This window comes from Passer domesticus, chromosome 6, assembly GCF_036417665.1.
Source record: "Passer domesticus isolate bPasDom1 chromosome 6, bPasDom1.hap1, whole genome shotgun sequence".
Taxonomy (NCBI): Eukaryota; Metazoa; Chordata; class Aves; order Passeriformes; family Passeridae; genus Passer; species Passer domesticus.
In genome coordinates this window covers 73478027-73547168 of record NC_087479.1, presented here as the reverse complement: position 1 = coordinate 73547168, position 69142 = coordinate 73478027, and the positions used below count along the sequence as shown (strand labels likewise).

The 69142-nt window shown below is 52.9% G+C and overlaps 3 protein-coding genes and 2 long non-coding RNA genes across 5 annotated transcripts; 3 read left to right on the top strand and 2 right to left on the bottom strand.

Moving 5' to 3' along the window:
* Nucleotides 1-28213: 28213 nt before the first annotated feature.
* Nucleotides 28214-31832, bottom strand: LOC135302370 (serine/threonine-protein kinase pim-1-like). Its single transcript, XM_064422740.1, has 7 exons — nucleotides 31828-31832; nucleotides 31538-31745; nucleotides 31354-31404; nucleotides 30799-31165; nucleotides 29997-30176; nucleotides 29176-29740; nucleotides 28214-28890 (listed from the first exon to the last, which is right to left on the bottom strand). Exons 1-6 carry the CDS (start codon nucleotides 31830-31832, stop codon nucleotides 29634-29636), a joined length of 918 nt encoding a protein of 305 aa, XP_064278810.1. The 3' UTR covers nucleotides 28214-28890; nucleotides 29176-29633.
* Nucleotides 31833-41227: 9395 nt separating this feature from the next.
* Nucleotides 41228-43220, top strand: LOC135302295 (uncharacterized). Its single transcript, XR_010363992.1, has 4 exons — nucleotides 41228-41395; nucleotides 41508-41661; nucleotides 41978-42368; nucleotides 43155-43220. It is a non-coding gene; the product is annotated as an uncharacterized LOC135302295 (long non-coding RNA).
* Nucleotides 43221-55178: 11958 nt separating this feature from the next.
* Nucleotides 55179-57997, bottom strand: LOC135301980 (uncharacterized). Its single transcript, XM_064422560.1, has 7 exons — nucleotides 57348-57997; nucleotides 56973-57037; nucleotides 56538-56870; nucleotides 56204-56352; nucleotides 55799-55946; nucleotides 55403-55590; nucleotides 55179-55320 (listed from the first exon to the last, which is right to left on the bottom strand). Exons 1-7 carry the CDS (start codon nucleotides 57463-57465, stop codon nucleotides 55179-55181), a joined length of 1143 nt encoding a protein of 380 aa, XP_064278630.1. The 5' UTR covers nucleotides 57466-57997.
* A 1861-nt stretch (nucleotides 57998-59858) lies between these two features.
* LOC135304034 (uncharacterized) lies at nucleotides 59859-60659 on the top strand. The gene is made up of 2 exons (XR_010365470.1): nucleotides 59859-60093; nucleotides 60208-60659. It is a non-coding gene; the product is annotated as an uncharacterized LOC135304034 (long non-coding RNA).
* A 3564-nt stretch (nucleotides 60660-64223) lies between these two features.
* Nucleotides 64224-65217, top strand: LOC135302294 (olfactory receptor 14J1-like). Its single transcript, XM_064422678.1, has one exon. It carries the CDS (start codon nucleotides 64224-64226, stop codon nucleotides 65154-65156), a length of 933 nt encoding a protein of 310 aa, XP_064278748.1. The 3' UTR covers nucleotides 65157-65217.
* Nucleotides 65218-69142: the final 3925 nt, after the last annotated feature.

The window sequence follows — 69142 nt, the reverse complement described above, 5'->3', positions numbered from 1 at the left end:
AGAATGGTGGGTGCTGCTGCCTACCATCTGTTCCCAACAAACCTCTGCTGTAGAAAAGCAGGTTGAATTAACATTCAGGCAATACAGTCAAGCCCCCACTCAACACTCACCACAGCTGGCTCAGCAATACAGGCAAGAAAGGCTTTTTTTGCAAGGTTTTATTCCAGCAGAGTATCACATGTGGCTACAAGGAACCCAGATGAAAAGAGAACAACCACGTGGAGCAGGCAGCTTAAGAAGGGGAAGGGGTGGAGGGTGGAGCTAAGGGCAGAGCAGAGGGGCTTGGTCTCCAGGGGAAAGGGCACAGCCAGGGGTATCCAACCAATGAGGGGACAGGGCAAGGAGAAACCAGGAATCCGTGAGACAGAAGTCCAATGGGGAATCTGTCTTTTCCCCCAGCAGGACCACCTCTATGGTAAGTAGTTACTGCCATTGCCAGGGCCGAGGACTTGGGAATTGGCTGAAATGGGAGAGTTCATGGGATGCTACACTGCCTGCTTGCCCTGCCTGCATGAACTGCCTCGCAAGCTGCCGTGCCACGCTCTCAGAGCCGTGCCACACCCATTTGCCCACAAACTGCTGTGCCACACTCTCAGAGATGTGCCATGCCCCTGTTTGCCCACACACTGCCGTGCCACACTCTCAGAGCCATGCCATGCCCGTTTGCCCACACACTGCCGTGCCACACTCTCAGAGCCGTGCCACACTCCTGTTTGCCCACACACTGACATGCCACACTCTCAGGGCCGTACCACACCCCTGTTTGCTCACACACTGACATGCCACACCCTCTGAGCCATGCCACACCTGTTTGCCTGCTCCTGTTTGCCACCCTTGTTTGAAGCCTCTTTTAATCAGCTCACTACTCAGTGACAGAAGCAGCCGCACCTCGTCCCTGCCTGACTCACGAGCGCAATGAATGCACCTGCTCAGCATTCTTCTATGGGTTTGGGATTTAATGTTCTGTTTAGGAAGGTTTTGTCCTCATCATTGAAGTCCAAACATCAGCACTAAACACACTGAGGCCCTTTGCTCAGCTTCTCTGCTCTACCCTTCTTGCCAGCACTGGATGACAGCGTCAGACTTCACTTGAAACAAACTCCTCTGCGTGCCTCCCCTCTTGCTGAAGGAAAGCTCATGCTAAACTGTTCCTTCCTTGCTTTCCAGCCACAATGTCCACAGCCTCTTCCTGAAACATCCTCCCATGAATGTCTGTCCATTTAGAGGAGCACACACCCTTAGTTGTGTTTTGCACACAGGGTCTCTACTTCTGTGCTGTTTGTATTTCAGCCTGTAAGGGGAACACACTGTGCAAGGAGAATGCCAGAGGCTAAAGATAACAGGAAGTCATCTGGTTGCAAACAAACAATTCTGAAAAGTTTATTCCTTTGCTTAAATCTTATCTTATTAATGGAAGTCTAGTATTTATAACATTGAAAACAGAGATTGTTTCTAACAATCAATACAGAGAGTACTTCTAACAGTCAATACAGAGAGTATTTCTAACAATCAATACAGAGATTACAGCAATCAATACAAAGTATTTCTAACAATCAGTACAGAGTATTTCTAACAATATGGAGAATTTCTAACAATCAATATAGAGATTATAGCAATCAGTACAGTATATTTAACAATCAATACAGAGAAATAAAGAAATTCTTAACCTAAGGAACTTAAGGAATTTCAAGCACCAAGTTTTTCTTACTGGAATGATGTAATTTCAGAGCTAATTCAACAAGTCTATATGCAAATACTGGAAGATATCCTCCAGTTCTGCCCATTGAGATGCAAATTGCCCTGAGCAGCACAAAGGGCTTTGTCAGGAAGGCCACTCCTTTCCAGGCTTTCCCCAGGAGCCCTGGGCCAGTCTCTTCTTCTCTGTTCTCCCCTCCATTCCTACACTGCCTCCAGATCATGAACATGGCAGAGACAACCAAGCAAATCACTGTGCATGTGTGCCATTGGATCTTTCTCTCCAGTTCCCACAGAGGCCATGCCAGAGACTCCTGCCTGGCTTCCAGGTCTGCCATTTCCTTCTCCAGGTGCAGCTGGTGCTGCCGAAGGATCAGATCACCTCCCGCTCCTTCATCCTCTGGACAATTTCTTTGTCATCCTCAGGAGGAATCCCATTCTTTCCAGAGGGCTGGTTGATGCTGACAATGGCCATCAGCACCTGTTACCTAAGGAAGATTCCTTCAGCCATGGCTGATCCTTCCTTGAAAGAGAAAGAAAGGAGGAAAGAGCCAAGTTCCAGACTGTATTGCCTTGGGAAGAGAAAGGAAAGAGGCTCTCCACTGGGAGGAAAGCTCTGGGTAGCCCTGCAGAAAGGCTGGAGGCCAGAGGTGCTCCTCAGGGCACACCTGCTGCTGCAAGTTCCAAGTCCAGCTGCCCAGAGAGGCTCCATGAGCTCGTGGTGAGGAGGAAGGGGAGGAAGGTATGAGACACAGGGACACAAATGCTGAACAGCCAGGTTTGATGAGAGAGAAGCTCAGCATTGCAGATGACAGAGGAAACCAAGCCTGCTCCCTCAAGCAGGAGGAGGAGAGGAAGGGCCCCCCAAGCTGGCTGCAGGCAGACAATGGAGACCTTGCCCAGATGTTCCCAAATGGGCTGGGGAGAGGGAATACACCGCCCTGCTTTCCAGCTGCTCCCAACACTTCTGACCCTGCCACTGTCTTGAGACAAAGCCTGATGAAATCCTGCTCAATGTGGGCAACTGGGCCCTTGAAGGGCTTAGTGTCAGGTCAAGGCTTCCTTTCCCTCCCAAAGCCCTTTCCTTGGCAGCCTTGGGCAGGGGATTCATCCTCACTCCCTCCTCCTTCCCACAGACCTGCTCTGAACCACTCCATGGGCAAACTTTCCATTCTCCGTGTCCTCCTCAACTGCAGTGTCAAACTGGGTCAGTGGGCTCTGCCCTGAGCTCCCAGGAGCTCGCAGGCTGCAGATGGCAATGCTCAGCCACACCAGGACACTGCCACTGCCAGCAGCACCCCCACAAGCAGCAGTAGCAGTAGCAGTTGCCTCTCAGCTGTTGGTGCCCCTGCACTGCAGCCCCTCCCACTGGCACCAACATTCCCTCCTTGCCTTGGAGACAGTCCTCAAATCCATCCATGGGGTCATAGAGCCATGGAATCCCAGAGTGCTAGGTCAGTGGAATCCTGGAGTCATTGAATCCTGGGACCCACACTCATCTTTGATGTTGAGAAGATGCTGGGACATCACATTCCTAAGAATGATCTCTACTTGATTGTCTGGATATTTTCAGTCAATAATTATGTGACAGGGTTAGTTTGCCAGCCAACTGGCTCCCAAAGACAAATCTGCAGTGATGTACAGGGCTCGGCAGCTCATTCCGTACTCCTCACCATTTGAATCCATTACAACCAGCCAAGAAAGTGACTCCATTCAACTATGCAGGCTTCTTTAAAAGAATGGGAGAAAAGGGTTTATTGTGAAAATATTAACTTTTATTCTCCCTGCCCATTACGGATTGTGGGATAGCCTGTACCATCGTAAGAGCACAAAAAAAGGAGACCAAATTACAAAGGGAAGTGAGAGCAAACATAGGTTTCTGCTCTTCTGCCTGGCAGGGGTATTTAAACAGAGACACATCTGGAGTTCCAAGGCTGCCATTCAGATGGTTAAATGGGCTAATTGACACAGTTTTCTTGTAGGGGGTAGGTGCCATATGAGAGGTCAGCAGAAGCAATGAAGAGAACCTTTGCTTTAGCAGCAGCTACCACTGAACATCCACCTTTTCTACCCAGCACACTCAGCAAACACAGAGAGTTTCGGGTTTTTTTTAATTTGGCAGAGTATGGCCATTCTGATCCAAAGCTCCCATTTGCTGCAAGGGCAGCACACTCAGATTGATCCTGTGTGATTCAGAGAGGCTCCTTTCTGTGTCAGATGGCTGATACAGACATCATGCAGAGAAGGCTGAACCTTTTCATCTTGGAGTGGGTGATTGTGAAAAGCATCTATGCAATTATTCAAATTGCTTGAGTTACTGTCAGTAGAGAAGGTTAGTTCAGCTTAAGCCCTTGTTGGAGGATAACCTGAGCCTAAATAATAATAATTAAAAACACGTTCAGTAACTGTTTTTCAAGACTTGTTTTATTCACAGCCTAGAACTGAAAGAATTTCTATTATTTAGAACAGGTAAACAAATTAACATCTGTGGGTCTTTGCAACAGAAACTTATGTCAGGGTTGATATTTCAGCCAAGGCTATGACTTTAGACACTGTTACATGAATACAACAAAGATAATAGTTCAGTGAACTTGTTGCACTGTAACAGCTTAAGGACTGAATTCATCAACAATACTAATGACTTTTTCTGAGCCAAGATCCCACAGTCCATTCCTGAAGAAAGACAATGGATATTTGGTTGCACCAAGAGCATTGGACTATCTGATTTCAGGATTGTGTGAACAGAGGAAGAACCTCTGAAACATCCCCACTGGAACTCTGCATTGGTCAAACTCTGGAAAACTTATTGAAAATATCCAGGTAGAATTCATTGGGAACAATTCAGAGATAATAATAAACAACAGTAACAAAAAATAGATTCAGAGAAGCACACACAGAGCTACAACCTCCTGGATTCTAACATTGTTCAGATGGAAATTCCAAGAGGAGGTAGGGTCAAGATGTGTGCTTGTCTTGTGGTCAGCCTTCAATACCCCTCGGTCTTCCTGGGCCCTTACCCCAGGTGGGACTTGGGCTCATTTGGTCACTCAGGAGCTGGGCTGGGGCTGCAGAGGTGGCTGTGGAGCATTGCCTGTGCTGTGCCAGGGACTGGCAGCCACTGCTGGGCTGGGATAGAGGCTCTGGGGGATTGGGGTTGCAGGGCAGGGCAGTGCTCCAGGGCAGGGCAAGGCTGGATCTGCCCCTTCCTCCCCGACACATGAAATGTTTCCAGCCAACAATCTCCTGCAGTCTGTCACAGGATGCAATGTTGGAGGTGAAATCCCAGTTCTGGCCATGGGCACCTGGAAAAGAAGGAGAGCTCTTTTCCACAGGAAGGAAAGCACAGAGCCCCAGTGTTTGGAAGGCAGGTGAGAGTCTCACTAGCCAGACTTATCAGCAATGGCAGATTTTGTCTGGGAGCAGTCTTTGAATTTAGGGAATTTTGGAGATGGAAGCCCAGTCTCAGCCATGGCTGCCTGGAGAAGCAGGGCAGTTCTTTCCACAAGAAGGAAAGCATGGAGCCTTCCCCAGAGATTTGGGGACTGATGAGAGGTGACCCTCATGAAACCGTTGTCAGCCAGTCTTGTCCTGGCAATATTCCTATGGGAATAATCCCTGGATATAAGGAAATTTGGAGATGAAATCCCAATTCTGGCCATGGATGCCTGCAGGAGAAGGACAGATCTTTTCCATATGAAAGAAAGTATGGAGCACCAGTGTTTCAACAGCAGATGAGAAGAGGTCTTCAACATGCCATGGTCGTTGGACCAGTCAGGCAGTCCATGGGAGGCCAAACCAGCCAGACCTGTTCTGTGTTGTCGTGGTTTTAAGAGGCCCTGCAGTATCACCATGGTCCCCTTGGTTCCATGGGGCCCCAAAGTGTCCTAATGGTGATTTGATTCCAGAGGGTCCAGAAGTGTCACAATGGTGCTTTGGTTCAATGGGGTCCCCCAATGTCACAATGGCTCCTGGGTTGCAGAGGGCCCTGAATGTCACAATGGTCCCAGTAATTCCATGAGGCCTTGCACTGTCACAATGGTCTCCATGGTTCCCCAGGCCCCACAATGACACGTGACTCTGTTCCATGAGCCGGGATGTGTCACAATGGACCTTTGGACCATGGGGGTTTGCAGTGTCACAATGGTCTCCTTAGCCTCCACAGTGTCACAATGGACCACTGATGACATGAGGCCCTGCCATGTCACAATGGACCTTTGGCTCCATGCAGCCCTGCAGTGTCACAACGGTCCCTTGGTCTCACAGGGCCCCACAGTGTCACAATGGTCCCTTGGTCTCACAGGGCCCCACAGTGTCACAATGGTGCCTTGCTGTCACAGGGCCCCACAGTGTCACAATGGTCCCTTGGTCTCACAGGGCCCCACAGTATTACAATGGTCCCTTGGTTCCATGGGCCCTGTGCTGCTGCATTCCCCCCTCCCCTTCTCAGGCCACCCTGCCAGCTCAGAAATGGTCCTTGGGCCTCGGCCTTGGCCAACAGCCCCTGGGCTCAGCTCCTCTGCAGCTCAGCACAAACACTGTCTGCTCCAGGCACTGCTGTGCCCAACCAGCTCCTGGTTGCTGTAGGAGCAGCCCTGGCAACTGTTTGTGTTCCCTCAGTGGCACAGCATCCCTGTTCTCACACTGCCAAAGAAAGCTGTTGATGCCAAGTGCGGCCAGGATGAGCCATTGCTGTGACTGCAGCCCCTCTCTTGGGGCCCTACAAACAGCGCTGCAAAAGGAGCCCCTTGGAGCTCTCCTGGGCCAGCGACTCCCTCTCAGTGGGGCCTTTCCGAGCCGGGAACTCTCCCGTTTGCTGCACTCGGGGATCCCTGAACAAGGACAGAGCCTGGGCCGATCCCCCCACTCCTCCAGGCTCAACCCTTCACCCACTGGGGAGATGCCAAAGGATCCACAGGAAGCATTTGCTGCCCTCAGGGGAATTTCTCACAGGTGCCTTGCACTGACTCTTTGTGTTTGTGTGCACCCAGGAGTGCCTGTGCTGGGGAAATGTGGAAGAAATGCTGCTCTTGGAGGGGTTTGAGTGCCTTGGATAGCTGAGTCAGTCAGGCCTGTAAGTGAGGTTAAGTCACAAGGTCTAAGCTAAGTTAATTGCTTCTAAGTATTGCTCTTTTGCTAATTTGTTAGGTTTAATTTAAGTTATTAGGTAAGATGACTATTGTTAAGTGTTATTCCACTGTTAAATTATTTAGTCATAGGTTATAAATGAGGTTAAAGACTGTTAAGTTTTGTTCTTTCGCTAAATTGTGAAGTTTAAGGCAGAAATTAAGGTTAAGATATAAGTTAAGTCCTGTTAAGTTTGAGCTCTGTTCAGCTTTTAGATCATATTCCTTTTAACCTTGTCCTCACTGTCCTTGTGTCACACACACACACACACACAGGGACAGTTCTTTTCAGAAATGACAGCAGGTTCATTTCTGCTTTATTTGCCTGGATTTGGTTTGGTTTTGTTGTTGTTTTGTTCCCCCGGTGTGCCTGAAGTGTCCAGCCAGGAGCAGAGTGACTCTTGCCAAGGAACTTTGTGGTGCTGTTGCTTAATATTAAATCTGGTTTTTGCTGATCCCTTGCTGGGGATTTTTTCAGTGCTCTCAAGCCCTCGTTCAGAACAGGGTGAAGGAGCCCTGGCCCAGGCTCTGGCCCTGGGGGACACAGGGATGCTGCCGGGGGGTCCCTGTCCCCCTGTCCCACCCCCCAAGGCCCCGGCCCCCCATCCCCGTGTCAGGCTCTGGGGTCGATCTCGTGGAACATCCTCTGGGGGAGGCTGCGGCGCTGGGGGTGGGGGGACCCGGGGGGACAGGGGACCCCGCTGTGCACGAGCAGGGTTGGACTGCTCTGGGGGAACTGTGAGGGGGGCTGGGGCAGAGTGACCTCCCCAGTGACCTCACACAGCCCTCTGTGATGTCACACAGCTCCTTTGTGATGCCACAGCCCTCATTATGATGTCACAGCCCTCATTATGATGTCACAGCCCTCATTATGATGTCACAGTTAATGTTGTGATATTACACAATCTACCCTGGGGTGTCACAGAGCCATTCTGTGATGTCTCATCCCCTCTGTGATGTCACACAGATACCCTGTGATGGCCGAATCCATTCTAAGATGTCACAGAACCTATGCTATGATGTCACAGGCAACTCAGTGATGACACACTAATGCTCTGTGATGTCACAGCCTGCTCTGTGATGTCACAAAGCCCCTTCATGATATCACAGGGCCAGTGCTGGGATATCAGTCTGTGATATCATAGAGCTGCACTGTGATGTCACAGAAGATTCGGTGATGTCACAATGTCACCATGTGATGTCACAGTCTGTACTATGATATCACAGCTGGATCTATGTTGTTACTCAGTCACCCAGTGATGTCACAACCCACTCTCTGATGTCACAGAGAAACCTTCCATGATGGCAGAGGCTACTCCATGGCCTCACAGCCTACTCTATGACATTACAGACAGCTCTGTGATGTCACAACCACTTCAGTGATGTCACTAACCCCTCTCTGTGATACCATACTGCCACTCTGTAATGTCACAGCACACACTGTGACCTTACAGCCTGCTCTATGATGTCATACAGCCATACCATGATGTCACAGCCTGCTCTGTGATGTCACACAGTTACCCCTCTATGATGCTCTAGCTGCTCAATGACCTCACACAACAAACTCTGTGATGCCATAGCCCAATCTGTGACCACACACAGCCCACTCTGTGCTGTCACACAGCCCCTTGCTGACATCACAGCTGCTCCTCCTGCCTCTATGACACAGCCACAGAGGTGCTGCTGTGACACAGCCCCCTCTGGGACATCCCCCAGCCCCTGCCAGTGCTGAGCCCCTGTCAGCTCTGGCTGTGCCCTGCTCGTGTCCCTGAGCTGCCCTGGCAGTGCCCCAGCCCTGCTGGGCTGTGCACAGGAGCTGCTCCTGGCCAGAGCTGTCTCTCTGCAGCGCTGCCCTTGCCAGGAGCTGCCTCTGGGCCAGGAGCCCGGCCCAGCTCAGCAGCACAGACACACCACCAGGACTTTAATGACCCTCTCGGAGATTTGGTGCTCGTTTCATCAGACTCAGTCCCTCGCAGTGTGCTCAAAAAGCTTCTCAGCACTCAAAATCAAAGTCCAAACTTCCTTTAACTTTAAATGAGTCCCACTGTGGGACACAACTTACTTGAAATTGTCCCCAGGTTCCAGTCAGAGCAGAACACTGGAGGCAGTGATGACAGCTGGGGACAAGCAAGGCAAAGGTGTCTCTGGTGCTGAGCAAACCTGGATGTGTTTCAGGAATGCAAAGGGCCAAGGCCTCAGCCCCAGCCCCTGGCCAGGCAGATCCTGTCCCTCCCTCCTTGCTCAGGGCTCTTCCCGGGATGGGCACTGGCATGTGGGGATGTGCAATGCCAAGGGCAGCACCATGGGGCAGCCCCTGCCAGGCTGCTGAGCAGGGACAAGGAGGCAAGGAGGCCCCAGGCCTGCAAGGGTCACTTGTCCCCTGCTCCTGGCTCAGGCCCAGGGCCAGCAGCCATGGCCAAAGCGCTGCCCAGGTTGGCTCTGTCAGGGCCTTGCAGCTGCTGCACATCCCTGTGCCCTGTGCAGCCCAGGCTGTCCTACGGTGTCCCTGCCCTGCGCCTCTGTCCCTGCAGGCTGTCGTCATCCCCCGCTGCCCCACCTGGCTGGCCCCTTCCTTTGCTGACAGCTCTGCCTCCTGCCTGCCGCTGCCTGCCCACACAAAGCCTTGGGCTGACCCAGACTCCTTCTGGGGGACGTGTTGCACCACAGCCCTGCCCTGGCAGGGAAATTCCGTTCTCCTGGTGTCCAGTCTGGGCCCCCCCATCTGCCCTTGTGTTGCGTTCTGCCAAAAGAAATGGAATAAAAACTCCCTGAGGCCCTGGAGTCTCAGACCTCAGGCAACCACCGATGACCAACAGGAAAAGGAAGGCAACAGAATATATCTTGTTTAGCAAAACCCAGGACCCTTAATTTTGCCAAGGCCCAAGACAAGAAATGAGGGGGAAGGGTCATGAGTTTAGTGGTGGAGTTTTAGCCTCGGGGTCCAATAGCAGAAGTAGCAGGGGACAGCAAAGGGGTGGATCAAGGAGGACAACCAATGGAAAAATCTGAGGTGGGGGCTTTGCAGTAGAATTTAAAAACCAATGAGGGTAAAGAAGAGGAAGAACATTTTGGCACCATTCCTTATATGACCAGATGGGGTGGAGTGTCTTTTCCCGGGCTTGCAGGGGCACGCCCCACAGTATGGAGGAGTGGAATCTTCTTTAAGTCACACCCCTCACCCGATGGTCTCTGTCTGGGTAGAGTCCCTGCCTCCCGGGGGAGGGGTGCTCCTCACCTTTGGTGCCATTATTTCTTTCTCTGGCTGTTTTATACAATGAAGAAGAGCACCAGCCTCTCTGAAACCACCCTTCAATCCCTCTCAGGCTACTCCTGTTCTGTTCTCAGTCTCCATACCACTGAGCTTAGAGTCATCAGCCTCTCCCCACTGGTTATGTGATGAGCCGTCCAAATGCCATCTTGGGAGATGTTTGGGTTCTCACCAAGGTCTGTGAAAATCGAAAAAAAGTGGTCAAAGTTATTTTCTCCTAAATCTTACAGTGACAGAACAAGGGTCAATACCATTAGACTGAAGGAGGGCAGAACTACATTTTTTGGAATGAAGAAAATATTTTACAATTATGGAAGGAGGAAATTATGTGAGTGGCACAAAACTTCAACTGGTCTTCCAGAGAAGAGGATGCCTCACTCCAGAAGTTGTCCAAGAGCAGGAGCTTTATGCAACCTGACCCAGTGAAACCCTCTCATCCCCAAGAACAGAATTCCTGTTCTGTGGGTTCTCTGATGTGCTGGGTGCCCTCACAACGCTTCTGGCCAGAAGGTCTGCTGAGGGCAGCCAGGCTGCTGCAGGGGCAGTGACCTCACAGCCATCACCATGGCAGCCCTGTCCCCTGGGCCTGGCTCTCCCCTTTCCTCTGCCCCTGCCGTGTCTCTGCTGGCATGAGGAGTTTTGTCATGAATATCTTGTCCCCAAGGTGCTGGGGCCAATGGCTTCCCAGGAAGGCTCCTGGAGCAGAAGTGGCTTTTCAGAGCCCAGGCAGAAATGAGCCCTGAGGCAGCAGCTCTGCAGTGCTGGCAACCAGACCGGACTGCCAAGGGAGGCTTCTGGCCATGCCCTGCAAGCAGCTGCTGCTGCCAAGGTGCCTTTGGTGCCTCAGGCTCTGCCTGGCACAGCTCCCAGCACGGCACTCTGCCCTTGTGCCCGAGCCCTTCCCTGTGCTGGGGCTGGCCTGGGGCTTTTCCTGCAGTGGGACCTGCCCTGCTGATGGCACAGGAAAGGCAGCTCCTGCTGGAGCAGGAGGCTCTGCCTGCAATGGGCTCCAACAGCTCCGGCCAGGCCCTGTTGACATCAAAATTGCTTCCTAGAGCAGAATATTCTAATAATTGTTATAGCTTCCATACTGTGGAATAAATAACTCTTTTTAAAAAAAATTACTCTGTGGTGTAAATAAGCCATTCTGTCTAATCATGATCACAACTAATCAGAGCTGTATTTATGTAAATTTATCTGGTATTCCATCGTTAATCCCGTGGGACAAATTGCATTGAAGCTCAATTTCACCTGTCCAATCTTTTACAACTTCTGGCACAGTGTGGGGCTGGGATTGGATCCAGCTGCTCCCAGCCTCTGCTCTTAGAAGGAATTTTAGAAGTCTAGGGCCCCTGCAGGGGTTTGAGGATCCATGGTGGCTGTTGGGTGTCATTTCTCCACCTCATGACGCAGCAGGAGTTTCTCAAAAAAAGAACTAAAGCTTTTGCCTGAAGCTCCCACTCTGCCCATGACAGGAAACCATGTGACTATCTGGAGTATTCTGGATCTTTGGCTGCCTGGGGACTCCTGGGATGTCACCGTGGAGCTCCCGTGAGTGCCTGTGACAGATCGGTGCCTTTGCAGCCCAAGGTGCCCTGGGATGTCACCGTGGAATGACTGTGACTGCCTCTGACCACAGGGCTCTTTACCATCTCCAGAAACCCCTGGGAGGTGTCCATGGAGCCCCTGTCTCTGCCAGTGACATTCCAGCTCTCGAACAGCCTGAAGACTCCTGAAATGTCCCCATGGAACATCTCTGAAGGCCTGTGACAAATCTGATCCTTGGCGGGAAACCATCCCCAGCCCCCTGTTGCCATGGTCAGTTTCCATGGCAACCATCACCAGCCCCCTGTTGCTATGGTCAGTTTCCATGGCAACCATCCCCAGCCCCCTGTTGCCATGCTCAGTCCCTTGGCAGCTCCATGCAGACCCCATGCCAGGGGTGGTTGCCATGAACACCAGCTCAGGCCTGCAGCCAGAGCCTGTTGCCATGGCAACCATTGGCAGCCCCCCATCCCCAGGGTCATGGGATCCCAGATCCACAGAATTGGCTGAGCTGGGAGGGACCCATCAGGATCCTGGAATCCAACTGCTGGCCCTGCACAGGACACCCCAACAATGCCAGCCTGGACCTGGCAGCGCTGGCCAAACGCTGCTGGAGCTCAGAGAGCCCTGGAGCTGGGAGCCTTCCCTGGGGAGCCTGGGCACTGCCCCAGCAGCCTCTGGGCAAAAACCTTTTCCTGAGATCCAACCTGAGCCTGCCCCAACTCAGCTGCAGCCGTTCCCTCCAGTCCTGTCCCTGGGCACCAGAGGGAAGAGTTTCCCACAGCCCCAGCCAGGGACCCGCTCCCAAGGCTGTTGCCATGGCCACCAGGGCTGGGACCAGTTGGGATGCTCGCTTTCCACAGTCTGGGGTTCAGGAATGGGATTCCCCAATTTCCTGCTCCCGCTAAAACCGCGCTGCTGCTCGCTGCCCTCCCACCTCCCATGGAAACCACAAAAGGCAAAGATCCTGGGCTGGGATAAGAACAATTTACTGGGAACAGCAACAAGATAAAGAACAAACAAGAACAGAAACAATACTGGTAACCGAAGGGAAAAGAAAAACTATTTACAGGGAAAACCAAAACACAACTCACTGGGTCATCCTGGCCACTTATTTCCTCCTGCCTGGGAAGGACACCCTTCTCCTCAGGGAGAGAGAGACCCTTTCCTGCCTCTGGCAATGACTTGAGGAGGGAGTGAATATAATGACATGGCCCCAGCCAGATCCTCATGTTCTTCAATCCCACATCATGTCATTGCCAGGGGCAGGAGAAGGGACAGGTGTCTTCCCAGCATGGATTACAGTGAACATGGATCACAGGTCTCTTCCCAACGTGGGTCCTCCAATTGGGTATGAAGCTGGAGCCAGGCACGAAGCTCTCCCTGCAGGGACATTTGCAGGGCTTGCCTTACCGGTGCTTCCATACGTGTCTGTTCAGGTTACAGCTCTGGGTGAAGCTCTTCCCACACTGGCGACACTCGTAGGGCCTCTCCCCACTGTGGATGCACCGGTGGGTGATGAGGTGGGAGTTGTACTTGAAGCCCTTCCCGCAGTCGGGGCAGCGGAAGGGGCTCTCCTCGGTGTGAATCCGCTCGCAAAGGAGGAGATTGGAACTGGTGTGAAACCTCTTCCAACACTGGGGACATTCACAGGGTCTCTCCCCAGTGTGGATGCGTTGGTGGATGACGAGCTCAGAGCCGCACCTGAAGCCCTTCCCACACTCCCCACACTCGTAGGCCCATTCCCCAGTGTGGATCCTCTGGTGGCGGATCAGGGTGCTGCTCTTCCTGAAGCTCTTCCCACACTCCAAACACCTGTAGGACTTCTCCCCATCATGAAGCTGCTCATGGGCCACCAGCTCTGCCTGAAGCTCTGTCCACCTTCCTGGCACAGGGTGGGTCTGTCCACCTCAGAGCAACCTGGGCTGGGTTTGGAGCCCCTGGTCCTGTGGGATCTCTGGGGCTTTTCCTCTCTGTTGGATTCCTGTGCCGTCGAGCTGCTCAGAACAGCCTCTTCCATGGGGTTCTTCTGTGGGGATTTTTCCTCCCTGCTCTCCATTCTCAGCTCCTTTTCTGGGGCAGGAAGGACAAGGAGAGGATGGAATTTGCCTCCATTCCAGAGGGAGGGGCAGGAGATCCCCCCCAGTCCATTCCTGGCAAGACTATGTCAGAAGTGGGGTTGTCCTGCAGCCAGGGGCCATGCTGGGCTGGGAGATGGAGCAGATGAGAAAGGGAAAGGGGCACTGACTTCCTCCTCACCTGCCTGCATGTTCCAGGGCTTCTTCCTCTTCCTCACAGCCTCCTCCTCCATCCAGCCAAGGTTTGGGAATGAGAAATCCTGTTTGGGGAAAAATACAATGTGTGAGCACATTGGATTAGGGGGTTCCTCCTGCCCAAGTCCATCTCTAGTGCTGCAGCACATCCACAACGAGCCCCTGTGAGCAACCTGCACTCCCAGAGCCCAGGGCACGCTTGCTTAACCTGCTGATGGACAAGACCAGAGATGGGTCTGTGTGCACAGCTCCAAACACAGTTTATTGCAATGTAGAGGGTCCAGGCACAGAGACAAAATGGGGCTGAGGACACAGGGTTTGATAAGGGGGGAAAGGGGCGGGTCTGAGGGCCAAGGGCCAATGGGAACTGAGCACAGGTGGTGCAGAGGAGGGGCAGCCAACTGGGGAACCAATGAGGTAACAGGGGCAGAGCATTGCAGTAAACCGGGACCAATGGGTGACAAGAGAGGGGAGAACATCCTAGGGGGAGTACATATAAGGAAAAAAGGGCAGCTGGACTGGGTGATACCAATGAAGGCTGCTGCATTAACATGAGCCTGCAAATGCTGATGGTGAGACCATTGTCCTCAGAGGGGTGTCTCTCTCTGACCCTGGTCACCTTTGCCCTGAGGTATTACAGTTCCAGTGTTGGGCCCCTGCACCTTCACACTCTAGAAGTCACTGGGAATTTGGTGCCCATGTAAACCCCCAAAACACCAAGATTCAGTCCCTCAAAATGCACAAATTACCAAGATGCAGCAAAAATACCCAACCCTCAGTTTCCCCTCTCTGGTCTCTCCACTTTGGGCTCCTGGAGGCCCCCCTGTCTGGGTTGCTGCGGGTCAGGTTTGTATTGGTGTTCCCCTCTCTGGGCTGCTGGGGCTCCTGGCAATCCCGCAGGTTCCCCTTCTCTGGGCTCACCACTTTGGCATCATAGGCATCCCAGGGGTCAGCATTGTCTGGGGTCCCTGTTTCAGAGTCCTGGGGTATCCAAGGGTCCACCCTGTCCGTGCTGCCAACATGTCCAGGCTTCTGGAGCACCCCCAGCTCTCGCATTGCCCGTTTCTGCTCCCCCCAGTGCCGGTTTCCCTGCCAGCCCTGCCGGTCCCGGGCGATCCCCAGGTGGCTCTGGGCTGACAGTGCAACCCCTGGGCCGGGCAGAGCCAGCCCCAGCACGGGGGGACCCTGCATCCTCCGCTGCCTAGGCAGCCGCGCCCAGCGCCGGGCACAGAGCTCGGGCAGCCCCCGCCGCCCCCTGCCCAGGGAGCCCCGGGACCCCCGCAGCCGGGGCTGGCTCTGAGCGAGGCGGCCCCGAGCCCGGCTGCGTGGCCAGGGGGGCACGGCGAGCCCGGGGCCTCTGTGCCAGCGCTTCCCCCGCTCTCCCTCAGCCTTTGCCCGGCCCGGCCCCCGAGCACAGAGCTCTGCCCGGGGCTCCCGGCCCGAGGGGCGGCTCCGGGCCCGCCCGGCCGCTCCCGGCTCCCACAGCCCACCTGAGACCGCTAACAAAACATCCTAGCAACAAATCCACAAACCAACCACTGCCGCCCTGTCCTGCTGCGCCTTCCCAGGGACCCGAACCCCCCGGCGATGCCCCCGGTGCATGGGGACAAAAAGCTGCTCCAGCCCAGCGCCTCGGAAGCCCCAGCTGCGGCCCGTCCCTGGCACAGCGATCCCGGCAGCTGCCCCGCTGCCGCAGCTGCGGCTCTGGAGCAGGGAGGCTCTGCGGGACCCCCGGGCTGGGCCCCCTCCCAGCCCGTGCCCGCCCCGCACCTTCAGCCCGGCCTCTCTCGCTGCTCCGGCTCCTGCACAGTCCCCGCTCTCCATTCCTTGGCCCCCGGGGCTCTCCTCTGGGGCTCCTACAGCACCCGGCAATGGAAAACAATGGATTTTGGTGCTCCCTGGCCAGGCCACAACTGAAACTTTGTTCCTTTGGCCTGGCTGCAGAGACCCCCAGGGCGTTTTCTGCACACAGTCCCAGCCCCCAGCGCTTGCTGAAGGCGCTCCCTGCAAATGTCACTGTGCCAGGGCCCTGTCCTTGCTGTCACCTGCTGGGGCTGGCCATGCACAGAGCTCCTGGACTTGCATTTCCAGCTGCTGTGCAGCCAAAGCTGAGCCATCTGCAGCTGCCTGAGTGCAAAAACTGCAACAGGAGCCTCTCTCCAGGGGGAAATCTCCCCTCCTGTGCCGGCCCCTGGCAATGCTGCCATTCTCTGCTGCTGCTGCTGGGGCACTCGGGGCTCTGGCTGAGCAGCAAAGGTGACCCTGAGCCAGGAGCTTTCCTTGGCTGCAGCAAAGCCTCGGCACCCAAAGCCCTTCCCGGCGCTGTGCCCTGCGCCAGGAGGGATTGTGCCAGCCGAGCTGACCTGAAATTTCTTCTCCCAGGCAGCTTTAGGACACGCACCATGGAGAAGCCAGAGCCCACTCTCAGCTTTGCGCAGTCCTGCAGAAGAATCCTATGTGTGAAGCAGCCTGGGAACAGGGTTTGGTGTCAGGGGAGGGGAGCTCAGAGCCCTTTTCTGCCCTGTGGACTGAGGCTCTGCATTTGCAATGGCCCTGCAGCTGCCAAAGGGGCCTTTTTGGCTCAGCTGAGAACAGTTCTGCTGAGAGTCTGTCTTAAACCTGCTTTACCTGCAAATGTGCCCAATGAATCCTAGTTTTTTGAAGCCCCAGGTCTTGTGTGAGTGCAGGTGTGACAAGTGAACGATGGAACAGCTCTGCTAGGGGGGAGGTCTCCTTCTCTTCTTTTGGTTTTTCTTTTGTTTGGTTTGGTTTTTTGTTGTGTTTTGGTTTGTTTGTTTTTATTGGTGTTTTCATTGTTTTGTGGTTGTTTGTTTTTTTGTTTTGTTTGGGTGGTGGTGGCATTTTTTGTTTTGGTACAGTTTTGTTTGGTTTTTTATTGTTTTATTTTTGTTGGGGTTTTTCTTTTCTTTTCTTTTCTTTTCTTTTCTTTTCTTTTCTTTTCTTTTCTTTTCTTTTCTTTTCTTTTCTTTTCTTTTCTTTTCTTTTCTTTTCTTTTCTTTTCTTTTCTTTTCTTTTCTTTTCTTTTCTTTTCTTTTCTTTTCTTTTCTTCTTTTCTTTTCTTTTCATGAACTCTCCCTTTTAGCTCTGGGCAGAGCTCTGTAACTGTGTCTGACACTTGTCTGTGGCACTGTGCCGGTGGCCAGGGGGACCTTCCCCGAGCTGTGTGCAGAGGAATCCACATCAGCCCAAGCCGGGCTGCGCAGTGGCCGCTCAGTTCCATGGACTGGACGCGGCTCTGGACGCTTCCCTTGGAGCATCTGCAGGGAGGGAACGCTGGAGCTGTCACTGCTGGGGTGTCACAGACAGGGGAACGCTGGGGCTGTCACCGCTGGGGTGTCACACACAGGGGAACGCTGGGGCTGTCACTGCTGGGGTGTCACAGACAGGGGAACGCTGGGGCTGTCACCGCTGGGGTGTCACAGACAGGGGAACGCTGGGGCTGTCACCGCTGGGGTGTCACACACAGGGGAACGCTGGGGCTGTCACTGCTGGGGTGTCACAGACAGGGGAACGCTGGGGCTGTCACTGCTGGGGTGTCACACACAGGGGAACGCTGGGGCTGTCACTGCTGGGGTGTCACACACAGGGGAACGCTGGGGCTGCCCTGCTCCTGCCCTGTCCCCAACAGCTCTGCCAGTGCCTCGAGGGGACACAAAGGCTGAGCCAAAGGGTGAGAATTGCAGACGGGGCTGAGCTGGCAGGGGCCCATTGGGATCACCAAGTCCAGCCCCCAGCCCTGCACAGACCCCCCAACAATCGCAGCCTGAGCAGCCCTGGGAGTGGTGTCCGAAGGCCTCTGGAGCTCCGGCAGCCTCAGGGCTGTGCCCATTCCCTGGGGAGCCTGGGCAGTGCCCAAGCCACCTCTGGGGGAAGAAGCTTTTCCTGATCTCCAGCTGAGCCCTGCCCTGGCCCAGCTCCAGCCGTTCCCTCGGGTCCTGTCTCTGCCCACCTGGACAGAGATCAGAGCTTGCCCAAAGCAGCTGTGGCTGCCCCTGGATCCCTGGCAGTGTCCAAGGCCAGGTTGGACAGGGCTTGGAGCAGCCTGGGATAATGGAAGCTGTCCCTGCCCATGGCAGGGGGTGCAATGAGATGAACTTTAGCGTCTCTTCCAAGCCAAGTAATTCTGTGATTCTGTGATTTTGGGAGAGAGGCTGAAGCTCTGGCTCAGCTTTATCTCCCCAGATGTCTGGACCCAGCAGCAGCCATGGGTGGGATCATCTCCTCCTCCCTCTCCCTGTAGCTGGAACTCACCCAACGGAGCAACTGAATAATGTCCCTCATGGGCAGTGACTACCAGAAAGGAATGTTCCTCCTTGGGGAAACACATTATCCTTGGAATTCAGCAGAGCATTGAAATGGCCCCCTTGGCACCTCAGCACCACTGACATCTCCTCTTACTGTACTTGGCCCAGGAGATCTCCCGGAGCAGCTGCAGAGGAGTCGCTGTCAGGACGAGGGACATTTATCAAAGGTAGATGTAGATCAAAACAAGCTCTGGCACCATACCAAATCTTTATTTGCCACTGGGAAATAAATGCAGATGTCCCCATGTCACAATCTCAGTCCCCCCAGGGTTCCTTTGTTTAGTTTTATCCCCTGATATGGAGACACAGGAGCTCTCCCAGCTGGACAGGGTGTCAGGAATCCCTTCCTGAGCTTGACACGCTTGGGGAGGGTGAACAAGGAGGTTCCTTCTTGCAGGAGACTGTATGGGTTTTGGAAAGAGGCCAGACCCGGAGAAGCTGCTTCTACAACCCCTCATCACCGGCAATCCCACATCTTTATTTGTGTGGCTGTCTTGTCAGGGCAGGGAGAGGGCAGAGAGGAGCCTCCTTCGGGCAGGGAGAGGAGGCAGAGACACCAAAAGCAGGAGTCCCAAAGGGATCTGGGCAGATCTGGATCCCATGGCTGCAGTAGGTGTGCCATTCCTAAATCCAGTTTGGGAGAGCCACGGCTGTGTTGCTGTGTAAGCTCTGAGGTATCTGCTGGTGGGAGGTGCTCAGGTTCCTCCTGTTTGCATCCCCAGGTCCTGCAGAGCTGCTGTTAAACAGTGCCAGGGGATGCTCCTGGCACTGACCCTGGCATGGCTCAGGGCTCAGGTTTCCTCCATCAATCCCACCTCAGAGCTTCACTCTGGTGGGCAGGTGTTAGTGGGTCAGGAGCGGCACAATCCAGAGAATTGGAGCATGGTTTCATGTTGGCAGTTCTGGGAATGGGTTTCTCTGGCAGGATGCTGGACACCAGGGATTTCTGCCCTCCTTTCTCAGAAGAGTTTGGGATTCTCCTGTTAGTGCTGTTCCACAGCTTCCACCATCCCTACTTCTTTCCTTGACACTTCCCCAGATCCCAGTGTCCTTTCTGAGGGGGAAGAAAGGAATGTCCATGATGGCACCACCTGGCTGCCTCGGACTCCAGCTGCTCCTGGAGTTCCAGCATGTCCAGCACAGCTGCTCTCAGTGGGGCTGGGACTTGGTTCAGGCCCCACAGTCCCTGTCAGTGGCCACTCCCCGCTGGGCTCACGCTCTGGCCGTGTGGGGCTCCTGAAGGGTCAGCGGGTCTGGCTGAGCACTCCCAGCTCTGCAGCTCCTGACTCATCCCAGGGATGGGGTCCCGCAGTCCCGCTCGGTGCCGTGTTGCCAACCGGGCCCTGTTTTGGGGTGGCCATGGGTACCTGCTGTTCCTCCACCCTCAGCAGCCCCACAGCAGAAGGGTCCTCTGGGAGCCCAGGTAAGGGATTCAGCTGTGGAATTCTTCTGTCTCCACAGCATCTCTTCCAAAAGTCCTTTGGGCTCCCTGAAATGCTGTCTCCTGAGGTGATCCATGCCAAGGAGTCCTGGGGCCTCTGGGCCAGTCCCAGTGGGGTGTTTTTGCCATTCCCAGTCGTGGTCACTTCAGCTTCTGATGTGCTCAGGCCTGAGTGGCAGCCTCAGCCAGAGCTGACTTACAGGACAAACCTTGGGCATTTTGTAACTAACACCATCAGTTTTATTGAGCTAAAAATAGATGACCCATATGATTCTGCTGCTGTTTAAAACCAAACCAGCTGCTGTGGAGACTTCCACATAATCTTGTGTAGTTACCTGCAAGAAATGCATCATTCTAAGAAATTTCCCCAACTGACATGAATAGAGGCTTATAGGATATTTTAGAGGAAACCCTCCAAGCTGAGGACTGTGCTCTGGCCAATCCCTGGCCCCTCCTGGCCAGGAAAAGTGCCATGAGACCCAGGAGTTTATGTGCTAAAAATATAATCAAGTGACTTTGGCTTGCTGATTTGGGCCTATAAAAGCTGGACCTGCATTTGGAGCAAATTTGGAGAACTCACCTATGGGTGGATGCACCACATGGGATTTTCCCAATCTCTTGGAAGAGTTCTCCAGGTCCTTGCTGTGAAATGGGACCTTTCAGCAACTGCAGACTCTGGATGATGGTAAAGTATTTAGGCAATTGGTGATGTGTCTTTCTCAATCCCTATCCTTTCTCTCCTATAATAATGATTAAGTGCATTACCTTGCTTCTTTTTGCTTGTTGCTAAAGCCAAGCAGGTAGTTTTATTGAATGCATAATTTAACTTTTGTGTTGCCTTAACACTCACAGTAAAATAAGACCATTCTTCCCATTGATTTCTGTGTTCTTTAAATCAGCCCGTCAGCTGGCAGAACAGGTATCAGAACCTGATGAAAGCCAGGCTCTGCTGTGATCTAGCTGGGCCCCATGGAATGAAGAGGGCCCCTGTCAGTCCATGGAACCCATGGAAGCAAGGCTCAGATGTGAAAAAGGCCTGCACCCAAGAGCCCCTCATGGAACCAGGGCTGCAGTGTGTCACCGAGGGAGGGACCTCATGGCAGCAGGAGAGCATTGTGAGGCTGTGCAACAACAGGGCACCAAGGTTCCACTGTGACTTGACAGAACCCCATGGATGTGAATGGCCCCAAATCGGGCCAAGAGACACTTCCCAAACAAAGCCCAAGGAGGGGATTTGCTTTATTCAGCCTGCTGGGTGTGCAGGGATATCTCCTCCTAACAGCGCACACAGGCACACAGCAGATTACAATATATGGTTATACTCTATGCATATTCATATTTCTCCTCAGAAAAGGTGAGGTTATATAAACGATTTCTCAGCACTCATTACAATCATTAGCATACACGAGGCACAGGTGCAGTGCACACTGGTGGTGGCACTGAGGAAGGCTCCACGTCTTCCTCGGGGGTCTCCTGATGAAGGCTGGACATCATCACGGTGCCCTTTTCACCTTTCTCCTCTAGGCATGTGCAGTCTCTTGTTGGCTGTTTCAGCAATTTCCTCACTGGTTTTAGCAAGCTCTGCCCTTCATTCCTGCCAGTTTTGTTCCCTATTTCTTGCCAAGTTTCATCCTGTGTCTTTAGCTTGTGGCTGAATTTTTGCAAGCATCCATACTGAGTGCAATGTCTCTTATTCTTGCCCAAGTATGCCTGGGCACAGTGCTTTTAACCCTTTCACAGCCACAGACTGGAAAGCCACTCCTGGACACTGGGAATTCCTGCAGGTGCCTCCACCTTTGCAGCCAGTGAGGCTCCAACCTCACTGTGAGAGGCCACAGCTTTTGCACTGTTAAATAAACAAGCTGACATCAGTGCTAGCGTGGGAATAACTGGTTTAATTGTCCTGTTTGGCTTCTTCCAAAGCCTGGCCACGGCTCAAGGAGGAACCAAGGGAGGTGACTGATCCCACAGCCCCAAACAAAGCCAGATGGGGCCTTGTCCAGTTTCCAAACACAGAAAGGTAAATCCATGTTTCACCAATGAACACATACAGAAATCATATTGCTAATAATGATTCATTAATGAGCAGATACAAATATAACATTTGGTTGGAAGGTTTATCTAAAGGTCACCTTTGGCTCAGGGCCTGTTGTTGAGGCTTCAGTCAGGCAGGGTCTGACTAAAACAGCCCTAATTAGTTGTTATTCTCTATGTTCTTTATTACAGCCCACTTTTTCTTGAGACTGTGTCTCTTTTTAGACAAATCTCAGTACTCCATTTCCAGCACAAGGTGTCACAACAACTCTAACATGGAACCATAACACACCAAGTGCTCACACCGCAATGATCACAGTGACTGCCATGAATGCATTTCACAGCAGCCTCCAATTTGGGAGCCAGTCCCACCAGGAAGAATTTTCTTCTTTCTGCCACTCTTCTCCTGATCTTTCTATCAAGGAGATTCCTGATTGCTGGACCTCAAACCCAGCACTGATAAACATCCCTGCAACATTCCTGTCCTACAATAGCCCAGGTTCCTCCCTGGCCAGCAAGCAGATAATCCAAGGCCATGTGGTTCTGCAGAGCCCCATTTGTGTTTGTTGGAGCTCACAGGATGTACTATTGGATATTTTCACAGCATCATTTTTTACTTCTTCTAATAATCAATTTAGCTTGTTAATGTAAATTGGGGGCAGCCGTGCACAGCCAGGGGGTTTCCATTTTCCCAGTGGGCCATTGTTAAGGGCATGGAGCACATCTGGGAGATGGGGTCTCCATGGGGACAGGTTCCCATCTCCTCATTTTGTCAACTGCTCTTTTAACAAACCTTCACCCATTCAACCAATGCTGCAGCTTGTGGATGGTCTGGGATATGAAAAACCCAGCAGTCTTAATCACTGTATTTTTTACAGTAACAGACAAAGCATTCCGCATCACAGTATAAACAAATCCTATAAAAAAATGCCAATTTCATCCCTTCCTCCTTTATTCATTGTACACAATTCACAAAGTTTACCACTGACATTTGGGTCTTGGCCAGTCCTTTTCTCTAGGGTATTTAGTGTTTACAGTGAGCAGCCAAAGCTGACAAATTATTGTCAGCCTTATTTCACATTATCAATTTTTAATTATACAGATATAAATAAAGATTATTGTGTTATATATAATTATTATTATTATATCACTTGCACAAACAAACCTGAGCTCAAGATTGAAACCTTCTTCTGTCACTCCATGTGGGAGTGTTCCAACAACAGTTTTACCTTCGGTTAGTGCTGTTTCCAATGTGTCTTTAACAAAATTCACCCTTGTCTTCCAAAAACACAAGTTTTTTTCCTTTTTCCATATGCAATTTTTGGATGCATTTTAAGACATCCAGGGGTTCGGCTTCTTTTAACCAGCTGCCCCACTGCTCACATCTGCTCTGACCTCAGCCCACTCCAGAGCCAGCCAACTCCAGGGAAGGGCTTCCCATCTGGGAATTTCTGATGGCACTGATTCCTCATATTTACATTTAAAAATGACATTTTCTTGTCGTCTGGCCCGACTGTGCCAGTTTTGTTTTACCAGTGGGCAGGGTCAGCATCAAAGACACAGACTGCAACTGAAGGAATCAGTGTCATTTACTGCAGCTCAAAGCAGCAAAGGATCACAAAAGGAGCAGCTCAGCAATGCACCCAGCCATCACCACCAAAGATTGCAGAAGTGATTAAGAAAGATCCAGCACCTGTTACCCTCAGACTTCAGCATCCCCCAGATCCACACAGCAGCGGGGGAAGCTGTCCCAGCCAAGGGCTGCAGAGCCACTCCTGGACACTGGGAATTCCTGCAGGTGCCTCCAGCCACAGGTGAGGCTCCAAGCCTGTGAGAGGGCCCAGCTCTGACAGTGCTGAATGAACAAACTGACAGCACTTCTGGTGTGGGAACATCTGGTTTCATCCTGCTCTTGGGTTCCTCCCAAAGCCTGGCCAGGGCTCAAGGAGGAACCAAGGGAGGTGACTTTGATCCTTCAGCCCCAAACAAGGCCAGATGTCAGATTTCATGGCCCTGTCTGGCTTGCAAATACAAAAAGATCAATACATGTGTCACTAAGGAGTGGCTACATCTATCACAGTGCTAATGACCATGCATATTTCATCAGTGAGCAGATACAAAGATAACCTTTGGTTGAAAGGTTCATCCAGAGGCCACCTTTGGCTCAGGGCCTGCTGTTCAGGCGTTGGCACTTCAGGGATGTGGTTTAGTGCTGGGCTTGGCACTGCTGGGTGACCAGCTGAACTGGATGAGCTCAGAGGTCTTTTCCAACAGAAAGGATTCTGTGATTCCAGGATTCTATCTGCTGAATTCAGTTAGGTCCAGGTTAGCAGCACTCATTTGCTCAGAAAGTCTCCTCTTGCTCAGCTCTTGTGGCCTGAGGCTTCAGCTCCTTCAGCTCCTGGTGCTAAGCTGCTCATGCTGAACGAGACGACTTGGAGAGAAGAACACAGTCCATCCAATTCCTTCTGGGACACAGAGAGGGGAGGGTGTGGAAACAGGAGCATTGTTTGGTGAGGCCTCCTCTCTGTCCTTCATGGCTTTCAGTGCTGTGAACCAGCCAAGAGCTTTCTCCAAGAGTGCAATGGAGCAGCTGCTCCTGCTCCCAGCTCTGGCTCTCTCCAGTCTCTGACCTTGCTTGGCTTTGTCCCTCTTGCTATGCCCTCTCTTCCCCCAGGGCTCGGTGGCTGCTGCCCAGGACTGTGGGACTGGCACAGATCCAGTGGTCGAGACCCTCCTTGCTGTGGCCTTGGAGCTGCCTGGGCACAGCAGCCTCTTCCATCTGGAAGCTCCCCATGGACAGGGAGTCCCCAGCTCTGTTCCTTGCACAATCTCCAGGAGCCCAGGGCTGTCATCTCAAGTCCCTGCTGGCACTGGGGGCTCCCAGGTGCCTCAGGCTGCTGTGACACCGCTGCACACAGGAGGGAAGAGTGGCAGGGGCTGTGCTGAAATGTCACTATAGGACACAAGACAACACGACGCAGAGACGCTGTTGGTCTCAAGGCAGGAAAAAGGGCAGGTTAATTTATTTACTCCAACATTTATAGATTTCCAAATATGACAGTGGATTGGAGGGTGAAAGTGCCACCTCTCCGAGGACAAACAAACAGTCCATCAAGTTTCTCCTCCTCCATAAAAGAATGCAAAACAATAAGTTGTTTACAGAAAGTGTGTGAGAAAGTTTGGTACAAGAATGCAAACATCAGAACACTTAGAAAATCTTAAAAAGTCAAGGCGACATTGAAAGTCAGCTCCATGTGCTGCTGCTGTGGAGCCATTTGTCCAGCCCTGGCCCAGAGTCAGGGATCAGATCCAGGCCCTGCTGCTGCTCTCTCGGGATCAGCCCCAGTTTGGGTGTTGCTGTCAGGGCCAGCAGGAGTGGTGGCTGGAGCAGCAGGTGCTGACAGTGCCCCAAGCCCTGGGGCTGGAGGGGTCCCTGGGCTGGGCTGGAGGGAGCTGCCCCTTGTTCTCCCTCTGCCCCAGGCAAAGCTGGGCCAGGCACAAGTGGGGCAGCACAGCCAACAGGGAGCCTGTGAGCCTCTTCCAGCCCTGGCTGCTCAGAGTTTGGGCCTTGGAGCCCCAGGTGGCCAAAGGCAGCTGCTGCTGGTCCCTCTGTGTGCCCCTGTGTTCAGCAGTGCTGCTCCATCAGTCTGTGCCCAGCAATGGGGAAAAGCCTCAGCCCTGCAGGGCCAGGAGCTGCCGGGCTCTGCCTGAGCAGCTCAGCCAGCAGGAAGGGAGCTGCTCCACATGGGAACCAGGAGCAAAGGGCTGCAGCACCTCGTGCTGGGGCAGAGCCCGAATTCTGAGAGGGAATAACAGAGTTATTCATGTGCATTGCTGCATCGGCACTGCGGGTGCTGTGCCAGCAAACACAGGGTTCAAGATGTGCAAAAGAATTCTGCAGCTCTTGACTGGATCAGGATGTCAGCAGTGCTGAACTCCAGCTCAGTCCAAATGAAACACTTCACACCTCTGCTCATATCTGCTAGATTTTTTTCTTCAGGGTGTCCAGAGAAAAGTAAACAGAGGAGGAGCCTACATTTTCATTGTTTATCAGAAATGTATCTAATTTTGCTGTACATTCCTTTTGTAGGACGAGTTCTCTGTTAAAAACACTGGACAAAAAAGAAAAGAAAAAATATGAAAGATAAAACCAAAAAACAAATGTGTAGTGAAAATCCTTGGTAACTTTGGATTAAGAGGCAACTGATCTTTTTAAGAAGAGAAATCACTTACTCTGTAAATGTTCTGATGGCATGGATTCATCTTACTGACCTTGGCATCCCTTTTTTAAAACATTCAGGGTTTTGTTTGCAATACTATGTTATTCTAAATTGTGATTGAATCAATAGGAAATTGAAAGATCTATTATGCATTTATGCATTACTGTGTCTGGAGTGTAAAAATATTGCAGTTGGATATTTGGATTTAAAGTGTTGCAAATGAAAGTTATAAATCCCAGTGGATTGTCTGACAGCAGCTTTTCCTAGAGGATGTGCAGCACTCTACCGACTTCATCAGTGGGGTTGGGGGTACTTGGACCTTTGTCCTGTGCCACTCTGAGAATGTCATAGAATGGAACTTTGCCTGCCACCAGCCCAGGTCACCCTCTGCCACCAAACCTCCTTGGACCTTGTGTCCCCCAGGCAGGCACAAACTGTTTGTGCTGCTCCCGCTTTTGCACAAACCCACAGAGAGCTGGGATTTTTCCAAGTCTCCTGTCTGCATTGGGCCATATTCCTAAAGAAGCAGCAGCCCATCCCAATGAATATGGCAAGTTATATGGATGGTTGTGAGCTCCACTTCCTACCTAGAAATCCTGAAACTGCTTCTGAATGCTGCTCCTTCAGCTCTTGGACATCTTCTCACACAGAGCTGGGGAAAAAAATCCCCTGGTCTCTGGCTAAAGGGTGAGTTATGCCAAAGTTGGAGCTCTGTGCAAAGTCTCTATCCATCCCTCTCCTATTAATATACCAATATGTGGGGGTGTGCATGGATGTGTCTTGTACACAAAGGAAGGAGTGTGCAAGCAACGTGACTGACACTTTCACTGTCCATGTTCATCCCATACCCATGGGTACAGAGACATTATGGAAACCCAGGCACACACAGAGCCTTCTGCCCCTGGATACAGAGACACCCAAGAGCCCCTGGCACACACAGACCCTTCTGTCCATGGATGCACAGACATCCAAGAGCCCCTGGCACACACAGACCCTTCTGTCCCTGGATACAGAGACATCCAAGAGCCCCTGGCACACACAGACCCTTCTGTTCATGGATGCACAGACATCCAAGAGCCCCTGGCACACACAGACCCTTCTGTCCATGGATACAGAGACATCCAAGAGCCCCTGGCACACACAGACCCTTCTGTCCCTGGGTACAGAGACATCCAAGAGCCCCTGGCACACACAGACCCTTCTGTCCCTGGGTACAGAGACATCCAAGAGCCCCTGGCACACACAGACCTTTCTGTCCATGGATGCACAGACATCCAAGAGCCCCTGGCACACACAGACCCTTCTGTCCCTGGGTACAGAGACATCCAAGAGCCCCTGGCACACACAGACCCTTCTGTCCCTGGGTACAGAGACATCCAAGAGCCCCTGGCACACACAGACCTTTCTGTCCATGGATGCACAGACATCCAAGAGCCCCTGGCACACACAGACCCTTCTGTCCCTGGATACAGAGACATCCAAGAGCCCCTGGCACACACAGACCCTTCTGTCCCTGGGTACAGAGACATCCAAGAGCCCCTGGCACACACAGACCCTTCTGTCCATGGATGCACAGACATCCAAGAGCCCCTGGCACACACAGACCCTTCTGTCCCTGGATACAGAGACATCCAAGAGCCCCTGGCACACACAGACCCTTCTGTCCCTGGATACAGAGACATCCAAGAGCCCCTGGCACACACAGACCCTTCTGTCCATGGATACAGAGACATCCAAGAGCCCCTGGCACACACAGACCCTTCTGTCCCTGGATACAGAGACATCCAAGAGTCCCTGGCACACACAGACCCTTCTGTCTCTGGAGGACAGAGCGTGGTGGGTGGGGGTGGTTGGTGGGCAGCGAGTCCCGGACAGCAGGCCAGACCCAGCTCCAGCCCTGCCAGGGCTCAGTACCAGCTCCTCTGGAATGGGAAAGCCCTTCAGCCTTGTCCCTGCCCAGAGGGGCAGTGCTGGCCTGGCAGCACAGGTTGTTTTCCCCTCAGGCTGCAGGAGATGAGAACACAACACTTGCCAACACTGAGTGCGAGGCACAGCTCCGGGTGCTCCCCATGAACCTCAGCTCTGGGAGCACTGTCTGCCCCAAGCTCCAGGGGTGCAGTGGGAGCCCGGCTGGGCTCTGCCCTGGGGCCATCCTGCAGGGACAGCTGGAAACAGGGAGCATTCAGCTGCCACAAACAGCCAAGCCAGGGCTGCAGGGCAGCTGCTCCAGCCCGGACTGCACTGCTGTGTGCTGTGCTTTGGGACTGGGGCTCCCCACACAGGGAACTGGACTGGAGTGCCAGAGGAGACAGAGAAGCTTCAGCTTCAGCCTCACTGAGGTGGCTGCGTGGGCTGGGAAGAGTGGGGAGGCTCAAGGGGATTCACAGAGCTCATCCTGCTGCAAGGATGAAGAAAAGGGAGTGGGAACTCAGCAGTGAGGAGAGCTGAGGGCTGGAGAGTGGCTCTGAATGACACTAAAATCCCACTGGACCTCTGAGACATTGCTGCTCCTCAGCCACTGACAGCATGAGTCCCTAAACCTGGGGGCTTGGCCTTCCTTGTGGTCAGGGGCATCAAGGAAGGCAACAAGAGTGATGGAGACTGCAACAGGTTGGTAACTTATTGGGGGAAAATAGGGAGCAGTTGAAAAGTAAAAGGCAGGTGGGGGAGAGAACTGTTCAGAGAAGGGCTGAGCTACATCTTGAGAAAGCTGAGAAATGTCATTTGTAGTCATCCCAGATTGATTTGATTTCAGAAGGTATTGAACAAGTTTAATTTTTGGGAGGTGTCATGTTTTCCCTTGGAGGTGTACACTCTGCAAACTTGAGCTGTGTTGCCAAAATGCTCAAGCAAGTCTGTGCTGCAGGTGACACCATTTCTTCTTTGGCTGATTCCAGCCTGGTGCTGAGCTCCAGCAGAGCCCTGCCAGAGCCCAGAGCAGCTTCAGCATCCGCAGAGCCTGGCTGCAAGGAGAGAAAGCAGAAACCACCCGTCAGCTGAGGGCTCCTGTCCCCTTGTCCCAGCTGCCTGTGGTGCCCAGGCCCTGCTGGCCGGGTTCAGAGCTGTGCCCAGAGCTGCCCATCAGTGCTGCTTTTGGCAGCTGGGCAGGAGGGCAGGACATGTGCCCAGCCTGCATCCAGCCATGGCACATCCACCTGATCAGCAGCTGCCCAGAGCAGGATGCACCCGTGCTCGCTGCCATCTCCCAAAAGCTCTGATCCCACCCTGCCAAGCAGACAGGCACCCACCTCACGCCATCCACGGCTGGAAGAAAAGCTGGTCCCAAACGATGTCCTCAGCCTGCTCCAAGGGCACGGCCCATCCACGCCACAGCTGGTCCCAAGCACTTCCCAATCCAGACTGGACCCCACCTGGAACGCTTCCTCTAGAAAAACAAACAACAAATTATTGAAAATAGATAATAGACAAAAAGGGGAAAAAACAACAGATGTAAAAATCTTATCTCTGTCAGGGTCTTGAGGAAGCACCAACCCCTGCATGTCCACCCACGGGAAAAACACACCCATGGGTGAGGGAAGCCCACGCTTTCTCCTTTCCCCCTGCACTGCCCCCCAAAATAACCATGATCTCAAAGCAAACAAGGGCAGTGGAGCAGCCCAAGCCCTTCCTTGCCTGCACAGCAAAGCAGCCCTGCAAAAGTACCAGGGCCCTGCAGCACAGTGTGCCTGTGGCTCTCTCCCTTCTTCTAGGGCAGATGAATATCCTGCATCCAAGGATGACAGAACACCTCTTCTAATGAGGGCCTTTCCACGTCCGGCATGGATAAACACCACCTGATGAGATCTTGGCACTCTGGGCAGAGAAACCAGAAACGGCCAGTCAGTTGGAAAAGGCTTCTGTTGGCTTTGCCCCACTATTCCCATGCCCACTCCATGCTGGATGTGCTCAGAGCTGAGCCTAAACTTTCCCATCAGTTCCCTGTTTTGGAGGAGAGCAGGAGAGCAGGACATGTGCCACCTCCTCAGCAGCTGCCAGAGCGGGATGCTCCCGAGCCTGCTGCTGTCTCCCAGCACTGGCATTCCCCCCATGCTCAGAGATGAGGATCCACCTGGAGAGAGCCGTTGTGGCAGTGAGAGCTGATGGTCCCAGCTGATGTTCTGGCCCCTCCTGAAAGGGTGCTCCCCGCAGACCATCTGGTGCAGCACGATGCCCAGGGACCAGATGGTAGCTGGCTCGCCATAGTACCAGCCAAAATGGGTCCATTCTGGGGGGCTGTATGATGGTGTTCCTGTGGAATACAGATGGAGTTCATCAGGGGGATGCTGCTGGCCCCAGCATCCCTGGGCGTGCTGGGGCTGCAGCAGTGGCACACGGGGTGACCACTGCCCTCTCACCAGCACCTGGGACTGGTGTACAAACTTTGGGTTGGAAAAGAAGCCACTGGTGTGGGAAGGGGACAATGGAAGCCCTGGCAAGACCAACCATGACAGAAACACACTTAGTGCTGAAGGAAAACCATGCCTTCATCCTCCCTGCCTGCATTGTCCCAAAATACATTATGAACCCAGAAGAAACCAGGTGAGTGGACCAGCCCAAGCCCTTTCTCACCTGCACACCAAACTGGCTGGGGCACAGGTTCCAGGCCCCCCCATCTCTGCTACCCTCACCCACGGGTGTTTTTGTTGGGCTGACTGCCCCAGCCCCAGTCCTGGGCAAAGTGGTGGGCAAAGGCTGCCAGCAGGGCTGGAAGATGGCTCCCCACCCACCCCTGCTCAAACCCAACTCGGCTGAAGACTCCGTGCCATGAAGGTCAGCAAAAGGGAGAATCTCTGCTGCCACACCCAGCTTGGGCCCTGAGATGCTGGGCCATCAGATACCAGAACCGGGAGCACAGCTCTGTGTAGGCTCACCTGCAAAATGAATGTAGGCTGTCTTTTGCAGGTAGGTGCCACAGCCGAAATCAATCAGTTTGGCTTGCCCGGTGGCCAGGTCAATGAGGATGTTTTCTGGCTTGATATCCCTGTGGAGGACCCTGCAGCTGGTGCAGTGCCGCACGGCCTCCAGCACCTGGCGGAACAGCTGCCGCGCCACCTCCTCGGACAGGAACCCCCGTGCCCGAATGAAACGGTGCAGGTCCTGAGAGTGCTCTGGGCGCTCCAGCACCATCAAGATGTCGTTGGGGAGCTCAACCCACTCCAGCAGCTGGACCACACCGGAGAAGCCATTGGACACCTTGACCTGCAGCACAATCTCCAGGGGTGCGCTGGTGCCGTCGGGCTGTGGGACGAGCACGATGCCGTCAGTGGGGCTGATGCCGTGCCGGGGGTCAGGAAGCTCTCAGCCAGCCCGGGATGCTCTGCGCCCTGCGCTGGCCCCACGCCCGCTCTCCTTTGAGGTGTCCTGGAGGCTTCCACCCTGCCGGGCCTCGGCTCATCCCTGCCCAGCACAGCACCTCGCTCACTCACCAGCTCACCCCAGTGATGGACGCGGTTCTGTGGCACCCTTTTGATGGCTACCTGCAAGCCAAGTGCAGAACAGGGCTCAGCTCGCTGTCCACCCTGCCCAGCCCCATCCTCCGCCCGCCTCCTCCGCCCTGCTCCTCCTCCTCCACCCCCTCCTCCTGCGCCCGCCGCCGGCCCCGCCGCTCACCGGGGCGCCGTCCGAGAGCCGCGTTGCTGCGAAGACGCTGCCGAATCCGCCCCGGCCCAGCAGCGAGCCCAGGCGGTACCGCTCCTTCAGGCGCTGCTGCGCCTTCCCTGCGGGCGGGACGCGGCTGTCAGTGCTCGGCCCGGGGCCAGCAACGGCCCCCGAGCGCCCCTCACCCGCCCCGGCCCGGCCATCCCCCGGCGTTTGCTCCCTGCAACGGGACAGCGGCGGAGCTCGGGCCGGGGGAGCTCGGGCCGGGCAAGCCGCACCGGAGGTGGCGGGAGCGGCCGCACCGCATGTGTCCTCCGCGGGCCCCGGGAGGAGCCGGGGCCGGGGCCGGGGCCGGGGCCGGGGTCGGGGTCGGGGTCGGGGCCGGGACTGGACCCTGCGTCGGGGCCGGGGCCGGGGCCGGGCTCGGGCCAGGCGGAGCCAAAAGCCGGCGATGCCGCCCCAGCCCCAGGCATTGACGCCCGCCCACCAGCGCCAGCGCCAGCACGGCCAGAGCCGGGCTGAGGCCAGGCGGCGGCGGGACGGCCGGGGGCGGGCACGGGGCAGCCCCGCCCGGGGCCGGGGGCGGGCCGGGGGCATGGCCCAGCCCGGCACGGGGAGAGGGAGGCGGGGAGAGGAGGGGAGACCGGGAAAGGGGGAGCGGGAGAGGTACGGGGCAGCGGGAGAGGGAGAGGAGAAGAGACTCTCAAGTTTCTTCTGTCGCTGCTGCTGCCGCCACTGCCGCTGCCGCTGCTGCAACTGAAGCTCCGGGGCCGTTTGTCCCCGTGTCCGTTTGTCCGTTGCCCGCTCGCCCCCGCCCCGAGCTCCACGTTCCCCGAGGGCAGCCCCTGAGCCTCTGCAAACACGGGAACTTTGCCGAGTTCAGCCAAGAGCCAGAGTCTGGACTCCTGCACAGTGGCTCAGGAATCCCCTCCGTCACTGCTGTGCATTGTCCCTGCTCAGGGTCAAACACTCCCAGAGCGCATTCCCTGAATGCAGAATTTGTACCTGACCCAAGCACTGCACTTACCTCTCCAGCATTGCTTTCCAAGAAAAACAGGGGAAGCCAAACTCTGTGTAGGTCATGGTATCTTAAAATGTCTAAAACTTGCCAACTCATGGATCTTAGTGGTGAGATCCATTTGGAATTAATGGGATGGAGAAGTAGTGCAAGATGGAAAAGGGGAGCATAAAAATAAATTGAGAAAAACGTCTTGAATTGTTTCAGTTTTCATTTAATATCTTAAAAGCTCTTTCAGTTTTTCTAGAATCTTCTCCTCAGTCCTGTTTGCTTTTTCCAAGAACCTTTCCTGGAGAACGAGGTGCAGCTTCTGTCACAAGGTGTGCCACCAACTGCAGCTTTCCACACTGTGGGTACAGCACAACTCTTGCAGCAAAGCAGGACAAATATTTGAAGAATTTTGCAGCTTGTTCTTTTCTTTTCCTTGTGGGCTGGGCAGTTGTGCCATTGGTAAGGTTTTCATTGTTACTCTTCTACCCTAAGCAAACATGACAGGCTACCAAGAACTCTTAGGGAATGCAAGCCTGACTGAATGCAAAGAAAGAATCTCCAGAGCCTGCAGCCAGAAGTGGAGAGCTGTGTGATAATCATTCCAACACCCCCAAGGACATCTTGAAAGTGATCTAGAAGATGAAAATGGGCTGACAGAAGGAGTTTGTTTCTGTGTTCAGTTCAGATTCTGCTACATCTGAAATCAATTCTACAGTCTCCATCTAAATCAAGAGTACAATCAGTTCATGAAAAGCACCAGAACAAACTGGACCTCTAAAGAGATGACAGAAAGAATCTGAAAAGGAAAAAAGCAGGAGAAATGCATTTCTCAGCACTGCAGTACTTGCCTACCTGAAACCCTCCTCCATTTCCTCTGCATGCCTGGATCTGGCAGTGTCAGTTCTGTATTCGGTGGTGCCTCCAGCCCTGAATCCCCTCATCTACAATCTGAGGAACCAGGAGCTCAAGGCTGCAGTGTGGAGACTGATGACTGGACATCTTAGGAAGCATTAAACGGATTGCCAATTTCTGCAAATCACTTATAACAAAATTAATCTTTGAAAGTTCTGTTGGTTTGGTCCATTGATTTCCCTGTCATTTTTTTTTTTTAATATTCTTCCTAAAGCTAGACCATTGTTTCTGCTATTTCTGACTTTGTTTCTCTCCACCTTTGCTGTGGCCGCAGACTGTGACAATGAGGAGCTGTGCTCTCAGTGGCTTTAAAGGAACTAAAAGATCTCCCAGCAGAGTTTTCTGCAGAGATCCCCCTTTTGTTGCCTTCTCTGGAGCTGCAGCAGCAATGTCTGTGTGCAGAGCTGGGGGCAAATCAGTGCTGGCACAGCAGCTGTGCCCAGCAGCAGCAGCAGCAGCACTTGGTGTTGCCAGTGCTGCTGCCGTGGCCCTGCCCCGCTGCCCTGGTGGCCCTGGTGTTGCTGCAGGGCCTGAGTGCTCTCGGGGCCGGGCACAGTCCTGGGGGTGGCAGTGCCGGGGCTGCAGCAGGGACAGGCCATGGGCACTGCTGGGGCAGCGCTGACGCCTCAGGCCAGGCCCTGGGGGCTCCAGGCTCCTTGCCCAGGCTCTCTCAAGAACACGGCCAGGCTAATGCTCAGCACAGAAAAGCCCCAGGGTGAGCAGCCCCAGGCTGGCCGTGGGCAGGCTGGGGGCAAACAGCATGGCTGGGGCTCTGCAAGGGCCCTGGGGGAGACGGGAAGGAGCAGCAGAGCAGAGGCTGATTCATCCCCAGTGCGCTGCACAGCCCAGGGCAGCGTCCCAGAGCGTCCTGATGGAGCTGCCAACAACATCCCCCCTCTGCAGCCCTGGCCTCTCCCCCAGCTCACACAGGTGCCGCATCCTTGCAGGCACAGCCACGGCAGCACTGGCTCAGGAGCCCCTGTTTGCATTGCACAGAGCAGGCGGGAGCACACCCATGCTGCTGCTGTGGGGACATGAACCTGAGGGAGCACAAATGCCATCAGCCCCTGGGGCCAGCAAGGGCTGGGGGACTCCAGGGAAAGCACTCAGCTTTGTCCTGGCCCCTGCAGTCAGCCAGAAAGTTTGTTCCCATCAGCTGGGAGTTTCCTGTCCCACTGCAGACCCTGTTGCTCAGAGCCAGGGCTGCCTGGCAGCCAGCCCCAAACTGCCCTGAGCATTTCCTTTGCTCCACCTTTGCTTTCTTTACCCATCCCTGATCCAGATTTCTTCCTATTGCCCAGCCCTGTTCCCTCCCCTGCAAACAGCCCATCCCTGTTTGCCCTTTCCTCTCTGGCCCCACTCCCCATTCCAGTTCCTGACTTGGCACCATGGGAACGTCCCTTGGGCAGCAGGATCATCCTCCAAGTGCTGCGGGAATTGTCTGCAGGCTCCTGCAGTGCCTGGTGCTGCTCCCTTGCCAGAGGCACCCCAGGCCAGGGGGACACATCTGGGCTGCTCTGTCTGCCTGTGGGGCTCCCTGTTCTGGGCAATGAGGAGGAGCTGCAGAGGCTCTGCAGGACTGACAGGATGGGCTTTGGGGCTGGCAGGAGAAGCTGAGGCACCTGGGCTGCTGGAGGTTCTGAAGAGGAGGCCCAGGGCTCATTGTGGAACTGCTCCAAGGGTGGTTTCAGAGAATCCCAGAATCAGCAAGGCTGGAAAAGACCTTGGAGATCATCAAGTCCAACCTGTGCCCTGACACTGCTTTGTCTCCCTGAGCCTCCTTTTCTCCAGGATAAACCACCCCAGCTCCCTCAGCCACTCCTCACAGGACTTGTGTTCCCTCCCCTCCCCAGCCTTGTTGCCCTTCTCTGGACACGCTCCAGCCTCTCCATGTCCTTCCTAAATTGGGGGGCCCAGAACTGGACACAGCACTCAAGGTGTGGCCTCACCAGTGCTGAGCACAGGAGAAGAATCACTGCCCTGCTCCTGCTGGCCACACCATTCCTGATCCAGGCCAGGAGCCATTGGCCTTCTTGCCCACCTGGGCACACTGCTGCCTCATGTCCAGCCTGCTGTCCCTCAGTCCCTGCAGGTCCCTTTCTGCCTGGCTGCTGTCCAGCCACTCTGTCCCCAGCCTGTAGTGCTGCAGGGGTTGTTGTGGCCAAAGTGTAGGACCCGGCACTGGGACTTGCTCAACCTCACCTTGTTGGATTTGGTCCCTGGATCCAGCCTGTCCAGGTCCCTTTGCAGAGCACTCCTGCCCTCCAGCAGATCCACAGTCACACCCAGATGGTGTCATCTGCAAATGTACTGATGCTGGACTCAGTCCCCTCATGCAGATCATCAGTGCAGATACTGAAATCCACGCTGGCTGGCTCTGATGCCTCGGCCATCCTGTGGGTGCCCTGTGATGGCTCCCATGGTGATCTGTTCCATAACCTTGCCAGGCACCAAGGTCAGGCTGACAAGGCCTGGAGTTCCCCAGATCCTCCTTCCAGCCCTTCTTGGGGATGGGCTCACATTGGCACCTCCACTCCTCTGGCATCTCCCTGCTGAGCCAAGTCTGATAGTAAATGATGGAGAGCAGTTTGGGGAGCTCATCCACCAGATCCCATCTGCTCCCAGAGACACCTGTGAGCACCTGAGTGGCTGAGCAGGTCCCCATCTGCTTCCTCCTGGATTCCAGGGGGCTGTTCTGCTCCCTGTGCCCATCTACCAGCTCAGGAGAACACTTGTCCTGAGGATGGCCTGTCTTATTGTTGAAAACTGAGGCAAAGAAGGGGTGAAGTAGCTCAGCCCATTCTTCATCTTCGGTAACCATATCCTTCACAATAAGAAATGGAGGTTGTCCTTACCCCTCCTTTTGCCATTAATGTGCTTATAAAAACATAATCATTGTCCTTCACAGAAGTATCCATATTAAGTCCTAACTGAGCTTTCACCTCTCTCATTTTCTATCGGCTCAACCTATCAACATCCTTAAACCTTTCTTGATTTACCTGCCTCTATGTCCAAAGGTGATGCACCCTCTTTTTAACCCCTAAATTCCTTGAAAAGCTCCATGCCCAGCCAGGCCAGTCATTTCCCCCTCTGGGTCATCTTTCTGCACAAAGGGACAGACTACTCTTGCTCCTTCAAGATTTCTTTTTTGAAGTGTTTCCTTCAAAACAAAATCCTTCCTGGAACTCATTGTTTTTGCGGGCTGTTTCTCTTTAAAAAATCAATACCCCAAATCTGCATCCTCAGTAGGCCAAACTCTGCTCTTATAAGTCCAGGGCAGAAAAAATTTTGATGCCCCTCCTTCTTTCATGGAATATTGAAACAACTCAATAATTTCATGGTCACTGAGCCCCAAACAGCCTCTGACCAGCACTTCTCCCACCAGCCCTTCTCTGTTTGTGAGCAGCAGGAGACAGAGCTTTCCTTGGGAGTGGGAATTGCAGGAAACCTCCCTGTTGGGAAGGATGAAAGTTTGACAAGAAAGTCTCACAGATATGTATGCTTAGCAGAAAGATTTTTGAATGTAGAAGCTGAGGAAGGAATAGAGATAGAAGCAAGTTTTGATATAGAAGAAAAGAATTGCTGAGCCAGTCTTACTGGATAACCAAGGAGGCAAAGGGTATGTTAGTTAGAAGGGGGTTTTTATGACTCAGAACAAAGGATAAACCCATCTCAAACAAGATGTTTTTACCAAGCAGAAAGATAGCACAGGCAAACAAGTCAGCAAATGTTGCAAGTAGAAAAAAGGTCTCAGAATTTTCCACTGCAAGAAAACTGAAAAACACCTTCTAGCTTAAACTATAATGTACTAACATTTAGTGATTGGAGAATACTAACATGAATATGGTAATTGTATTAGTTATGATAGGCTATAGATAAAAGTTAAGGTATAGATTGGTTCTACTGTATTAAGATGCTCAGGAGAGAAAAGTATATAATGCATTTGTAACCTAAACTAAGGGGCTCCAGGCCTGCCTGCAGCTGCAGCTGACAGCTGTAGGCTCAGGCTCTGTCGCCCACGACCCTGGAACACCTTGCATGCAATAAACTGCGTTTTGGAAGAGCCGCCTGGAGTCCCGCATCTCTCATTTAGGCTCTTACACCTCCCCAAAGCACAGCTTGGAAGGTTGAGCCTGGAGCTGAGGAGAAAGCAAAGTCCCTGCCAGGGTGGAATTGTGGTGCTCGAGGTGTGGCAGCGTGAGGCTGGGCCATGGCCGGCTCTGTGTACCAGGAGCCGGCAGCGCTGGGTGCAGGGAGCCCAGGGAGGGCACAGAAACTCTGGCTGAGAAATGCTGGGGCACAGCGAGAGGGGCGAGTGCCCCCGGCCAGGGCACAGGAGCAGCACGCACAGGGGGCACAGCCTGCAGGACAGATGGCCGAGGGCTGGGCAGGGCTGGCAGGGCCACAGGCACCCAGGCCTTTGTGCCCTGGGCTCGGGCAGCGCCTCTGGAGGCCCCACAGCAGGAACTTTCCTGGCAGGGGCTGCACTTTGGCTCTCCCTCGGCCTCCCTGGCCAGGCTGGCAGGGGCTGCAGGTTGATGGCATTTGTCCTTGCTGCCCCTCACATCCCCCTGCCCCACAGAGAGCCCCGAGCCACCTGTGAGGGACAGGCCCTGCTGGCCCAGGCTGGGCTCAGGGCTTGGCCTTTCTGCTTCCCCCAGCCAGCCCAGGCCTTGCTCAGCATTGCAGTTCCCTGCCCAGAGCCCTGGGCTCCCTGCACTCCTGGCCTCAAGGATCTGCTCTCACCAGTCCCTGGGGAGCCTTTGGCACTCCCTGCCCTCAGTGGGGCCCAGCCATGCTCCACGGCACTTGGAGTTTTGCTGCTGACTCCTTGAGCAGCTTCTTCATCCTTCTCTCAGTACCTGAGGCTCCTGGACCCAGACCCAAATCCACCGTGGGGCTGATTAAAATACAGAAAGCCCTGGGGGGCTCTTTCTCTTCCTTCAATTTTCCTCCAAGTCTCCAGGGCTTGTGAAGCTGCTTGGAGTCAGCCTGGAGTTCTGTTAAGGAGGGAGATTTCAAAGTGCACCGACGGCATGATGTTTGGTTTTAATCACGTGTGTGGTTTTTTATTTTTCAGTTCAGAAAAGAGGTGAAAGAACGATTCCCCAGGTGATCTTGATGCTGAATGTCTCCCTAGGAGATCTGGGCATGGAGAGGAACAAGCCCCTTGCAGGCTGACCCATTTTGGACAACCTGCTCCTCACCCCAGCCTCACCATGTCTGACATGGCCCACCTGGGACTGACATCCCAAAACATAAAAAAGTATGCATTTTAAAAATAAATAAGATTGATTAATTTATAAAATTATAATTATAGTTTTTTTAATTTATATTAGTATTACTGTATATTTCTATTACCTTTGATATTTATGTGAAAAATTGAATACATTTTTAGCAGTCAAAAATTATTTGTCATTGGTTTTAAATAAAACAATTCCTTTCATTAAATCATTGACCACTACTGGCCATTTATTTCTCCTTCTTAATGCTAATTAGTGCTGTTTTTAGATCTTTTGACATATTTTTTTATTATTTTCATGGACAGGGTAAAAGGGGCCACTTTGGGGTCCCTGGAGACATTTCTGGGGCACATTTGGGGCAGTTTTGGGTCTGGGCAGTATGATAAACAAGTCCACTGAATTTAAGGATCAAATAATTATCTTTATTATTTTGCAAGCAAGAATAAGCAAGGACAGCTCTGGGCGGCCCGGAGTCTCCGCTCCACTTTGGCTCACAAAATCCTATCCCCTGAGTCCACCCTTTATTGCCTTCTTCTCCGGGTTTAGGGATGACGTGATCTGTCTTCTGCACTTGCTCGTTCAGTTGCTAGGGGGTCTTTTTCTGCCTTCTGGTGGTCGTGGGATGAAGGCTTAGTCCCCCTTAGTCTTCCTCTTTGTGAATGCTGAGTGAACGTATGCCTTATAAGGCATATCTATACAGAACACTATACACTTTCTGCAAGCTCAGCAATTCTAGCGAGTTTAAGGATTGCTATTACAGCTGCTTCTCATTACTTTCCTTTCACAAGGCATAACTTTACAATGGAATTCCCAAAGCACTATAGTAAACCAGCAACCATATGTATCTGCACGAGAAGTTTTTTGGCTATTTAACTATTGTTTTATATTGTATAGTTATTTAGCTATTGATTTAATTAATGAACAAACGTATTACTACTTATTACAAATCCCCCATTTCTTTTTTTACCAATTTTGTTCATTAAATCTTTCTAGTTCTTTCTTAGCAAGCATTAAATGAGCTGCCTCATCAGTTAAGCTATGTGCACTAATTATAGGTGCTAACTTCCTTAGTTTCTTCATCATATTCCAATTCATAATGAATGGAACTGCTGACAAAATAAAACCAAGCACAGTCAATATCAACAGAACAACAATGGGATGGCATATACTGTTTAGGACCCCTGCGGCATTAGGAGACCAACCGAAAAGGGTATCCCACTGGATGTCACTCTGGAAATGCCAGTGGCTCTGGAAATGCCAGCTGAGAGCTCTGGCAGTGACTGACACTGCACTGAGAGGGGCCACAGTCCTGCAAGGGGCTTTCATCAGGAGCAAAGAGCAGCCTGGAGGGTGGGCAATGCTGGATCTGTACCACTGCGTGCTCATCCTTCACCTGAATGTGGAGCTGCCCCCAAAGTTGCCATGGATCACTTTTTCTTTTTCTCCTCTTGGGTATATTTTGGAGCAGCTGTTTTATGTGGCTTTTAATGGTGATCCTGTGGCAAGCAGCCATTTGCCTGCTGTGCTATCCTCACAACTAATACTAACTCCTCATTCCCTGTAGTTTTATTTGGGGTTTTTGACCTATTTGTTGGACTGGTTTGCGTGGGTTTGTTTGTTTGTATGGGTTTTTGTCTGATTTGGTTTGAGGATTTTGTTTGCTTTTTTATAAATGACTGGTGAAGTTTTCCAAACTCAAGAAAATGTAAAGCAGGCTCGACTTTGCAGAAATTACTTTGGGCTGGGTTTAGCTGCATCCCCCAGGCTCAGGATCACTAGTATATTTTCAGGTTTTGCTCTGCATATCAGCCTGCCCACACTCCGCTTGGTGTTTCACAAATGGAGAAGACAATGGACATTGTGCCAAGCTTCCTTTCAAACAGAAAAACCTGGGTCAGCATGACAGAAAAGAAGAAACAAAAAATCACCAGTTAGAAGAGAACCAGTGTCCCACCATCTTCCTCTCCACTGTTATTAATTTTGTACATTTAGAGGCAAACGTGGGTCTAAAGCTTGCATCTCTCAGTTCCTGATGCTATTTGCTACCCTGCAGCCTTGACTGGCCCTGATGTGACTGACTGCTGGGCAAGTGGGGCTGGGGATGCTCAGCCTGGAGAGAGGAGACAGTGGGAGACCTCACTGTGGCTCTGCAGGACTGGAAGGGTCCCGCAGGAAAGAAGGGGACAGAGTGTTCAGCAGGGCCTGTGCTGACAGGACAAGGGGGGATGGCTTTCAAGTGCAGCAGGTTGATTGAAGCTGCATCTAAGGAAGCTGCTCTTTTCCACTGGGGGTGGTGGGGCACTGGCCCAGGCTGTGCACAGAGGCTGTGCATGCCCCATCCTTGGCAACAGGGCTCTGAGCAGCACGCTCTGGGGGAAGACTGCTCAGCTGGGAACAAGATGTTGTTCTTCAGGCTCCCTTGCAAGCCCAACCCTTCAGGGACTCCATCATTCCATGGTCTCCACTGTCCACTTCAGATGGAGCCTGGGAACTGTGATGTCACAGCCCACGCTCCAGCTGGAACGTCCAGCGCCCAGCAAAGAGCACAACACAACCCTTGGCTGCTGTGTTTGCACACTCTTCACCCTGCTCCTGCCCACTCTGCTTGTCACCTGCCCCCTGATAACCCCATCACTCCTGAAAGATCCTGAGTGCCTGGATTTTGTCATCCAGCCCTGCAGGATGCTCCCATTTGTCCTGAGGAAGGTATGGTGCCATTCCATGGAGGTGGACACTCCCCACCTGCCAAGGTGGGCTGGAGCTCTGTGGGCATGGAGTGGGACAGGGACCACACTCGGAGGTTTTGCTACCTCTGCAGGCTGTCCCAGACAGAGAGGAGGAGATGGAGGTAGATGCAAAGATTGATATGGAGGAGGAGATGGAGGTGGATGTGGAGGTGGATGTGGAGGTGGAAGAAGAGATGGAAGTGGATGTGGAAGAGTCCATTGAGGACATGGACATTGATTAAAAAGGTGAGGAAGAGGCCATGATCTTGGCATGAAGAGTAATGCCAGCAGCAGGACAGGCAGAGTGGGTCTCCTGCTGCCAGGCTGGGGCTGGGCTGGGTGCTCCCTGCTCAGGGACATTGTACCAGGGCACTGGATTCTGGTGGCCATCCACAGCCTGTCCTCTGCCTGCTTTGCTCCACACAAGCTCCATGCCAGACCCAGCCAGGCTCAGTTCTGCTAGCAGAGTCCTGCTGCTGGGCCAGCATGTGCCAGCCTGGGGGCACATGCAAGAGCCCTCTGTGCCTGACTGGAGTGACCGTGGCATTTGCTTTTCTTCCAGGACCGATGGACATCATGGACAGAGATGTCACCCTTTTGTACATACCTTTTACATTTTGTTGTTGTCTTATAGGTTTTAGGGCTTTTTGTCTTCTGTAAATATGTTGCATCTATTTTTGCTAGATAGGTTCTTATGTATATATGTTCTATCAATTGTTGTTGTTACAAATATTCTTACAATGTAAATGTGTTCTGTATTTTTGCTGCTGTTTCTCTGTAATAAACAAATTTTATTTTTCACACCCCAGTTCTCCTTGCATTTGCTTCAGGCACAGGCAGCATTTTGCAAAGTTGTAGTTTCCACTTGCTGCAGGTTCCCAGGGCTGGAGGTCCCTGGCATAGCCACCCCAGGAGTGGGGGTCCCTGTGCACAGAGGGATCCCACTGACAGAGGTGAGCCTCTCTTGCAGTTTCTCTGGACACACTTGGGAACTGTAGGGGCAAAGCCCAGTGTGCCCTGGCCCACGGATCCCATGTTGGAGCAGGGCTGAGCCTGTGTGCTCCTGCAGAGCCTCAGCCATGGCTCTTCCCTGGGCAGCCCCAGGGCTAAGGAGGGTGCACTGTGCTGTGGGCAAGCCCTGCTCCTGGGCACCCTGAGGGGCTGGAGCCAGCCTGGAGGGAGCCTCAGCCCTACATGGACCAAGATTTCCTTTGGAAAACCCCCTCTGTCCGCAGACTCTGGTGAGCACAAGAATTGATCCTCCTAGTTCAAGGTGTGACCTTCATTGGCACAAATGTGTCCTTTGCACTTTCTAGCACAGCAAATGTCAGTGCTTGTAATCCCTGTTCTGCACACTCTGCTCAGGCAGCAAAACATCTGAACCTGAGGGAACATCTTGAATTAGCACCAACCTGCAGAGAGCTACAGGGGGAGAACCTACCCCCAAGCACCCAGAGAAATACTTGACACTGATAGTCTGGGGCAGAGCTGACACTAAAGTATTTTAATGCCAAGAGAGAGGCAAAGAAGAGATGGAAAAGAATAAGACATCTTCTCAGTCAGTGGGAATGGCTTGAAAGGGGGGCGGGGTGGGGGTGGATTCATGGCCAGCTGATCCAGTTGACACCCCCTCTCTTGTGGCCATGGCCAGAGCTGGGTGGGATGGCCCTGGCAGGACGGTCTCCTAGGATTCCCACAGATCCAGGCTCTGACTGTGGCTCTGTTCCTCTCCCTTGCAGCCCTTCAAGCCCTGAGGAGACATGACAGCCCTTCCCAGAAAAACATAGTTGTTAAACAGATATTCAGTTGGAGAGTTACAGAACTGGCTCAGAAGAACCAGTGTTTGTTGAAGACCTGCAAATGCCATGGAAGATGAGACTGCCTTGAGACCAGAAGAGACCTGCTGGAGCTCCAGGCACTGCTGATGATTGGCACAGCTAAGCCTGTGGGAAACTTGCATGGCTTCAGCCCTCTCCCTGCTTATAGATAGCTCCCTCCCTCCAGCCCTCAGACTCTGCCCATCCCTTCTTTTTCCCTCCACTCTCCCTCCCTTTTCATGGCTCTTTCCCTCTAGTCCTCAGATCCTGCCCTTCCCCTTTTCCCCACCCAGCTCATTCCTTTGCTTCGCCTTCTATTAATAAACAGTTTGGCTCCTTCACTTTGCCTGCATCCCTGTGGAGCTGCAGCAGAACAAATCCGGGGCCCTGGGACACACAGGCCCCTGCTGCCATTCTCTGCCACGCCGTGTTTTGTGCACAGAGCCAGAGGAACGAGGGCAGGTCAGGCTGGCACGGTCCCTGTGCTGAAGGTGCAGTTCCACAACACTGTGCAGGTACAGATCCTGCTGAGCACACGGAAGGCCAGCAGTGGCCAAGGAGTCTGTGTGTCAGGAGTGAAGTCGTGTCTAAGGCCCTGCCACATTTGATCCGCTGCTGTGCACGTCAGCAAGATAATGAAGAACAGACAGTGAAGGAAACCTTATGGATGAACTGGTGGGAATGTGACCCTTGAGAGAAACAATGGATTGGTCAATTGATGGGAAGTTAACCTGTGAAAGAGGAACAGCACACAGTGGAGCTGTGGTTGGCATGGAGGTGGTATCAGAAGCCATTGCGGCCTCATCTGATGCACTGGCCAAGCGTGAGATGACGTCCTAAGTGGAAAAACTGCAGAGGAGGAGATGTCAGGCCTGGTTCTGGTGTGGAGGGATGAAAAGGACAAAATGCACGCCCTGTTGATGCAGGGGATGCCCTGAAAGTGGGTGGCCTGCCTGCCTCTCCCACTGCAGCACCATGCTGAGATCCCCTGAGAGGAGCCCAGTGCTCCTTGCTCCTCTCTGCTGACACGTGAGCCTTTGTCTGGTTTCGGGGTGGCCCTGGCTGTGTGAGGGCTTCTACGTGGGCACGAGACAGCCAGTCCTGTCCTGCTGGGTCCCAGCAGTGCCTGGCAGCTGTCCTGCATCCACGTCAGGATGCTGGCCAAGAGCGGTCCAGGAAGCTGAGGCACAGGTCAGGGCCCATGGTGCTCCCTCAGGATACAGCAGTCCCGAGGGGTCTCCCTAATTCAAAGAAATCTGCAGACAAATGCATTGTCCACCAAAAGCCCTTTTATTGAGCTGACGGGAGGGCAGGGGTCTGCACCCACCAAAATGCTTCTCTGCCATGTATAAATTTCAGTGGGTTGATGTAGGAATTGTATCAAAAATCCCATCCATCTTTACCCTGCTGAGGTGATTGCATAGGCAGCGGGTTAGAAATACATTCTGTCAGATTCCTGTACTTGAAGCTGATGTCCAGGCGCTGGCCAGAGCGGTCTCCATACCCTAAAGCAGCACTTCTTCCTCATGGCTTCCCTGCACAGGGCTCATTCCCTACTTGCCCTTCTTTCTTCTGCTAGAATGTGTGGAATGTGTCTAAAGCTTTTTTCAAGTCCCTCTCCTGTCAAGTTAGGCCCCCAGGTTTTTCTTATGCTAACTGGTGCTAAGTACTTCCCTGTGTCTGTGCTAAGTACTTGTTTGCTTATGTGAATTGCATGTGCTTATGTCAAACAAAGGCCTTGTTTCATCCTCCCCTTCTCTTTATCCTGATGCAAATTCTTTTGCAAGATTCCCTCCACAGTCCACAGGACATGTACTGTTATGCTGCTCTTTTAATTTTCTACCACATTCATAGGTTCATGATGGTTAAGAGGAGGGTTATTTTTTTTTTTTTTTTTTTTTTTAATTAGAACTGGTTTGCTGAGGAAGCTAAAAATCTGAGGAGCTGTTGGTGATTCCAGATTTGACCATCACAAGAAGACATCTGACTCATGATGTTCTCTGTCTTTCTCTATTTTGGTGATGATTTAGATAATTTCTTTGATAGCAATTTGAGTGTCCATAAGGCTCTGTGAGATGCATTTTTGACTTCTGCCACTAGCCATTCTATATTAGGCTGGTGCAGCATTTCTTTTAGAACATCAATGATCCTTCCAGTTTGGAATTTGGGTGCTTTGTGATACACATCGTACGCATTCGGCATAAGCTCAAGAGAAGTTATTGTGTGGTGCAGCTCAATTAACATCTACTTTTGGTTGTGAATTACAAATAGAGACGTTATCATTAGCAGTTTCATTTAATGAATCTGTTGTAATAGTTGTGCAAGCAGATCTCACCCAGGCACATCCCCTTCCCACATAACATACCTGTGACTGTGCATGGGTTACTGGGCTCATTTCACAAATACAAGGGCTGCCCTCAGTGTGCAGACACTGATCCTCTCTGTCAAGCCCTGCATTTTTGCACACAAAATTCAGTGCATCCCTTGGCACACATGGTTTGATACTAAGAGTTTGCCAGTTTCCAGTTTTCTTGTTGAAAATGGCCCACACATTATCCTGAATGGGTGTGACAGTTACATGAGTTCTTATAGCTCAAAGGGCCAAAATTGGAATTACACAGTATTTTGTTGCATTCTTAATAGTTAATGTAAAAGACTGCAGGGTTCTGTTCATTCTGTGTGAAACTGACCAATTGCCACCAAGTGTGGAAGTCTTTTTCAAATTCCTTTGTGGTTTCATTTTTAGGCATGATTTAGTTAATTCTCTTGGCAATTTCCCCAGCTCTCCTTTTTCTAAGTTTTCCTGAGATTACAGACCATAGCCACAGCTGAGCTTGTCTACATTGAAATGCTAAAGAAATGTTGCCCTGTAGTTTTTCCATAAAGCCAACAACTGCTGGAAACAATCCTGCTGTGTATTGTTGGCCAGGGTGGTTAATAGGTTAGCTGCCAGGCTGTAGGTCTGGGCAAGTGTTAGCAGGGCTGATCTGAGAGGAGTTTGTGTCTGTCCAATATAAGAATTCACAGTGCTTCATTTATTGGCTAAGACTTCTTGATCAATAGAATTTCATATTCCCAGTTCAGACCCAAACCGTCCCCTTAAGCCTTTTTTAGACCTATGATTTGGTGTCTGGGAATGTATCCATGACTCCCAGCCTTTTAGGCTTTGCTGTATGAACGGGTAGTATTGCTGTTTAATTTTGGATCTATTAGCCTGTATTTTTACCTCCAGGTTTTCAGAGAGAACTGTGGATTTAGAAGCAACGATTGTTCATTTACTTTTCTTACCACAGAGTGAAAGACTTTATTATTTCACATATGGGTCCCGTGCTATGCCATTGTTTGCTCATGTAAAGTTGTTTGTTTTAATTTTAAATGCCTATTGTGTGACCCATTCTGTTTTGCTCCTTGTCGAGTACCCAAGGCATGGTAACTGGTTTCTTCAGATACATTGCCTGCCTTTAGGCAAGCGTTTCAGAAACCTTCAGAAACCTTACACTGGCCCCTGGTAGTATTACAAAGGACACTTACTTTACTAAATTTCCCAGTACAAATGGCTGAGTATTCTGAGTACCTCAGCCCACAAGAGGATGTAGTTGTGCTGTCAGGATTCCATGCATATCTGGGTTGCCATCACACAGTCATGACATTGGGCATGATATACCCTAACAGGATGATTGTGCTCCCGGCTTCCCCTCCAACTTGATTGGTGACTATTTCTGATGGCCTGGAATAAGCCAAGAATGAAATTCAGTTCTCAAAAGCAGATGCTCTGTGAGACCTGTTCCATGTACTAAGCATACCAGCAGGACGATTTATTATTCTAGTGGCACAAGAGCTGCCTGCTGGAAACAATATTTGTTGGGTTGCATTCCTGGCAGGCTCAATTCCTGTATCTCTGTGTGATGATGGTCCTCCCACCCCACCTGTGCACTGCAGAAGAAGGGAACTATCTTGTGCTAGGTTATAGTCTCCCATTTTAATTTGCATAGCACAAAAATCCTGATAGGAACCACATGAAAATGGATTCACACGCTGCTTGTTAGAAAGGTCACGGATGTGCATGGTCACTGTAGTAATCTCATCTAAAAGAGGTTTTGTGAGTTTCAAATTTACACGCCATAGAGGTCCTGCTTTCAGGTGGGACAAGAAAGGCCAGCATGGAGTCAGGTTTTCATCAATCTTCAACTGCTTGGTCATTAATCCTTAAAATGGTGTAAAGTGTTTTTACCTTATTAATCCCTTTTAGCCAATTAGGTCCTGAATATTTTTGAGTGTTCCATCTAGCAGGATCTCGCAGGCCAAGGAGATCATGATGGTAGTGACAGTCACCTACTGTGGCTTGGATTCTGATCAGAAATATCGGGAAGACAATGATGGTGTGAAGCGCATCTTGCTTTCTTCTGTTCTTTCTGAGGTCCAGCTGTGGACTCCACTTGCCTTTTGCAGAAGTCTTTTAATTCTGGAATAGTGTAGCCAAGAGGTTAACGCTTCAAGCTTTAAAGGCTGTATAAGTGATTAAAAGTACTAATTAGAGTCCTTTCCATTTTGGGATAAGAGGCTTTCCCCCAGGGGATTTGATGTATACCTGGTCCCCAGGCTGGATTTGTGGAGAGGAGCATCCTCTTGCTCCTCTGCTCAAAATGTGTTGATTTATTTGCTGCAGCTGTTGTGTCAGTTGCACAGCATGGTTCTGCAGATACCCCTCCCCAACTTGTACAGTATCTTCCCCTTGATAGTAATGCTTATATGGTCTTCTGTACAGTATTTCAAAGGGATTCAGATTTTCTTTTGTTCTTGGTCTCCTGGAATCCATAATAAAGCCAAAGGTAGGGCCTGGGTCAAGGTATGTTGGCCCCTTGTCCAATTTTGACTATTTGTTGTTTTAGCAGATAATTCCTCTTTTCCACTTGGCTGCTGGCCTGGGGCCAATACAGCATGTGTAGGTGCCCGTTGATTTGGAGCTTATTGCAAAGTTGCTGTGCAATATTTGCTAGGAAACGTGGCCCTCGATCAGAGGAGATGTCTAAAGGCACTCTGAACCAGGGCATTATGTTGTTCATCAAAATCTTGACAACTCCTTTGGCTTTATTTCTTTGGGTTGGGAATGCCTTAGGTCACGCTGAGAAGGTATCAGTGAAATGTAAAAGGTATTTATAGCCCCCTTTTCTTGGCAATTCAGAAACGTCAACTTGCCAGTGCTGTCTAGGATCTTCTCCTTTGTCTACTGTGCCAAGCTCAACTCTAGTCCTAGTTTGTGGATTGGTTCTAAGACATTATTTCACACCCTTGGGTTACCAGCTTTCCACTAGAGTACAGGTTGCATCTTACTCTTGTCCTTATCAAATAATTATGTAAGGCATCCCCTTCCCACTGTATACAATTATGTTCATCCTTAATTAATTTTCACAATGCTTTTTCAGGTATAACTGTCTATCCCTGAGGAGTTGCAAAAACAATATGTTTCTGTTCTGCTCGTAAATTCCTTGCTAATTCTAGATCTTTCTTATTATACGACATACATCATTGTCATATTGTTCCTTACCTTTGGGAATTAGTGCCTGAACCTCAGCATGGCTTTCTTCTGCTGCTCTTTTTGCAACTTGTTACCCCTTTTGGGGTCTGTTTCTTCTTTCTGATGTCCTTTGCAGTGCATATCTGCAACCTCTTGAGGTACTAGTACTGCCTCCAGCAATTTTAAGATTTCTTCTTGATGCTTAATTTGCTTTCCTTGAGCTGTCAATAATCCTTTTCTTTCCAAACTGCTTCATGGCACCGATTACTCTGAAGGCATACTTGGAATCTGTTCATATATTGATCCTTTTTCCTAAGGCTGGTCAGAAGGTACAGCTTAAAGTGATTTTCTCTGCCTTCTGAGCTGACTTGTCTAGGGCTTCTATCCCCTATTGCTCCATGCTAATTGTATATCCCCATTTTCACTGATCTGCTCTTACAAAGCCACTCCCATCTTTGTACTGAGATTCTGCTCCTGGATTTGGGCTTTCTTTAAGATCTGGGCAGCTGGAATAAAGTGGACTTCATGGTTTTGATATAGTCATGCTACAAAGGTTCCTTGTCTGTCTGGTGAGTGGCCAGGAATGCTGCTGGATTAACTAGAGAAGAGATTAGTTTGGTAATACCACATTGTTCCACCAAAACTGCCTGATGTTTAAGCAATCTGGAGGGTGAAAGCCAACGCTCGCCCACCCTTTTGCTCAAGAAGTGCTGCTACTGAATGTGAGATAAATACAATTATTTGTTGGCCTAGAGTGAATTCTCAGGCTTCTTGGATGTTTGAAACAAGAGCAGCAACTGCTCACAGTCAGGCTGTCCCCTACTCACTTCATCCAGTTGTTTTGAGAAGTACGCTATTGCTCTCTTCTATGGGCCAATTGTTTGGGCCACTACAAGGACTACAATCTCTACGCCCCCTACACAACAAACAAGGGATCAGAGGGTTACAAGGAGCATAGGGCATCAGTCACTTTGCTTTCCCTGCCACTCCTGTCATCGGAAAGTGGAAATGCAGGTAGAGCTACTGTGCTTGGTTCCTGTCAGGTTGTAAATCTCATTCGTGTCAGAGTCACTCTGGCCTTTCTCACCATCTACTTCTTCCTTGTCCTTCACCTGCCAAGCCCCTCCAGGTGACAATGGAAATGCAGTTCCACACATTCACAGTCTTTCATATAACACAAAAGGGTTCTTAGGGGCTTTCCCACAAACTAGAAAATTGTCTGAGCGCTTAAGGTGCTCCGAGCATCCAAAAGATATCATCCTATTGCTGGAAAAAAATTCCCAGCGAGGCTGGGAATGAGGTGATCTCTAGGGGACAAAATTACTTTTGAGGAAAAGTCTGAGTAATTTCTAGAGGGCACATAGAGATCATTATGGGACCAAACCTGAGATAAATGTTAGGGGAAAGAAAGAAAGAACACTTGGGGGGTAAAATCTCAGGTTATCTGACTTCCCAGCACCTCGTCCCTTGCCCCAGCAGGGGAGCTTTGCCCTCCCTGTCCCCAGCCAGCCCAGCCTGGGCACCTCAGGGCTGTCCCCAGCCTCCTGATGAGGCCTGGCCTCGAGGGCTTCTGCCGCAGGCCTGGCAGACGCTGTGGGGAAGCGCCAGAGCAGCTGGGTGCCAGGAACAAGGCGGCTGCCTGGGGGCTGCTTGTGGCCTCCGACACCCAATTCCTCAGGGCTTCCCAGTGCTCCAGCCCCTCAGGAGCCTCCTGTTGTTCTGCCAATTGACAGAGGCCATTTAAAGGACACCTCACTGGAAATCATGTTCTTATTTTACTGTGAATATTAAGGAACCACAGTGAAAGATGATACATTCAATAAAAATGTGTGCTTGGTTTTAGTGAGAAGCAAAAACAAGCAAGGCAGTGCACCTCAATCAGTACTGTAAGAGAGAAAGGAGAGTGATTTAGAAAGATGCATCACAATTGCCTGAATTGTTTATCATCTTGTAGATCCTCAGTTCCTGGGGGGCCCTGTTTTGCACCAAGGACCTGGAGAACCATTCCCAGCAATTGGGAAAATCCTAGGTGGTCCATCCACCCATAGATGAGGTCTCCAAATTTGCCCCAAAAGTCAGTCCACCTTTCATAGGCCAAAAAGTGCAAGTCCAAGTGACTTGATTATATTTTTAGCCCAGAAACACCTGGAGGTGATGGCACACTTCACAACCAGCAGGGGACACAGCTCGGCCAAAGGCCAGACCTCTGCTGCGAGGGCTTCCCTTAAAATACCCTACAAACAAACCTCTATTCAAGTCAGTTGGGAAAGTTTCTTAAAATGACACATTTCTGCCACATAATTACACAGGGTTATGTGACAGTTTCTTAAGCAGCTGGTTTGGAGTCAAACAGCCAGCATCAAGAGTCCTTGTCATCTATTTGTAGCTACATCACACTTAGGGGGATTTGAAGAAGTTTGGAACGAGTTAGAGACCGGATCTCTGAGTTTTTTAGATGATGCCATTTCTTTTTTTTATTTTTGACACAGACAGGAAGGGTGAGTTTGGCTCACATCTCCACCGCATGGCTCACAAGATCACAAGACTTCTAATTACAAGACCTTTTAAGGATTTATTGGCCAATAAAACACTGCCAACAAGGATATTTTGTTTTGGACCCAATCCTTCAACATTTCGCTTTAGGGACTCATGCTACACTGTAAGCTTCCTTAGCCAATCATGTTATGGCAAACAAACCTACAGCACTGCATTCTCCACTTCTTGTTTACTTTTGTAACTACTTTTATTTTTTCTACATCTTAAAGTCTAAAACTTTAAACTTTCCTCCACTTAGCTTCATGTGTCACTGCTATGAACTCTAAATCCACATTCTCGCTTCCAGCTACTAAATTTGGAAACCTTTTCCGAGGTCTCAGATCAAATCCTGTCTTAAATTTTAAGCTTTGCTTACAAGACCAAAGGTCTGAGAATTCCCTACATTTCGGGTTCCAACAACACTGATACATGGAGTCACAGAGTGCCCAGGACCTGTCTTATAAGTCAACTCTGTCAGGAACAAGGCGGATGCCAGGGGGCTGCTCATGGCCTCTGACACCCAATTGCTCAGGGCTTCCCAGTGCCCCAGCCCCTCAGGCTCTCCCCCAGCCCGGCCAAGCTGCCCGGCAGCAGCGCCGCAGCCCCACAGGAGCTCCAGAGGAGCCCCAGCCAGAGGCACCTGGGAGCCCTCAGCAATGCAGCCAGCAGCACACGGCCAGGAGGACACGGATGGCGCTTCCTGCCTGCCACAGGCCTTGTGGCCATCTCCAGGCACCGCTCCAGCAGGGATCCCCGCAGCTCCGGCCCTGCCCACCCGCTCTGTCGGCAGCACAAAGGCTTCAGCAGAACCACCACAGGCCAAAGGGCTTCTGGCCATTGTCCCTGCAGCACTGCACGCCTGGGCAGCTGGCTGAGTGCAAGCACCATTTTCCCCCTTCAGGGACCCCTCAGCTTGCTCTGCTGCTGAGCACAAGCATCTTTTTCACCGTTTCCTCTCTCTTGCCCTGCAGATCCTGGGCAGCAAAGAAAAGCTCCTGGGAGTCTGTGTATTATAACACATTCTATATTTACAGAAATTCAAAAGAGGAAAAAAAAAAAAAGAAAAATCTTAAAAGATAAAGGAAAATTCCCACTGGCTAGGGTTGCCCCCACCAAGTGTGCCTTGCCCATCAGTTCTCCTCAGAGCTCCGGCAATGCAGCCAGCCGAGCCCTGACAGACGAGGCCGACTCTTCCATGCCCTGTGCAGCTGATCTTGCAGCCTCTGGAAGATGGAATAGTGCCCACGCTGAATTGCCCGGAGGACATGCAGTGTTTGAAGTGCCACCTCTGACACGGCACTGCTCATATCCTCGGTCAGGTGTTCAAGGGCTGCATGAGAGAGGAACAGAGCCACGGTCAGGTCCCGGATCTGCACAGAGACGAGGAGAGCCCCCTGCCAGGGCCATCCCAGCCGGCTCTTGCCATGGCCAGGAGGGAGCAGGGACCAAGGGGATCAGCCCAAAGCGGCAGGCCAGGAATGCCCCACATGGCCCTGAAACCTCTGTGCGTTCAGCCACAGGAGCAGAGCCCTGCACAGCCGGGGCAGGGCTTGTAACTCTCCCTGCCAGTCCCTGGTGTCAGCCCGCTGCCCTCACTCACCACTGCAGATCATCAGGAGCTCTCTTGGCTGCCCCCTCAGGTGCCGCCTGGCCATCCCTGTGAACACAGAGCCTGTCACGGCGGCAGCGGCACAGCTCCCTGCCAGCGGCGCTGCCAGCGCTGCGGCCACACGCCCTGCTGGCCCGGCAGGGCTCAGCCCGGGCCCTTGCCGCACGCTGCCGCCCAAGGGCACGGCTGCCAGAGGGCGGCAGCAGCGCCCGGGCCAGGCGGGGCTCCACGGCGCCGGGCCCGGATGGCGCTGCAGGGGCAGCGGGCGGGGCTGGGGCCGAGCTGCGGCGGGCCGGGGAGGGAGCCCGGCCTCGGGGCTCACCCATGAACCTGATGGCCGCCTCTCGCAGGGACTCCTGTGGGCTCTCCAGGTAGCGCAGGGCCCGGCGCAGCTGCTCGGCCGCTCGGCTCGTGTCCTCTGCCAGCTGCAGAGAGCGGCAGCAGGGAAGGCTCGGCGCGGGCTCAGCCCCTGTGGCGGGCACTCCCTGCGCCCAGCCCCGGCCTCCCCTGCCCGCACAGCCCTGAGGCGCGGCCAGCAGCCGCTGGCGCCGGGCTCCGCAGGGGGCAGAGGGCCGGCTGCTGCCCGGGGAGCCGCGGGGCCGCCCCGCAGCCCCGCCGGTTCTTAAAGCTGTTCTTACCAAGACCTCGGCAAAGGCCAACAGCTTCTCTGCCTCCACCAGCTCTTTGAGATCCCTCCTCTGCAGGAACCCGGCCGCACAATGCAGCGTTTCCTGAGAGGCCTGGAGAGCAGCAGAGACCCAGAGATAGCCCCACAGCCCAGGACACAGGACTCACATCCCTGTGCCACAGCCTGGAGGAGGCTGCAGCTCGGGATGTGACCAGGGCAGCTGGCAGCCCAGCCCCCTGCCACGGGGACACTAGCAGCCCACGAGTCCTGACCTCTGCCACACGCTGATTCTCATCATGGCAGTGGAAGAAGAGTGCAGGAAGGCTCTGGCACACCACTGACTTCAGGGGCTTTTTTCCCTCCTCTGCTACCAAATCCATCACCTTGAAGAAGAGGTCAAGGGAGAGCAGCTGCACATGGCTGTTGTCCTGAATGAAAGAAAAAACCTCAGCGCCATCTACTCCAGGCCCACCTGAAGAGTACAAAAAACCACAGTGCACAAAGTTTCTGGGCAGCACCCAGTGCCCGAGGCTGGGGATACAAAGCCTTACGTGGTCGAAGAGCAGCAGGAGAGCCTCAGCCAGCTTCGGGGCAGTGGTGCTGGATACCAGCATGTCTCTGCTCTTGAGCAAATTAGTGAACACAGAGAGCGTCATGCCGACCAGCTCTCCGTCTGCATCACCCAGCAGCTCCAGAAGGCTTGGAGACAGAGTGCCCATTCTCCTGGCCTGTGTGGAACACAAGGCTGTGCTGGGAAGCCATGGACGGCTGCACCGCCAACAGCGCCCAGGCACTGCGACCCCACCCTGCTGCTGCAGGGCCCACAGGCCAAAGGCCTGCCCCAAAGCAGTGGGGCAGGTGAGGCAGGAGAGCTGGGAGCAGCAGCCTCAGCTGCTGAAGCCCTGCCAGCCCATGGGGCTGCTTTCCCCAGCGCAGCTTCAGCCGCTGCCCCTTCTCACCATCGAGGGATCCTTGCTGAGCACCACGAGGCCTCTGAGTGCCAGGCGACGCCTCTCCCTGCACTCATTCCTCAGGTGCCTTGACATGATCTCCAGGATGCTGTCAGCACATTCCCTCAAGTCCAGGCACTCGAGGACCTGAAAGGCACAGGGCAGTGACAGGGCACCCGGCCAGCAGCAGCCCAGAACCGCACAGGGCTGGGCCAGGCAGCAGCACAGGGCACGGGCACCGTCCCAGGCAGCTGCGGCTACGAGAGGGCAGAGAGCTGGGAGGCAGCTCAGCCAGGCAGCGCTGGCCTTCAGGCTCACCTCCACAAGGAACGCTAGGCCGGGCAGATCCCAGCGTGGCTCCTCCCTGCTGAGCAGCCCAAGCAGACGGAGAGCAATCCCAGAACACAAGGAGAGGGAGACACGGCGCATCTCTCTGGAAGGGGAAAAAAGACACCAAGAGCCTGAGGTGGGGGGACCAAACCTCTGCCAGGACTGACTCACAGAGGTCTGGTCTTTGCCCAGCATCCCTGGAGAGGATGTGAGCGCTGTGGGAGGTGGCCCCTTCGGGGCACCCTCCTCTCCCAGCCTTTTCCAGTCTCCTTGGCCGTCCCTCGGTGACAAGGCCCTCTGGCCCATGACCACAGGGACTGTGTGGGGCACCCAGGCACAGGGCAGAAATGCTGAGGGCAGTGTGGAGGAGAAGGGGGTCTCACCTGGCCAGCAGACCCACGGCATAGTGCTGGGTGTGAGCACACAGCAGCGTGTCCCAGCCACACTTACGCTCCATATCCATCACCTCCTGGTCACACTCCAGTCGGCAGAGCAGAGCCTTCATGGCCTGCACTGCAAACCTGTGTGCAGAGCAAAGCCCAGGTCACACTGGGAGCACTGGTACTGGCCACAAGGGCATGGGAAGGACAGGAGGACTGGGACCTGTTGGGCTTGCTGGGAAGGTGGTGTTCCTCCTGGCACGCTCTCCAGAAGTTTTCAACTTCCTCTGGTGGCATCTGCTGCTGTGTGGTGATGACAACATGGAAGAGCAGGGCCACAAACAGGCGGGAGGAATGAAGGATCATGGCCTCATGGCATTTAGGCACAATGACCCAGATCACCAGAGTTGCCTGCAGAAGAAGCAGCCCAAGACAGCGCTCAGTGCCCTGGTGTCCATGGGGCAGGGCCCAGGGGCAGATGCAGGGAGAGCAGTGGGCCTGGTGTCCCCTGAGTCTGCCCCTAGCCCAAGTTTCATCCCAGCGACTGAGGCAGGGAGAGGATGGAGAGCTGCTGGAGAGGCAACCGGGTGGCAAGCAAAGGCCAGTTCCAGAAACTCACAGCCAGGGCAAAAACGTCCTTGTTGTCCCCATCGGAGGTGCATGTGCTGTGCACAGGCCAATCCTCCATCACACAGAGCAGTGTTGCCAGCACCTTCTCCATTGTTGGTCCTGATGTGCCTATGGCTCTCCACATCATTGCAGCAGCTCTGTAGGATCAGAGCTCTGTGTCAGAGGCATCTCAGTCACAGTACCATGCCCTGTGCAGCTGTGGGGGCACAGGTGACTGAGCCCCGGTGCCCTGAGGGGCAGGGAGGGAGCATTGGCAGCAGGCTGGGCAAACAGAGGGGCCCGAGGGTCCTGGAGCTCTCTGCCTGTCTGGCAGAGCCCATTGGACAGGCTGTGATGGGCCACGGGCCCTAAAGGCTGGTGAGCCCTGAGCTCTCAAGGCACGTGGGCCCCGTACCTGTCACACGTTGGGGCACAGTGCAGGAGGGTCAGCGCCACGTCTGCAGGGTGTTCCTCAGCCAGCCTCACAATGTCGCTGTGCAGCCTGGCATCCACAGTGACGTGGGACATGAGACTCTGGTGGATGTTCTTCACCATGGCTGGTACCTGGAGGAGGCATGGGGAAGACCTGGAGCGCTGTGTATGGGAGCAACTTCCCCAGGTTCCCCCCAAGAAGTGCCTCCCTTCCCGTCACAATCTACTGGCCTCAAAGGCTGAGGGGGCCCAGTGACCGAGGCTTGAGGGGACACACGGCCCTGGGAGGCCTCCAGTCCTAGCCCCAGGCTGCTTACCTGCTGCTGATAAGGAACAGCACTCTCCAGGAAAAAATCCACAGTGGAAGCACAAATCTCAGGGGGAGTGGGCATGGCTCCAGTATTTTTCAAGGCCTCAGTCTCTTCATTGTCAGTGTTTGTTATGACTGCATCCTCAGTCCCTGATGTGGGAAGATCCTGTGCCCACGTTTCAGTCCCTGAGGTGTCCAAGTCTTGTGAGAGCCCAGCCAAGTCTGGGCTGACATCAGGCTCTGCCTGGAGCTGGGTCAGCCCCGAGTCAGGCTCAGCTGGGCCCTCAGCTGCTGTGGTGTTGGTCTCTCTACGCCGAATGCGCGGGAATTTTCGGAACATCTGCCAAAGAATAAAGGACAGGGAAGCCAGGGATGCTCCAAGCGTAGTGCTCAGCTGAGCAGGTACAGCAGGCCCAGCCCAGGTGGGCATAGCTGCAGGTACCTGCGCTGTTCTGCGGAAGCGGCCACGGCTGGATTGCTGCTCTTGTGTGTTCTCCACGGCTGCATCTGGCAAAGAGCGAGCACAGCCAGAGCTGAGGGGCTGCGGGAGAGGCCGGAGAACACAGCCCAGCCCTGCGCTCCCCAGGCAGGGACAGCCCCGGGATGCCCCAGGGGGATGGAGCACGGCCACTGCGGGGTGTCTGCCTGGGCCCTCTTCCGTCCTGTCCATGGGCATGGCCCCAGGGGATGGGGACGGGACGGGACGGGACGGGACGGGACGGGACGGGACGGGACGGGACGGGACGGGATGGGATGGGACGGAATGGGGCCAGGCTGGCTGCAGGCTCCAGTCCTATGGCCCAGCTCTGCCACTCACCCTCCTGCAGTGTCTGGATCTGCTCTGGCTCTTCAAGTTGCTCTCCTGCAGCAGCTCCAGGGCCTTTCTTATTTTTCCCCCGGAAGCATTTGAACAGGCTGAAAAATCTGCCTGCCATTCCACCTTCCAGCCTTGAAGGCACCTTCTAGAGAGATGCCTCAGGATATTGCCAAGTCAGCAATTTCAGTTGTGCCTTGAAGATTTCTGAGACAGAGAGGTCTCAGGATAGCTGCAGGACAGCAAGTCCTGCACTCTAGTCTTGGGGGCTCCTGCCACAATGACAGGAGATTCCTGGTAAATGACTCAGGTCAGCAAGTCCCACAGTCTGGCCTCGAGGTCAGCTGCAGGAACAACACCTCAGAAAAGCTCCGGGTCAGGCAGGAACGAGTGCGCTGTGCGGGGGCTCCTCACAGCACCGCTCTGCCCCGTCCTGTCCCGTCGCCTGCTCTGAGCGCTGTGGAGTGTTCTTGTCACTGCCAGCTCCTATGTCACCACGTGTCACAAAGGACACACTCCTCCATTCCATGCCACAGTGACCATGCTGCAGCGTGTCACAAAGGGCCCTTGCACACACTGACACCTGCCCTGGGGCCGCCCCCAGCCCACCCAAAGTAGCCCTGGTTGGCAGGAATCCCTGGCCCCAAGTGTCTAAGGCAGCCCGACAGGATCTTTAGGAAGGGCTCAGCCCATCAGCAAACGCTGCCCTGCTCTGCGGGCTCAGGGCAGCAGAAGGAGCCCCCAGGGCTGCCGAGGCAGCCGCGCTGGCAAGGGCACGGGGCCTTCCACGGAAGCTGGCACGGCCTCCTTGGGACACGTCCCGGCTGCTGGCCATCCTAAACCCGCGGCTGTTACAGGCACAGGGAACGTGTGGGCCAGGGCACCAATGCTGCTCTGAGCCCTGGGGCCTGGGCAGCGCTGCCATCAGCAGGTGTGGCAGAGTGCCCACCCAAGCAGAGCTGCCACCCCCTGAGCCCTGGCAGCGCTGCTGCCCCTCTCCTGCCCCAGAGACCTGTGCCCCGGGGGGCTTGTGTGCCACAGGGAGCCAAAGCCCACGTGCACTGGGGGCTGTGCTCCTCCCTGCAGGGGCTGTTGGCAGCAGCACCTGGAGCACTGCTGCACCACTTGGTGTCTGTGAGAAGGCAGAGGCTGTTAGTCAGTCCTGAAATGATTTGCTCATGGAAGGGATTGGCAGTAGCACCACAACACCATCAGCTGCTGAGTTTCCCTGGACAATTGGATTTTTCAGGGGCACTGTAGTGTTTCATTGTGATCTTCTGTCAGTTCTTCTGGGAAAAACACTAGCCCAGTCTGTGATGTTCAGTGCTCCATTTGCTGTGTGTCTGTCTATGTCTTAGCTGATGCAAAGCAAATATTTCCTCCAGATCCAAAGAGCTGTGCCTGAAAATTCACAGAGCTACATCCATTTCTGATTTTTTTAAAAAGTTTTCCAGAGCCCGCTGATAATTTTCAAGGTTTTCAGAGAACCACAGAATAATGAGGTTGGAAGACATGTCTAGGATCATCAAGTCCAACCTATGCCCCAACACCTCAATTAGACTATAGTACCAAATGCCATATTCCACCATTTTTAAAACACATCCAAAGATACTGATTCCACCACCTCCCTGGGAAGAACATTCCAGTACTTTATTATTCTTTTGGTGAAAATTTTTTTCCTAATATCCAACCTATACCTTCCCTGATGTATCTTGAGACTGTGTCCTCTTGTTCTGTCAGTCGCTGCCCGGTGGAAGAGACCGACCCCCACCTGTCTACAACCTCCCTTCAGGAAGTTGTAGAGAGCAATAAGGTCACCTCTAAGCCTCCGTTTCTCCAGGCTAAACAACCCCAGTTCCTTCAAACATTCCTCATAGGGCTTGTGTTCCAAGCCCCTCACCAGCCTTGTTGCCCTCCTCTGGACGTGCTCAAGCATCTCAACATCCTTCCTAAACTGAGGGGCCCAGAACTGGACACAGCACTCAAGGTGCGGCCTCACCAGCGCCGAGTACAGGGCAAGAATGACCTCCCTGCTCCTGCTGGCCACACAATTCCTACTGCAGGCCGGGATGCCATTGGCCTTCTTGGCCACCAAGGCACATTGCTGGCTCATATCCAATCGGCTGTCAACCAGCACCCCCAGGTCCCTTTCTGCCTGAACACTGTCCAGCCACACTGTCCCCAGCTTGTTACATTGTAGGGGATTTTTGTGGTCAAAACGTAGAACTCGGCACTTAGACTTATTAAACTTCATGCTGCTGGACTCTGCCCATCCATCCAACTGATCCAAGTCTCTCTGCAGAGCCCTCCTTCCTTCCAGGAGATCAACACAAGCTCCCAGCTTAGTGTCAGCTGCAAATTTACTAATGAAGGACTCGATGCCCTCATCCATGTCGTCTATAAAAATATGAAATAGGACTGGTCCCAGCACAGAGCCCTGAGGGACAGCACTGGTGACTGGCCGCCAGCTGGATGCAGCACCGTTCACCATCACTCTCTGGCCCGGCCATGCAGCCAGTTCCTAACCCAGCCAAGAGTGCTCCTGTCCAAGCCGTGGGCTGCCAGCTTCTCCAGGAGTGTGCTGTGGGAGACAGTATCAAAGGCCTTGCTGAAGTCTAAATAGACCACACGCACAGCCTTTCCTGCGTCCACCAGGCGGGTCAGCTGGTCACAGAAGGAGACCGGGCTGGTCACACATGGCCTACCCTTCGTAACCCCTGATGACTGGCTCTGATACCCTGGCCATGCTGTAAGTGCTGTGTGATAGCACTCAGTGTGAACTGTTCCATCTTACCTGGTACTGAGGTCAGGCTAACTGGCCTGTAATTGCCAGGATCCTCCTTACCACCTTTTTTGTAAACAGGTGTCACATTGGCCAGTTTCCAATCATCTGGAACCTCACCAGTGAGCCACGACTCCTGGTAAATGATGGAGAGCGGCTTGGCAACCTCATCTGCCAGCTCCCTCATCACCCTAGGGTGAATCCCATCTGGTCCCATTGATTTTTAAATATCCAAGTGTCCCAGCAGTTCTCTGACTGCCTCCTCTTGGATAATAAGAGGACCATTCTGATCCCTGGCACCACCTACCAACCCTTGAGGACAGTTGTCATGAGGATAAGCTGTCTTACCACTAAAGACTGAGGTGAAGAAAACATTAAGCACTTCCGCCTTTTCCGCATCTTTAGTAACTAGTTTGCCTGCTCCATCCAATAAGGAACCGAGGTTGGTTATACCCTTCCTTTTACCATTAATATATTTGTAAAAACTTTTTTTATTATTTTTAACAGAAGTTGCCAAGTTGAGTTCAAACTGAGCTTTGGCCTCCCTAATTTTTTTTCTACATGCCCTGGCAGCACCCTTAAATACTTCCTCAGAAATCACTCCCTCCTTAAAAAGATGATACATCTTTTTCTTATTTCTAAGTTCCTTCAAAACCTCATTACTCATCCAGACTGGACGTTTGCCTCGTCTACTCATCTTTTGGCACACAGGGACAGTCTGTTCTTGTGCCCTCAAGATCTCTGCTTTGAAGCACACCCATCTCTCCTGGACTCCTTTGTTTTTAAAGGCTGTTTCCCAAGGAATTCTCTGGACAAGTCTTTTAAATAGGCCAAAATCTGCCCTCCGGAAGTCCAGTGTAGAGATCTTATTGATATTCCTCCTTATTTCACCAATTATTGAGAATTCTATAGTTTCATGATCACTATGCCCCAAGCGGCCTACAACCTCCACATCACCTACCAGTCCATCTCTATTTGTAAACAATAGGTCTAACATAGCCCCTCCCCTGGTGGGTTTGCCCACCAGTTGTGACAAAAGTTATCCTCCACACATTCTAAAAACCTTCTAGATTGCTGGTTTTTTGCTGTATTGAGTTCCCAGCAGATGTCTGGTAGGTTGAAGTCACCTACAAGAACAAGGGCTGATGATCCTGAGACTTTGTTCAGTTGTTTATAGAATAAGTTGTCCACCTCTTCATCCTGGTTGGGTGGACGATAGCAGACTCCCAGTAGGATGTCAGCCTTGTTGGCCTTCCTCTTAATTTTTACCCATAGGGACTCAACTTCATCATCATTAGTCTCAATACCTGTGACATCCAAAACCTCCCTAATATAAAGGGCCACCCCTCCACCTCTTCTCCCTTTTCTGTCTTTTCTGAAGAGCTTGTAGCCATCCAGTGCAGTGCTCCAACTATGTGAGTCATCCCACCACGTTTCTGTGATGACAACTACATCATAGTCCTGCTGATGCACCATGGCCTCCGGCTCTTCTTGTTTGTTACCCATGCTGCGTGCATTGGTATACATGCATCTCAGCTGGGCTGCTGATTTCTCCCCTAACACAGTCTTACCACCCCTGGGCCTGCTTCCAAACAGCCCAGCTGCATCCCCTTCCCCCTTCAAACCTAGTTTAAAGCCCTCTCAATAAGGTCTGCCAGTTCATGAGCTAAAAACCTCCTACCCTTAACAGAGAGATGTACCCCATCTGATTCCAATAGAGCAGGTGCCATAAAGGTTGCTCCATGATCAAAGAATCCAAAATTTTGCCGATAACACCAACCCTTGAGCCATTTGTTAATGATATGAGTTTTCCTATTCCTTTCATTATTTTTCTCTGCCACCAAAGGGACTGAGCAGAACACTACCTGTGCACCTGTCCTATCAACCACTTGACCCAGTGCCCTAAACTCCCTTTTAATCACCTTGACACTCCTCTTTTCAATCTCATCACTGCCAGCTTGGAGTATCAGCAGTGGGTAATAATCAGAGGACTGAATCAGCCTAGGAAGTTTCTCAGTGATGTTTCGTACCTGGGCCCCAGGGAGGCAGCAGACCTCCCTGTGGGATGGGTCAGGTCGACATACGGGGCCCTCTGTCCCCCTCAGAAGGGAATCACCCATCACGATTACCCTTCTTTTTTTCTTGACATTAGAGGTGGTAATCCTCTTTTTAGGCAAGTCATAATTGGGAGGCTCACTGGGTAGATGATTTTCCTCTAAATCATCTCTCTGGCTGTCTAGATCCAGTGCCTCATACCTATTCTGAAGTGGCACCTGGCTAGGGGATGGGGGGCAGGAGGGGTTTTTTGTTATTACCACCCCGAGCAGGGACCCATTTCCACTCTCCTTCATCTACCAGGTGCCCCTCTATTGCCTGAGAGTGAAAGACACATGAGCCCTCTGACTCCTGGTGGGCCTCCCTTAAAGATGTAAGGGCTGAACTCCACCAGTCTATTTCCTTTTCACTATCCCTGATACTCCTTAACCTTTCAACTTCTTCCCTAAGCTCAGCCACTAGCGAAAGGAGGTCATTCACTTGTTCACACCTCAGGCAGGCCTTCTCCATAACATCCCCTGAAGCCACTGATAAGCTCAAACACTCCGGGCAGGAATGGGTCTGTACGGACACATCCTTTTTGGAGGGCTCTACTTGGTCATATACACTTGTACCAACCGCAGATTTTGACCGGGTTAAAACCATTGCTTAGGAGAAAGCCCAAGATCAATCAACCAATAAAACAATACTTCACCAAACTAGCTGGAACCTGCAGCCCTGCCTGCTTGCCCTGCCTGCGCGAACTGCTGTGACCCTGTTTGCCTGCTCCTGTTCACCGCACTCCGGGTCGCCGCGCTCCCCAGAGGTCTCTTATAATGGGTCACTCCGGAACAAGGAAGCTCCACCTCCTGCTCCTGAGTGGCTCACAAAGCAATTAAGGTCATTAAAGTCCTTGTGCTGTGTCTGTGCTGCTGAGCTGGGCTGGGCTCCTGCCACAGAGGCAGCTCCTGGTAAGCAAGAAGAGCTTCAAAAGCACATTTCTCTTGATGAGCAGCTCTTCTGCCAGCCCAGCAGGGCTGGGGCACTGCCTGCAGCCAGCCCGGGCACAGCCCAGAGGCACAGAGAGCTTCAATCAGTCAGAGCTGGGAAGGAGCTGAGAAGTGCCTGGGGCAGAATCACTGCCAGCCCTTGGCACAGGAACCTCTGGCTGCAGGACAATGCAGCTGCAGCTCCTGGAGCCATCTCCTAAAGCTGGAACATCCCAATGCCTACAGACTCTGTGAGTACATTCTCTGATTGTCTCTTGTGCAGAGCAGCCAGGGGTGCCCAGGGCTGTCCTGCAGAGCAGGCTCCTGCAGCCCAGGGCGCTGTGCTGGGGCAGGGACTCTGCTGCCTGCCAGGGACAGCTCTCAGCCGGCCCTGGCAGCTGCTCCCAGCACTGGGGGACAAGATCTGGGGGCAAGGAGACAGCTGGTAAGGCTTTGAAGTGTTCTCCTTGTGTGGTGAGGATGCTGCATTGGTCAGGATTGCTCCCAGCATAACATTTAACTGCCGAACATCTACAAGTGGATTATACAGCTAACACAGCTAGTCAGGGGCTGGATAAAAGGGAAAATCCGGCTTTTTCAATCTACTGCTGTTGGTTGCCTGGATCGGAAATTCCATATAGATGTTAATCTCAGTTCAGGTGAAGAAAAATAAAAACAATTTTCTCAAATCTGAACAAACCAGGCAGTGACAGCAATCACCACAGTTCACTTTAAAGGCAGCATCAGTGTCGATTTTCCAGCCTGCTCAGGGTTGCTCTGATGTTGCCATCAGAGCCTGCAGAGCCAGAGCTGCCCCTGGGCAGTGACAGAGCTGGGAGGGGTCTGCAGGGCAGAGCTGAGCCCCCAGGGCTGGGCTGGGCTCTGGCAGCACTGGCAGGGCCCAGCCCTGGGCACAGGGACCAGCTGCTGGCAGGGACAGCTCCAGGCAGCAGAGCCCTGGGCAGGCAGTGGGGGGAAAGTGTCCCCAGCCCGTGCTGGGATATTTAAAATCCTCTCCTAATGCAACTATTCTATGATTAATTTTTATACAGATCCCCATGCCAAGGCACCAAAATGTCCAACAGCAGCTCCATCAGCCACTTCCTGCTGCTGGCATTGGCAGACACGCGGCAGCTGCAGCTCCTGCACTTCTGCCTCTTGCTGGGCATCTCCCTGGCTGCCCTCCTGGGCAACGGCCTCATCATCAGCGCCGTAGCCTGCGGCCACCACCTGCACACGCCCATGTTCTTCTTCCTGCTCAACCTGGCCCTCAGCGACCTGGGCTCCATCTGCACCACTGTCCCCAAAGCCATGCACAATTCCCTCTGGGACACCAGGAACATCTCCTACACAGGATGTGCTGCACAGCTCTTTTCATTTCTGTTCTTCATCTCAGCAGAGTATTTCCTCCTGACCATCATGTGCTACGACCGCTACGTGTCCATCTGCAAACCCCTGCACTACAGAACCCTCCTGGGCAGCAGAGCTTGTGCCCACATGGCAGCAGCTGCCTGGGCCAGTGCCTTTCTCACTGCTCTCATGCACACAGCCAATACATTTTCCCTGCCCCTGTGCCATGGCAATGTTCTGGGCCAGTTCTTCTGTGAAATCCCCCAGATCCTCAAACTCTCCTGTTCACACTCAAACCTCAAGGAACTTGGGCTCATTGCTATTAGTGCCTGTTTAGCACTTGGCTGTTTTGTGTTCATTGTTTTTTCCTATGTGCAGGTCTTCAGGGCTGTGCTGAGGATCCCCTCTGAGCAGGGATGGCACAAAGCCTTTTCCACCTGCCTCCCTCACCTGGCTGTGGTCTCTCTGTTCTTCAGCACTGTCAGGTTTGCTCACCTGAAGTCCCCCTCCATGTCCTCCCCATGCCTGGATCTGGCCCTGTCAGTTCTGTACTCGGTGGTGCCTCCAGCCCTGAACCCCCTCATCTACAGCCTGAGGAACCAGGAGCTCAAGGCTGCAGTGTGGAGACTGATGACTGGATGCTTTCACAAACATTAAACTGCTGGCCAGTGTCTGCAAATCACTTGTAATAAAAGTCATCTTTGATACTTCTTATTGGTATAGTTGTTGGGATTTTTTCCTTTGTTTTATATTTTTCACATTGACTACAAATAAAAGTCATTGTCTGTGCCATTTCACATTTTGTTTCTCTCCATCTCCCCTGTGGCATTGACACAGACTGTGTCAATGACAGGCTGCATTCCTGGTGGCTATAAAGGAAATAAAAGATCTCCCAGCAGAGTTTTCTGCAGAGATGCCCTTTTGTTGCCTTCTCTGGAGCTGCAGCAGCAATGTCTGTGTGCAGAGCTGGGGCAGATCAGTGCTGGCACAGCAGCTGTGCCCAGCAGCAGCAGCAGCACTTGGTGTTGCCAGTGCTGCTGCCATGGCCCTGCCCCGCTGCCCTGGTGGCCCTGGTGTTGCTGCAGGGCCTGAGTGCTCCCGGGGCCGGGCACAGTCCTGGGGGTGGCAGTGCCGGGGCTGCAGCAGGGACAGGCCATGGGCACTGCTGGGGCAGCGCTGACGCCTCAGGCCAGGGCCTGGGGGCTCCAGGCTCCTTGCCCAGGCTCTCTCAAGAACACGGCCAGCCCAATGCTCAGCACAGAAAAGCCCCAGGGTGAGCAGCCCCAGGCTGGCCGTGGGCAGGCTGGGGGCAAACAGCACGGCTGGGGCTCTGCAAGGGCCCTGGGGGAGACGGGAAGGAGCAGCAGAGCAGGGGCTGATCCATCCCCAGGGCGCTGCACAGCCCAGGGCAGCGTCCCAGGGCATCCTCATGGAGCTGCCAACAACATCCCCCCTCTGCAGCTCTGGCCTCTCCCCCAGCTCACACAGGTGCCGCATCCTTGCAGGCACAGCCACGGCAGCACTGGCTCAGGAGCCCCTGTTTGCATTGCACAGAGCAGGCGGGAGCACCCCCATGCTGCTGCTGTGGGGACATCAACCTGAGGGAGCACAAATGCCATCAGCCCCTGGGCCAGCAAGGGCTGGGGAACACCAGGGAAACCACTCAGCTTTGTCCTGGCCTCTGCAGTCAGCCAGAAACTTTGTTCCCATCAGCTGGGAGTTTCCTGTGCCACTGCACACTGCTCTGTTGCTCAGAGCAGGGCAGCCTGGCAGCCACCCCCAAACGGCCCTCAGGATTTCCTTTGCTTCACTTTTTCTTCTTTACTCCTAGCAGTACAAATTTCTTCCTATTACCCATCCCTGTCCCCTCCTCTGCAAACAGCCCATCCCTGTTTGCCCTTTCCTCTCTGGCTCCACTCCCCATTTCAGTTCCTGACTTGGCACCATGGGTAGAATCACTGCCTTGCTCCTGCTGGCCACACCATTCCTGATCCAGGCCAGGAGCCACTGGCCTTCTTGGCCACCTGGGCACACTGCTGCCTCATGTCCAGCCTGCTGTCCCTCAGTCCCTGCAGGTCCCTTTCTGCCTGGCTGCTCTCTAGCCATTCTGTCCCCAGCCTGTAGTGCTGCAGGGGTTGTTGTGGCCAAAGTGCAGGACCCGGCACTTGGACTTGTTAAACTTCACCTTGTTGGATTTGGGCCCTGGATCCAGCCTGTCCAGGGCGCTGTGCAGAGCCCTCCTCCCCTCCAGCAGATCCACAGTCACACCCAGCTTGGTGTCATCTGCAAATTTGCTGATGCTAGACTCAATTCCCTCACCCAGATCATCAGTGCAGATATTGAAATCCACCCTGGCTGGCTCTGATCCCTCGGCCATCCTGTGGGTGCCCTGTGATGGCTCTCAGGGTGATCTGTTCCATAACCTTGCCAGGCACCCAGGTCAGGCTGACAGACCTGGAGTTCCCCAGATCCTCCTTCCAGCCCTTCTTGGGGATGGGCTCACACTGGCACCTCCACTCCTCTGGGACCTCCCTGCTGAGTCAGGACTGATGGTAAATGATGGAGAGCAGCTTGGGGAGCTCATCCACCAGCTCCCTCATCCCCCTGGGATGGATCCCATCTATTCCCAGAGACACCTGTGAGCACCTGAGTGGCTCAGCAGGTCCCCAGCTGCTTCCTCCTGGATTCCAGGGGCTGCTCCCTGTGCCCATCTACCAGCTCAGGAGAACACTTGTCCTGAGGATGGCCTGTCTTATTGTTGAAAACTGAGGCAAAGAAGGGGTGAAGTACCTCTGCCCATTCTTCATCTTTGGTAACCATATCCCTCACAATAAGAAATGCAGGTTATCCTTACCCCTCCTTTTGCCATTAATGTGCTTATAAATACATAATAATTATCCTTCACAGAAGTATCCAAGTTAAGTCCTAATTGATCTTTCACCTCTCTAATTTTTTCTATCTGCACAACCTAACAACATCCTTAAACATTTCTTGATTTACCTACCCCTATGTCCAAAGGTGCTGCACCCTCTTTTTAACCCCTAAATTCCTGCAAAAGCTCCATGCCCAGCCAGGCCAGTCATTTCCCCCTCTGGGTCATCTTTCTGCACAAAGGGACAGCCTACTCTTGCTCCATCAAGGTTTCTTTGCTGAAGTGTGTCCATACTTCCTGGAACCCTGTGTTTTTAAGGGCTGTTTCCCTTAAAAGAATCAGTTCCTGATTTGGTACTCCCCAAATCTGCCTCCTCAATAGGCCAAAGTCTGCCCTTAAAAGTCCAGTGTAGAAGATTTATTGATGCCCCTCCTTCTTTCATGGAATATTTTAAAACTTAATAATTTCATGGTCTTCAGGGTCACTGTACCCCAAACAGCCTCTGACCAGCACTTCTCTCACCAGCCCTTCTCTGTTTGTGAGCAGCAGGAGACAGAGCTTTCCTTGGGAGTGGGAATTGCAGGAAACCTCCCCAAAGTGCAGCTTGGAAGGTTCAGCCTGGAGCTGAGGAGAAAGCAAAGTCCCTGCCAGGGTAGAATTGTGGTGCTCGAGGTGTGGCAGCGTGAGGCTGGGCCATGGCCGGCTCTGTGTGCCAGGAGCCGGCAGCGCTGGGTGCAGGGAGCACAGGGAGGGCACAGAAACGCTGGCTGAGAAATGCTGGGGCACAGCGAGATGGGCGAGTGCAGCCGGCCAGGGCACAGGAGCAGCACGCACAGGGGGCACAGCCTGCAGGAGAGATGGCCAAGGGCTGGGCAGGGCTGGCAGGGCCACAGGCACCCAGGCCTTTGTGCCCTGGGCTCGGGCAGCGCCTCTGGAGGCCCCACAGCAGGAACTTTCCTGGCAGGGGCTGCACTTTGGCTCTCCCTCGGCCTCCCTGGCCAGGCTGGCAGGGGCTGCAGGTTGATGGCATTTGTCCTTGCTGCCCCTCACATCGCCCTGCCCCACAGAGAGCCCCGAGCCACCCGTGAGGGACAGGCCCTGCTGACCCAGGCTGGGCTCAGGGCTTGGCCTTTCTGCTTCCCCCAGCCAGCCCAGGCCTTGCTCAGCATTGCAGTTCCCTGCCCAGAGCCTTGGGCTCCCCACACTCCTGGCCTCAAGGATCTGCTCACACCAGTCCCTGGGGAGCCTTTGGCTCTCCCTGCCCTCCCTGGGGCCCAGCCATGCTCCAAGGCACTTGGAGTTTTGCTGCTGACTCCTTGAGCAGCTTCTTCATCCTTCCCTCAGTGCCTGAGGCTCGTGGACCCAGCCCCAAATCCACTGTGGGGCTGATTAAAACACAGAAAGCCCTCAGGAGCTCTTTGTCTCCCTTCAATTGTCTTCATGTCTCCAGGGCTTGTGCAGTGATTGGAGTCAGTTTGGAGTTCTGTTAAGGAGGAAGATGTCAATGTGCACCAAACACATGATGTTTGGATTTAATCATATGGGTGGTTTTCTATTTTTCAGTTCAGAAAAGAGGTGATAGAAGCATTCCCGAAGTGATCTTGATGCTGAATGTCTCCTTAGGAGGTCTGGGCATGGAGAAGAACAAGCCCCTTTTGGGCTGACCCTGTTTGTACAGCCTGCTGCTCACCCCAGCCTCACCATGTCTGACATGGCCCACCTGGGACTGACATCCTAAAGCATGCAAAAATGTTGCTGTAATTTATTATTT

What these genes read in the sequence shown, in the direction of transcription:
- LOC135302370 (XM_064422740.1), bottom strand. An exon ending in GGCTCTCGGACGGCGCCCCG is followed by an intron (nt 31,405 to 31,537) that starts GTGAGCGGCGGG and finishes CTTGGCTTGCAG; the next exon opens with GTAGCCATCAAAAGGGTGCC. An exon ending in TCCATCACTGGGGTGAGCTG is followed by an intron (nt 31,166 to 31,353) that starts GTGAGTGAGCGA and finishes CTCGTCCCACAG; the next exon opens with CCCGACGGCACCAGCGCACC.
- LOC135301980 (XM_064422560.1), bottom strand. Translation starts at nt 57,465, where the DNA reads ATGGCAGGCAGATTTTTCAGCCTGTTCAAATGCTTCCGGGGGAAAAAT. An exon ending in GATCCAGACACTGCAGGAGG is followed by an intron (nt 57,038 to 57,347) that starts GTGAGTGGCAGA and finishes GCTCTTTGCCAG; the next exon opens with ATGCAGCCGTGGAGAACACA. An exon ending in CTTCCCAGCAAGCCCAACAG is followed by an intron (nt 55,321 to 55,402) that starts GTCCCAGTCCTC and finishes CTCTGCACACAG; the next exon opens with GTTTGCAGTGCAGGCCATGA.
- LOC135302294 (XM_064422678.1), top strand. Translation starts at nt 64,224, where the DNA reads ATGTCCAACAGCAGCTCCATCAGCCACTTCCTGCTGCTGGCATTGGCA.